Source organism: Barbatula barbatula, assembly GCF_947034865.1.
Source record: "Barbatula barbatula genome assembly, chromosome: 3".
Taxonomy (NCBI): Eukaryota; Metazoa; Chordata; class Actinopteri; order Cypriniformes; family Nemacheilidae; genus Barbatula; species Barbatula barbatula.
The window spans coordinates 28,647,904-28,719,992 of NC_136764.1; positions in this window are offsets into that span (position 1 = coordinate 28,647,904).

A 72,089-nucleotide genomic window follows, 5' to 3' on the forward strand; every position below is an offset into this window, starting at 1 on the left:
TCTCAGCTCAGAAAGCTTGTTTCTGACATTGTAACAGCTCAATTGGAGCATTTTAGTAATGAACAGTGTTCTTAGTCAAAACTGACATTCTCATCATCCACTGATGAACTTTGTCACAAAATGCAGTTCTCAGCTCAGAAAGCTTGTTTCTGACATTCTAACAGCTCAATTGGAGCATTTTAGTAATGAACAGTGTTCTTAGTCAAAACTGACATTCTCATCATCCACTGATGAACTTTGTCACAAAATGCAGTTCTCAGCTCAGAAAGCTTGTTTCTGACATTCTAACAGCTCAATTAGAGCATTTTAGTAATGAACAGTGTTCTTTGTCAAAACTGACATTCTCATCATCCACTGATGAACTTTGTCACAAAATGCACTTCTCAGCTCAGAAAGCTTGTTTCTGACATTCTAACAGCTCAATTGGAGCATTTAAGTAATGAACAGTGTTCTTAGTCAAAACTGACATTCTCATCATCCACTGATTCACTTTGTCACAAAATGCAGTTCTCAGCTCAGAAAGCTTGTTTCTGACATTCTAACAGCTCAATTAGAGCATTTTAGTAATGAACAGTGTTCTTTGTCAAAACTGACATTCTCATCATCCACTGATGAACTTTGTCACAAAATGCAGTTCTCAGCTCAGAAAGCTTGTTTCTGACATTCTAACAGGTCAATTAGAGCATTTTAGTAATGAACAGTGTTCTTTGTCAAAACTGACATTCTCATCATCCACTGATGAACTTTGTCACAAAATGCAGTTCTCAGCTCAGAAAGCTTGTTTCTGACATTCTAACAGCTCAATTGGAGCATTTTAGTAATGAACAGTGTTCTTTGTCAAAACTGACATTCTCATCATCCACTGATGAACTTTGTCACAAAATGCAGTTCTCAGCTCAGAAAGCTTGTTTCTGACATTCTAACAGCTCAATTAGGGCATTTTAGTAATGAACAGTGTTCTTTGTCAAAACTGACATTCTCATCATCCACTGATTCAATTTGTCACAAAATGCAGGTTTCAGCTCAGAAAGCTTATTTCTGACATTCTAACAGCTCAATTAGAGCATTTTAGTAATGAACAGTGTTCTTAGTCAAAACTGACATTCTCATCATCCACTGATTCACTTTGTCACAAAATGCAGTTCTCAGCTCAGAAAGCTTGTTTCTGACATTCTAACAGCTCAATTGGAGCATTTTAGTAATGAACAGTGTTCTTAGTCAAAACTGACATTCTCATCATCCACTGATGAACTTTGTCACAAAATGCAGTTCTCAGCTCAGAAAGCTTGTTTCTGACATTCTAACAGCTCAATTGGAGCATTTTAGTAATGAACAGGGTTCTTTGTCAAAACTGACATTCTCATCATCCACTGATGAACTTTGTCACAAAATGCAGTTCTCATCTCAGAAAGCTTGTTTCTGACATTCTAACAGCTCAATTGGAGCATTTTAGTAATGAACAGTGTTCTTAGTCAAAACTGACATTCTCATCATCCACTGATGAACTTTGTCACAAAATGCAGTTCTCAGCTCAGAAAGCTTGTTTCTGACATTCTAACAGCTCAATTGGAGCAATTTAGTAATGAACAGGGTTCTTTGTCAAAACTGACATTCTCATCATCCACTGATGAACTTTGTCACAAAATGCAGTTCTCAGCTCAGAAAGCTTGTTTCTGACATTCTAACAGCTCAATTGGAGCATTTTAGTAATGAACAGTGTTCTTAGTCAAAACTGACATTCTCATCATCCACTGATGAACTTTGTCACAAAATGCAGTTCTCAGCTCAGAAAGCTTGTTTCTGACATTCTAACAGCTCAATTAGAGCATTTTAGTAATGAACAGTGTTCTTTGTCAAAACTGACATTCTCATCATCCACTGATTCAATTTGTCACAAAATGCAGGTTTCAGCTCAGAAAGCTTATTTCTGACATTCTAACAGCTCAATTAGAGCATTTTAGTAATGAACAGTGTACTTAGTCAAAACTGACATTCTCATCATCCACTGATGAACTTTATCACAAAATGCAGTTCTCAGCTCAGAAAGCTTGTTTCTGACATTCTAACAGCTCAATTGGAGCATTTTAGTAATGAACAGTGTTCTTAGTCAAAACTGACATTCTCATCATCCACTGATGAACTTTGTCACAAAATGCAGTTCTCAGCCCAGAAAGCTTGTTTCTGACATTCTAACAGCTCAATTAGAGCATTTTAGTAATGAACAGTGTTCTTTGTCAAAACTGACATTGTCATCATCCACTGATGAACTTTGTCACAAAATGCACTTCTCAGCTCAGAAAGCTTGTTTCTGACATTCTAACAGCTCAATTGGAGCATTTTAGTAATGAACAGTGTTCTTAGTCAAAACTGACATTCTCATCATCCACTGATTCACTTTGTCACAAAATGCAGTTCTCAGCTCAGAAAGCTTGTTTCTGACATTCTAACAGCTCAATTAGAGCATTTTAGTAATGAACAGTGTTCTTTGTCAAAACTGACATTCTCATCATCCACTGATTCAATTTGTCACAAAATGCAGGTTTCAGCTCAGAAAGCTTATTTCTGACATTCTAACAGCTCAATTAGAGCATTTTAGTAATAAACAGTGTACTTAGTCAAAACTGACATTCTCATCATCCACTGATGAACTTTGTCACAAAATGCAGTTCTCAGCTCAGAAAGCTTGTTTCTGACATTCTAACAGCTCAATTGGAGCATTTTAGTAATGAACAGTGTTCTTAGTCAAAACTGACATTCTCATCATCCACTGATGAACTTTGTCACAAAATGCAGTTCTCAGCTCAGAAAGCTTTTTTCTGACATTCTAACAGCTCAATTGGAGCATTTTAGTAATGAACAGTGTTCTTAGTCAAAACTGACATTCTCATCATCCACTGATGAACTTTGTCACAAAATGCAGTTCTCAGCTCAGAAAGCTTGTTTCTGACATTCTAACAGCTCAATTAGAGCATTTTAGTAATGAACAGTGTTCTTTGTCAAAACTGACATTCTCATCATCCACTGATGAACTTTGTCACAAAATGCACTTCTCAGCTCAGAAAGCTTGTTTCTGACATTCTAACAGCTCAATTGGAGCATTTTAGTAATGAACAGTGTTCTTAGTCAAAACTGACATTCTCATCATCCACTGATTCACTTTGTCACAAAATGCAGTTCTCAGCTCAGAAAGCTTGTTTCTGACATTCTAACAGCTCAATTAGAGCATTTTAGTAATGAACAGTGTTCTTTGTCAAAACTGACATTCTCATCATCCACTGATGAACTTTGTCACAAAATGCAGTTCTCAGCTCAGAAAGCTTGTTTCTGACATTCTAACAGCTCAATTGGAGCATTTTAGTAATGAACAGGGTTCTTTGTCAAAACTGACATTCTCATCATCCACTGATGAACTTTGTCACAAAATGCAGTTCTCAGCTCAGAAAGCTTGTTTCTGACATTCTAACAGCTCAATTGGAGCATTTTAGTAATGAACAGTGTTCTTAGTCAAAACTGACATTCTCATCATCCACTGATGAACTTTGTCACAAAATGCAGTTCTCAGCTCAGAAAGCTTGTTTCTGACATTCTAACAGCTCAATTAGAGCATTTTAGTAATGAACAGTGTTCTTTGTCAAAACTGACATTCTCATCATCCACTGATGAACTTTGTCACAAAATGCATTTGTCAGCTCAGAAAGCTTGTTTCTGACATTCAAACAGCTCAATTAGAGCATTTTAGTAATGAACAGTGTTCTTTGTCAAAACTGACATTCTCATCATCCACTGATTCAATTTGTCACAAAATGCAGGTTTCAGCTCAGAGAGCTTATTTCTGACATTCTAACAGCTCAATTAGAGCATTTTAGTAATGAACAGTGTACTTAGTCAAAACTGACATTCTCATCATCCACTGATGAACTTTATCACAAAATGCAGTTCTCAGCTCAGAAAGCTTGTTTCTGACATTCTAACAGCTCAATTGGGGCATTTTAGTAATGAACAGTGTTCTTAGTCAAAACTGACATTCTCATCATCCACTGATGAACTTTGTCACAAAATGCAGTTCTCAGCCCAGAAAGCTTGTTTCTGACATTCTAACAGCTCAATTAGAGCATTTTAGTAATGAACAGTGTTCTTTGTCAAAACTGACATTCTCATCATCCACTGATGAACTTTGTCACAAAATGCACTTCTCAGCTCAGAAAGCTTGTTTCTGACATTCTAACAGCTCAATTGGAGCATTTTAGTAATGAACAGTGTTCTTAGTCAAAACTGACATTCTCATCATCCACTGATTCACTTTGTCACAAAATGCAGTTCTCAGCTCAGAAAGCTTGTTTCTGACATTCTAACAGCTCAATTAGAGCATTTTAGTAATGAACAGTGTTCTTTGTCAAAACTGACATTCTCATCATCCACTGATTCAATTTGTCACAAAATGCAGGTTTCAGCTCAGAAAGCTTATTTCTGACATTCTAACAGCTCAATTAGAGCATTTTAGTAATAAACAGTGTACTTAGTTAAAACTGACATTCTCATCATCCACTGATGAACTTTGTCACAAAATGCAGTTCTCAGCTCAGAAAGCTTGTTTCTGACATTGTAACAGCTCAATTGGAGCATTTTAGTAATGAACAGTGTTCTTAGTCAAAACTGACATTCTCATCATCCACTGATGAACTTTGTCACAAAATGCAGTTCTCAGCTCAGAAAGCTTGTTTCTGACATTCTAACAGCTCAATTGGAGCATTTTAGTAATGAACAGTGTTCTTAGTCAAAACTGACATTCTCATCATCCACTGATGAACTTTGTCACAAAATGCAGTTCTCAGCTCAGAAAGCTTGTTTCTGACATTCTAACAGCTCAATTAGAGCATTTTAGTAATGAACAGTGTTCTTTGTCAAAACTGACATTCTCATCATCCACTGATGAACTTTGTCACAAAATGCACTTCTCAGCTCAGAAAGCTTGTTTCTGACATTCTAACAGCTCAATTGGAGCATTTAAGTAATGAACAGTGTTCTTAGTCAAAACTGACATTCTCATCATCCACTGATTCACTTTGTCACAAAATGCAGTTCTCAGCTCAGAAAGCTTGTTTCTGACATTCTAACAGCTCAATTAGAGCATTTTAGTAATGAACAGTGTTCTTTGTCAAAACTGACATTCTCATCATCCACTGATGAACTTTGTCACAAAATGCAGTTCTCAGCTCAGAAAGCTTGTTTCTGACATTCTAACAGGTCAATTAGAGCATTTTAGTAATGAACAGTGTTCTTTGTCAAAACTGACATTCTCATCATCCACTGATGAACTTTGTCACAAAATGCAGTTCTCAGCTCAGAAAGCTTGTTTCTGACATTCTAACAGCTCAATTGGAGCATTTTAGTAATGAACAGTGTTCTTTGTCAAAACTGACATTCTCATCATCCACTGATGAACTTTGTCACAAAATGCAGTTCTCAGCTCAGAAAGCTTGTTTCTGACATTCTAACAGCTCAATTAGGGCATTTTAGTAATGAACAGTGTTCTTTGTCAAAACTGACATTCTCATCATCCACTGATTCAATTTGTCACAAAATGCAGGTTTCAGCTCAGAAAGCTTATTTCTGACATTCTAACAGCTCAATTAGAGCATTTTAGTAATGAACAGTGTTCTTAGTCAAAACTGACATTCTCATCATCCACTGATTCACTTTGTCACAAAATGCAGTTCTCAGCTCAGAAAGCTTGTTTCTGACATTCTAACAGCTCAATTGGAGCATTTTAGTAATGAACAGTGTTCTTAGTCAAAACTGACATTCTCATCATCCACTGATGAACTTTGTCACAAAATGCAGTTCTCAGCTCAGAAAGCTTGTTTCTGACATTCTAACAGCTCAATTAGAGCATTTTAGTAATGAACAGTGTTCTTTGTCAAAACTGACATTCTCATCATCCACTGATGAACTTTGTCACAAAATGCACTTCTCAGCTCAGAAAGCTTGTTTCTGACATTCTAACAGCTCAATTGGAGCATTTTAGTAATGAACAGTGTTCTTAGTCAAAACTGACATTCTCATCATCCACTGATTCATTTTGTCACAAAATGCAGTTCTCAGCTCAGAAAGCTTGTTTCTGACATTCTAACAGCTCAATTAGAGCATTTTAGTAATGAACAGTGTTCTTAGTCAAAACTGACATTCTCATCATCCACTGATTCACTTTGTCACAAAATGCAGTTCTCAGCTCAGAAAGCTTGTTTTTGACATTCTAACAGCTCAATTAGAGCATTTTAGTAATGAACAGTGTTCTTTGTCAAAACTGGCATTCTCATCATCCACTGATTCAATTTGTCACAAAATGCAGTTTTCAGCTCAGAAAGCTTGTTTCTGACATTCTAACAGCTCAATAAGAGCATTTTAGTAATGAACAGTTTTCTTTGTCAAAACTGACATTCTCATCATCCACTGATGAACTTTGTCACAAAATGCAGTTTTCAGTTCAGAAAGCTTGTTTCTGACATTCTAGCAGCTCAATTAGAGCATTTTAGTAATGAACAGTGTTCTTAGTCAAAACTGACATTCTCATCATCCACTGATGAACTTTGTCACAAAATGCAGTTCTCAGCTCAGAAAGCTTGTTTCTGACATTCTAACAGCTCAATTAGAGCATTTTAGTAATGAACAGTGTTCTTTGTCAAAACTGACATTCTCATCATCCACTGATGAACTTTGTCACAAAATGCAGTTCTCAGTTCAGAAAGCTTGTTTCTGACATTCTAGCAGCTCAATTAGAGCATTTTAGTAATGAACAGTGTTCTTTGTCAAAACTGATATTCTCATCATCCACTGATGAACTTTGTCACAAAATGCACTTCTCAGCTCAGAAAGCTTGTTTCTGACATTCTAACAGCTCAATTGGAGCATTTTAGTAATGAACAGTGTTCTTAGTCAAAACTGACATTCTCATCATCCACTGATTCACTTTGTCACAAAATGCAGTTCTCAGCTCAGAAAGCTTGTTTCTGACATTCTAACAGCTCAATTAGAGCATTTTAGTAATGAACAGTGTTCTTTGTCAAAAATGACATTCTCATCATCCACTGATGAACTTTGTCACAAAATGCAGTTCTCAGCTCAGAAAGCTTGTTTCTGACATTCTAACAGCTCAATTAGAGCATTTTAGTAATGAACAGTGTTCTTTGTCAAAACTGACATTCTCATCATCCACTGATTCAATTTGTCACAAAATGCAGGTTTCAGCTCAGAAAGCTTATTTCTGACATTCTAACAGCTCAATTAGAGTATTTTAGTAATGAACAGTGTTCTTAGTCAAAACTGACATTCTCATCATCCACTGATTCACTTTGTCACAAAATGCAGTTCTCAGCTCAGAAAGCTTGTTTCTGACATTCTAACAGCTCAATTGGAGCATTTCAGTAATGAACAGTGTTCTTTGTCAAAACTGACATTCTCATCATCCACTGATGCTTTTTGTCACAAAATGCAGTTTTCAGCTCAGAAAGCTTGTTTCTGACATTCTAACAGCTCAATTGGAGCATTTCATTAATGTACAGTGTTCTTTGTCAAAAGTGACATTCTCATCCATCCACTGATTCACTTTGTCACAAAATGCAGTTCTCAGCTCAGAAAGCTTGTTTCTGACATTCTAACAGCTCAATTGGAGCATTTTAGTAATGAACAGTGTTCTTTGTCAAAAGTGACATTCTCATCATCCACTGATGAACTATGTCACAAAATGCAGTTCTCAGCTCAGAAAGCTTGTTTCTAACATTCTAACAGCTCAATTAGAGCATTTTAGTAATGAACAGTTTTCTTTGTCAAAACTGACATTCTCATCATCCACTGATGATTTATGTCACAAAATGCAGTTCTCAGCTCAGAAAGCTTGTTTCTGACATTCTAACAGCTCAATTAGAGCATTTTAGTAATGAACAGTGTTCTTTGTCAAAACTGACATTCTCATCATCCACTGAAGCACTTTGTCACAAAATGCATTTCTCAGCTCAGAAAGCTTGTTTCTGACATTCTAACAGCTCAATTGGAGCATTTTAGTAATGATCAGTGTTCTTTGTCAAAACTGACTTTCTCATCATCCACTGATGCTTTTTGTCACAAAATGCAGTTCTCAGCTCAGAAAGCTTGTTTCTGACATTCTAACAGCTCAATTAGAGCATTTTAGTAATGAACAGTGTTCTTTGTCAAAAGTGACATTCTCATCATCCACTGATGCACTTTGTCACAAAATGCATTTCTCAGCTCAGAAAGCTTGTTTCTGACATTCTAACAGCTCAATTGGAGAATTTCAGTAATGAACAGTGTTCTTTGTCAAAACTGACATTCTCATCATCCACTGATTCACTTTGTCACAAAATGCAGTTTTCAGCTCAGAAAGCTTGTTTCTGACATTCTAACAGCTCAATTAGAGCATTTTAGTAATGAACAGTGTTCTTTGTCAAAACTGACATTCTCATCATCCAATGAATCACTTTGTCACACAATGCAGTTCTCAGCTCAGAAAGCTTGTTTCTGACATTCTAACAGCTCAATTGGAGCATTTTAGTAATGAACAGTGTTCTTAGTCAAAACTGACATTCTCATCATCCACTGATCAACTTTGTCACAAAATGCAGTTCTCAGCTCAAAAAGCTTGTTTCTGACATTCTAACAGCTCAATTGGAGCATTTTAGTAATGAACAGTGTTCTTAGTCAAAACTGACATTCTCATCATCCACTGATGAACTTTGTCACAAAATGCAGTTCTCAGCTCAGAAAGCTTGTTTCTGACATTCTAACAGCTCAATTAGAGCATTTTAGTAATGAACAGTGTTCTTTGTCAAAACTGACATTCTCATCATCCACTGATGAACTTTGTCACAAAATGCACTTCTCAGCTCAGAAAGCTTGTTTCTTACATTCTAACAGCTCAATTTGAGCATTTTAGTAATGAACAGTGTTCTTAGTCAAAACTGACATTCTCATCATCCACTGATGAACTTTGTCACAAAATGCAGTTCTCAGCTCAGAACGCTTGTTTCTGACATTCTAACAGCTCAATTGGAGCATTTTAGTAATGAACAGGGTTCTTTGTCAAAACTGACATTCTCATCATCCACTGATGAACTTTGTCACAAAATGCAGTTCTCATCTCAGAAAGCTTGTTTCTGACATTCTAACAGCTCAATTGGAGCATTTTAGTAATGAACAGTGTTCTTAGTCAAAACTGACATTCTCATCATCCACTGATGAACTTTGTCACAAAATGCAGTTCTCAGCTCAGAAAGCTTGTTTCTGACATTCTAACAGCTCAATTAGAGCATTTTAGTAATGAACAGTGTTCTTTGTCAAAACTGACATTCTCATCATCCACTGATTCAATTTGTCACAAAATGCAGGTTTCAGCTCAGAAAGCTTATTTCTGACATTCTAACAGCTCAATTAGAGCATTTTAGTAATGAACAGTGTACTTAGTCAAAACTGACATTCTCATCATCCACTGATGAACTTTATCACAAAATGCAGTTCTCAGCTCAGAAAGCTTGTTTCTGACATTCTAACAGCTCAATTGGAGCATTTTAGTAATGAACAGTGTTCTTAGTCAAAACTGACATTCTCATCATCCACTGATGAACTTTGTCACAAAATGCAGTTCTCAGCCCAGAAAGCTTGTTTCTGACATTCTAACAGCTCAATTAGAGCATTTTAGTAATGAACAGTGTTCTTTGTCAAAACTGACATTCTCATCATCCACTGATGAACTTTGTCACAAAATGCACTTCTCAGCTCAGAAAGCTTGTTTCTGACATTCTAACAGCTCAATTGGAGCATTTTAGTAATGAACAGTGTTCTTAGTCAAAACTGACATTCTCATCATCCACTGATTCACTTTGTCACAAAATGCAGTTCTCAGCTCAGAAAGCTTGTTTCTGACATTCTAACAGCTCAATTAGAGCATTTTAGTAATGAACAGTGTTCTTTGTCAAAACTGACATTCTCATCATCCACTGATTCAATTTGTCACAAAATGCAGGTTTCAGCTCAGAAAGCTTATTTCTGACATTCTAACAGCTCAATTAGAGCATTTTAGTAATAAACAGTGTACTTAGTCAAAACTGACATTCTCATCATCCACTGATGAACTTTGTCACAAAATGCAGTTCTCAGCTCAGAAAGCTTGTTTCTGACATTCTAACAGCTCAATTGGAGCATTTTAGTAATGAACAGTGTTCTTAGTCAAAACTGACATTCTCATCATCCACTGATGAACTTTGTCACAAAATGCAGTTCTCAGCTCAGAAAGCTTGTTTCTGACATTCTAACAGCTCAATTAGAGCATTTTAGTAATGAACAGTGTTCTTTGTCAAAACTGACATTCTCATCATCCACTGATGAACTTTGTCACAAAATGCACTTCTCAGCTCAGAAAGCTTGTTTCTGACATTCTAACAGCTCAAATTGGAGCATTTTAGTAATGAACAGTGTTCTTAGTCAAAACTGACATTCTCATCATCCACTGATTCACTTTGTCACAAAATGCAGTTCTCAGCTCAGAAAGCTTGTTTCTGACATTCTAACAGCTCAATTAGAGCATTTTAGTAATGAACAGTGTTCTTTGTCAAAACTGACATTCTCATCATCCACTGATGAACTTTGTCACAAAATGCAGTTCTCAGCTCAGAAAGCTTGTTTCTGACATTCTAACAGCTCAATTGGAGCATTTTAGTAATGAACAGGGTTCTTTGTCAAAACTGACATTCTCATCATCCACTGATGAACTTTGTCACAAAATGCAGTTCTCAGCTCAGAAAGCTTGTTTCTGACATTCTAACAGCTCAATTGGAGCATTTTAGTAATGAACAGTGTTCTTAGTCAAAACTGACATTCTCATCATCCACTGATGAACTTTGTCACAAAATGCAGTTCTCAGCTCAGAAAGCTTGTTTCTGACATTCTAACAGCTCAATTAGAGCATTTTAGTAATGAACAGTGTTCTTTGTCAAAACTGACATTCTCATCATCCACTGATGAACTTTGTCACAAAATGCATTTGTCAGCTCAGAAAGCTTGTTTCTGACATTCAAACAGCTCAATTAGAGCATTTTAGTAATGAACAGTGTTCTTTGTCAAAACTGACATTCTCATCATCCACTGATTCAATTTGTCACAAAATGCAGGTTTCAGCTCAGAAAGCTTATTTCTGACATTCTAACAGCTCAATTAGAGCATTTTAGTAATGAACAGTGTACTTAGTCAAAACTGACATTCTCATCATCCACTGATGAACTTTATCACAAAATGCAGTTCTCAGCTCAGAAAGCTTGTTTCTGACATTCTAACAGCTCAATTGGAGCATTTTAGTAATGAACAGTGTTCTTAGTCAAAACTGACATTCTCATCATCCACTGATGAACTTTGTCACAAAATGCAGTTCTCAGCCCAGAAAGCTTGTTTCTGACATTCTAACAGCTCAATTAGAGCATTTTAGTAATGAACAGTGTTCTTTGTCAAAACTGACATTCTCATCATCCACTGATGAACTTTGTCACAAAATGCACTTCTCAGCTCAGAAAGCTTGTTTCTGACATTCTAACAGCTCAATTGGAGCATTTTAGTAATGAACAGTGTTCTTAGTCAAAACTGACATTCTCATCATCCACTGATTCACTTTGTCACAAAATGCAGTTCTCAGCTCAGAAAGCTTGTTTCTGACATTCTAACAGCTCAATTAGAGCATTTTAGTAATGAACAGTGTTCTTTGTCAAAACTGACATTCTCATCATCCACTGATTCAATTTGTCACAAAATGCAGGTTTCAGCTCAGAAAGCTTATTTCTGACATTCTAACAGCTCAATTAGAGCATTTTAGTAATAAACAGTGTACTTAGTCAAAACTGACATTCTCATCATCCACTGATGAACTTTGTCACAAAATGCAGTTCTCAGCTCAGAAAGCTTGTTTCTGACATTGTAACAGCTCAATTGGAGCATTTTAGTAATGAACAGTGTTCTTAGTCAAAACTGACATTCTCATCATCCACTGATGAACTTTGTCACAAAATGCAGTTCTCAGCTCAGAAAGCTTGTTTCTGACATTCTAACAGCTCAATTGGAGCATTTTAGTAATGAACAGTGTTCTTAGTCAAAACTGACATTCTCATCATCCACTGATTCACTTTGTCACAAAATGCAGTTCTCAGCTCAGAAAGCTTGTTTCTGACATTCTAACAGCTCAATTAGAGCATTTTAGTAATGAACAGTGTTCTTTGTCAAAAGTGACATTCTCATCATCCACTGATGAACTTTGTCACAAAATGCAGTTCTCAGCTCAGAAAGCTTGTTTCTGACATTCTAACAGGTCAATTAGAGCATTTTAGTAATGAACAGTGTTCTTTGTCAAAACTGACATTCTCATCATCCACTGATGAACTTTGTCACAAAATGCAGTTCTCAGCTCAGAAAGCTTGTTTCTGACATTCTAACAGCTCAATTGGAGCATTTTAGTAATGAACAGTGTTCTTAGTCAAAACTGACATTCTCATCATCCACTGATTCACTTTGTCACAAAATGCAGTTCTCAGCTCAGAAAGCTTGTTTCTGACATTCTAACAGCTCAATTAGAGCATTTTAGTAATGAACAGTGTTCTTTGTCAAAACTGACATTCTCATCATCCACTGATTCAATTTGTCACAAAATGCAGGTTTCAGCTCAGAAAGCTTATTTCTGACATTCTAACAGCTCAATTAGAGCATTTTAGTAATGAACAGTGTTCTTAGTCAAAACTGACATTCTCATCATCCACTGATTCACTTTGTCACAAAATGCAGTTCTCAGCTCAGAAAGCTTGTTTCTGACATTCTAACAGCTCAATAAGAGCATTTTAGTAATGAACAGTTTTCTTTGTCAAAACTGACATTCTCATCATCCACTGATGAACTTTGTCACAAAATGCAGTTTTCAGTTCAGAAAGCTTGTTTCTGACATTCTAACAGCTCAATTAGAGCATTTTAGTAATGAACAGTGTTCTTTGTCAAAACTGACATTCTCATCATCCACTGATGAACTTTGTCACAAAATGCACTTCTCAGCTCAGAAAGCTTGTTTCTGACATTCTAACAGCTCAATTGGAGCATTTTAGTAATGAACAGTGTTCTTAGTCAAAACTGACATTCTCATCATCCACTGATTCATTTTGTCACAAAATGCAGTTCTCAGCTCAGAAAGCTTGTTTCTGACATTCTAACAGCTCAATTAGAGCATTTTAGTAATGAACAGTGTTCTTTGTCAAAACTGACATTCTCATCATCCACTGATTCAATTTGTCACAAAATGCAGGTTTCAGCTCAGAAAGCTTATTTCTGACATTCTAACAGCTCAATTAGAGCATTTTAGTAATGAACAGTGTTCTTAGTCAAAACTGACATTCTCATCATCCACTGATTCACTTTGTCACAAAATGCAGTTCTCAGCTCAGAAAGCTTGTTTCTGACATTCTAACAGCTCAATTGGAGCATTTTAGTAATGAACAGTGTTCTTAGTCAAAACTGACATTCTCATCATCCACTGATGAACTTTGTCACAAAATGCAGTTCTCAGCTCAGAAAGCTTGTTTCTGACATTCTAACAGCTCAATTAGAGCATTTTAGTAATGAACAGTGTTCTTTGTCAAAACTGACATTCTCATCATCCACTGATGAACTTTGTCACAAAATGCACTTCTCAGCTCAGAAAGCTTGTTTCTGACATTCTAACAGCTCAATTGGAGCATTTTAGTAATGAACAGTGTTCTTTGTCAAAACTGACATTCTCATCATCCACTGATGAACTTTGTCACAAAATGCAGTTCTCAGCTCAGAAAGCTTGTTTCTGACATTCTAACAGCTCAATTGGAGCATTTTAGTAATGAACAGTGTTCTTTGTCAAAACTGACATTCTCATCATCCACTGATGAACTTTGTCACAAAATGCACTTCTCAGCTCAGAAAGCTTGTTTCTGACATTCTAACAGCTCAATTGGAGCATTTTAGTAATGAACAGTGTTCTTAGTCAAAACTGACATTCTCATCATCCACTGATTCACTTTGTCACAAAATGCAGTTCTCAGCTCAGAAAGCTTGTTTCTGACATTCTAACAGCTCAATTAGAGCATTTTAGTAATGAACAGTGTTCTTTGTCAAAACTGACATTCTCATCATCCACTGATGAACTTTGTCACAAAATGCAGTTCTCAGCTCAGAAAGCTTGTTTCTGACATTCTAACAGGTCAATTAGAGCATTTTAGTAATGAACAGTGTTCTTTGTCAAAACTGACATTCTCATCATCCACTGATGAACTTTGTCACAAAATGCAGTTCTCAGCTCAGAAAGCTTGTTTCTGACATTCTAACAGCTCAATTGGAGCATTTTAGTAATGAACAGTGTTCTTAGTCAAAACTGACATTCTCATCATCCACTGATTCACTTTGTCACAAAATGCAGTTCTCAGCTCAGAAAGCTTGTTTCTGACATTCTAACAGCTCAATTAGAGCATTTTAGTAATGAACAGTGTTCTTTGTCAAAACTGACATTCTCATCATCCACTGATTCAATTTGTCACAAAATGCAGGTTTCAGCTCAGAAAGCTTATTTCTGACATTCTAACAGCTCAATTAGAGCATTTTAGTAATGAACAGTGTACTTAGTCAAAACTGACATTCTCATCATCCACTGATTCACTTTGTCACAAAATGCAGTTCTCAGCTCAGAAAGCTTGTTTCTGACATTCTAACAGCTCAATAAGAGCATTTTAGTAATGAACAGTTTTCTTTGTCAAAACTGACATTCTCATCATCCACTGATGAACTTTGTCACAAAATGCAGTTTTCAGTTCAGAAAGCTTGTTTCTGACATTCTAGCAGCTCAATTAGAGCATTTTAGTAATGAACAGTGTTCTTAGTCAAAACTGACATTCTCATCATCCACTGATGAACTTTGTCACAAAATGCAGTTCTCAGCTCAGAAAGCTTGTTTCTGACATTCTAACAGCTCAATTAGAGCATTTTAGTAATGAACAGTGTTCTTTGTCAAAACTGACATTCTCATCATCCACTGATGAACTTTGTCACAAAATGCAGTTCTCAGTTCAGAAAGCTTGTTTCTGACATTCTAGCAGCTCAATTAGAGCATTTTAGTAATGAACAGTGTTCTTTGTCAAAACTGATATTCTCATCATCCACTGATGAACTTTGTCACAAAATGCACTTCTCAGCTCAGAAAGCTTGTTTCTGACATTCTAACAGCTCAATTGGAGCATTTTAGTAATGAACAGTGTTCTTAGTCAAAACTGACATTCTCATCATCCACTGATTCACTTTGTCACAAAATGCAGTTCTCAGCTCAGAAAGCTTGTTTCTGACATTCTAACAGCTCAATTAGAGCATTTTAGTAATGAACAGTGTTCTTTGTCAAAAATGACATTCTCATCATCCACTGATGAACTTTGTCACAAAATGCAGTTCTCAGCTCAGAAAGCTTGTTTCTGACATTCTAACAGCTCAATTAGAGCATTTTAGTAATGAACAGTGTTCTTTGTCAAAACTGACATTCTCATCATCCACTGATTCAATTTGTCACAAAATGCAGGTTTCAGCTCAGAAAGCTTATTTCTGACATTCTAACAGCTCAATTAGAGCATTTTAGTAATGAACAGTGTTCTTAGTCAAAACTGACATTCTCATCATCCACTGATTCACTTTGTCACAAAATGCAGTTCTCAGCTCAGAAAGCTTGTTTCTGACATTCTAACAGCTCAATTGGAGCATTTTAGTAATGAACAGTGTTCTTAGTCAAAACTGACATTCTCATCATCCACTGATGAACTTTGTCACAAAATGCAGTTCTCAGCTCAGAAAGCTTGTTTCTGACATTCTAACAGCTCAATTAGAGCATTTTAGTAATGAACAGTGTTCTTTGTCAAAACTGACATTCTCATCATCCACTGATGAACTTTGTCACAAAATGCACTTCTCAGCTCAGAAAGCTTGTTTCTGACATTCTAACAGCTCAATTGGAGCATTTTAGTAATGAACAGTGTTCTTTGTCAAAACTGACATTCTCATCATCCACTGATGAACTTTGTCACAAAATGCAGTTCTCAGCTCAGAAAGCTTGTTTCTGACATTCTAACAGCTCAATTGGAGCATTTTAGTAATGAACAGTGTTCTTTGTCAAAACTGACATTCTCATCATCCACTGATGAACTTTGTCACAAAATGCACTTCTCAGCTCAGAAAGCTTGTTTCTGACATTCTAACAGCTCAATTGGAGCATTTTAGTAATGAACAGTGTTCTTAGTCAAAACTGACATTCTCATCATCCACTGATTCACTTTGTCACAAAATGCAGTTCTCAGCTCAGAAAGCTTGTTTCTGACATTCTAACAGCTCAATTAGAGCATTTTAGTAATGAACAGTGTTCTTTGTCAAAACTGACATTCTCATCATCCACTGATGAACTTTGTCACAAAATGCAGTTCTCAGCTCAGAAAGCTTGTTTCTGACATTCTAACAGGTCAATTAGAGCATTTTAGTAATGAACAGTGTTCTTTGTCAAAACTGACATTCTCATCATCCACTGATGAACTTTGTCACAAAATGCAGTTCTCAGCTCAGAAAGCTTGTTTCTGACATTCTAACAGCTCAATTGGAGCATTTTAGTAATGAACAGTGTTCTTAGTCAAAACTGACATTCTCATCATCCACTGATTCACTTTGTCACAAAATGCAGTTCTCAGCTCAGAAAGCTTGTTTCTGACATTCTAACAGCTCAATTAGAGCATTTTAGTAATGAACAGTGTTCTTTGTCAAAACTGACATTCTCATCATCCACTGATTCAATTTGTCACAAAATGCAGGTTTCAGCTCAGAAAGCTTATTTCTGACATTCTAACAGCTCAATTAGAGCATTTTAGTAATGAACAGTGTACTTAGTCAAAACTGACATTCTCATCATCCACTGATGAACTTTGTCACAAAATGCAGTTCTCAGCTCAGAAAGCTTGTTTCTGACATCCTAACAGCTCAATTGGAGCATTTTAGTAATGAACAGTGTTCTTAGTCAAAACTGACATTCTCATCATCCACTGATGAACTTTGTCACAAAATGCAGTTCTCAGCTCAGAAAGCTTGTTTCTGACATTCTTAACAGCTCAATTGGAGCATTTTAGTAATGAACAGTGTTCTTAGTCAAAACTGACATTCTCATCATCCACTGATGAACTTTGTCACAAAATGCAGTTCTCAGCTCAGAAAGCTTGTTTCTGACATTCTAACAGCTCAATTGGAGCATTTTAGTAATGAACAGTGTTCTTAGTCAAAACTGACATTCTCATCATCCACTGATTCACTTTGTCACAAAATGCAGTTCTCAGCTCAGAAAGCTTGTTTCTGACATTCTAACAGCTCAATTAGAGCATTTTAGTAATGAACAGTGTTCTTTGTCAAAACTGACATTCTCATCATCCACTGATGAACTTTGTCACAAAATGCAGTTCTCAGCTCAGAAAGCTTGTTTCTGACATTCTAACAGCTCAATTGGAGCATTTTAGTAATGAACAGTGTTCTTTGTCAAAACTGACATTCTCATCATCCACTGAAGCACTTTGTCACAAAATGCATTTCTCAGCTCAGAAAGCTTGTTTCTGACATTCTAACAGCTCAATTGGAGCATTTTAGTAATGATCAGTGTTCTTTGTCAAAACTGACATTCTAATCATCCACTGATGAACTATGTCACAAAATGCAGTTCTCAGCTCAGAAAGCTTGTTTCTGACATTCTAACAGCTCAATTAGAGCATTTTAGTAATGAACAGTGTTCTTTGTCAAAAGTGACATTCTCATCATCCACTCATGAACTATGTCACAAAATGCAGTTCTCAGCTCAGAAAGCTTGTTCCTGACATTCTAACAGCTCAATTAGAGCATTTTAGTAATGAACAGTGTTCTTTGTCAAAACTGACATTCTCATCATCCACTGATGCTTTTTGTCACAAAATGCAGTTCTCAGCTCAGAAAGCTTGTTTCTGACATTCTAACAGCTCAATTAGAGCATTTTAGTAATGAACAGTGTTCTTTGTCAAAAGTGACATTCTCATCATCCACTGATGCACTTTGTCACAAAATGCATTTCTCAGCTCAGAAAGCTTGTTTCTGACATTCTAACAGCTCAATTGGAGCATTTCAGTAATGAACAGTGTTCTTTGTCAAAACTGACATTCTCATCATCCACTGATGAACTATGTCACAAAATGCAGTTCTCAGCTCAGAAAGCTTGTTTCTGACATTCTAACAGCTCAATTAGAGCATTTCAGTAATGAACAGTGTTCTTTGTCAAAATCGACATTCTCATCATCCACTGATGAACTATGTCACAAAATGCAGTTCTCAGCTCAGAAAGCTTGTTTCTGACATTCTAACAGCTCAATTAGAGCATTTTAGTAATGAACAGTGTTCTTTGTCAAAACTGACATTCTCATCATCCACTGATTCACTTTGTCACAAAATGCAGTTTTCAGCTCAGAAAGCTTGTTTCTGACATTCTAACAGCTCAATTAGAGCATTTTAGTAATGAACAGTGTTCTTTGTCAAAACTGACATTCTCATCACCCACTGATGCACTTTGTCACAAAATGCAGTTCTCAGCTCAGAAAGCTGGTTTCTGACATTCTAACAGCTCAATTAGAGGATTTTAGTAATGATCAGTGTTCTTTGTCAAAACTGACATTCTCATCATCCACTGAAGCACTTTGTCACAAAATGCATTTCTCAGCTCAGAAAGCTTGTTTCTGACATTCTAACAGCTCAATTGGAGCATTTTAGTAATGAACAGTGTTCTTTTTCAAAACTGACATTCTCATCATCCACTGATGAACTATGTCACAAAATGCAGTTCTCAGCTCAGAAAGCTTGTTTCTAACATTCTAACAGCTCAATTAGAGCATTTTAGTAATGAACAGTTTTCTTTGTCAAAAGTGACATTCTCATCATCCACTGATGCACTTTGTCACAAAATGCATTTCTCAGCTCAGAAAGCTTGTTTCTGACATTCTAACAGCTCAATTGGAGCATTTCAGTAATGAACAGTGTTCTTTGTCAAAACTGACATTCTCATCATCCACTGAAGCACTTTGTCACAAAATGCATTTCTCAGCTCAGAAAGCTTGTTTCTGACATTCTAACAGCTCAATTGGAGCATTTTAGTAATGATCAGTGTTCTTTGTCAAAACTGACATTCTAATCATCCACTGATGAACTATGTCACAAAATGCAGTTCTCAGCTCAGAAAGCTTGTTTCTGACATTCTAACAGCTCAATTAGAGCATTTTAGTAATGAACAGTGTTCTTTGTCAAAAGTGACATTCTCATCATCCACTGATGAACTATGTCACAAAATGCAGTTCTCAGCTCAGAAAGCTTGTTCCTGACATTCTAACAGCTCAATTAGAGCATTTTAGTAATGAACAGTGTTCTTTGTCAACACTGACATTCTCATCATCCACTGAAGCACTTTGTCACAAAATGCATTTCTCAGCTCAGAAAGCTTGTTTCTGACATTCTAACAGCTCAATTGGAGCATTTTAGTAATGATCAGTGTTCTTTGTCAAAACTGACATTCTCATCATCCACTGATGAACTATGTCACAAAATGCAGTTCTCAGCTCAGAAAGCTTGTTTCTAACATTCTAACAGCTCAATTAGAGCATTTTAGTAATGAACAGTTTTCTTTGTCAAAACTGACATTCTCATCATCCACTGATGAACTATGTCACAAAATGCAGTTCTCAGCTCAGAAAGCTTGTTTCTGACATTCTAACAGCTCAATTAGAGCATTTTAGTAATGAACAGTGTTCTTTGTCAAAACTGACATTCTCATCATCCACTGAAGCACTTTGTCACAAAATGCATTTCTCAGCTCAGAAAGCTTGTTTCTGACATTCTAACAGCTCAATTGGAGCATTTTAGTAATGATCAGTGTTCTTTGTCAAAACTGACATTCTCATCATCCACTGATGCTTTTTGTCACAAAATGCAGTTCTCAGCTCAGAAAGCTTGTTTCTGACATTCTAACAGCTCAATTAGAGCATTTTAGTAATGAACAGTGTTCTTTGTCAAAAGTGACATTCTCATCATCCACTGATGCACTTTGTCACAAAATGCATTTCTCAGCTCAGAAAGCTTGTTTCTGACATTCTAACAGCTCAATTGGAGCATTTCAGTAATGAACAGTGTTCTTTGTCAAAACTGACATTCTCATCATCCACTGATGAACTATGTCACAAAATACAGTTCTCAGCTCAGAAAGCTTGTTTCTGACATTCTAACAGCTCAATTAGAGCATTTCAGTAATGAACAGTGTTCTTTGTCAAAACCGACATTCTCATCATCCACTGATGAACCTTGTCACAAAATGCAGTTCTCAGCTCAGAAAGCTTGTTTCTGACATTCTAACAGCTCAATTAGAGCATTTTAGTAATGAACAGTGTTCTTTGTCAAAACTGACATTCTCATCATCCACTGATTCACTTTGTCACAAAATGCAGTTTTCAGCTCAGAAAGCTTGTTTCTGACATTCTAACAGCTCAATTAGAGCATTTTAGTAATGAACAGTGTTCTTTGTCAAAACTGACATTATCATCACCCACTGATGCACTTTGTCACAAAATGCAGTTTTATGCTCACAAAGCTTGTTTCTGACATTCTAACAGCTCAATTGGAGCATTTTAGTAATGAACAGTGTTCTTTGTCAAAACTGACATTCTCATCATCCACTGATTCACTTTGTCACAAAATGCAGTTTTCAGCTCAGAAAGCTTGTTTCTGACATTCTAACAGCTCAATTAGAGCATTTTAGTAATGAACAGTGTTCTTTGTCAAAACTGACATTCTCATCATCCACTGATGAACTATGTCACAAAATGCAGTTCTCAGCTCAGAAAGCTTGTTTCTGACATTCTAACAGCTCAATTAGAGGATTTTAGTAATGATCAGTGTTCTTTGTCAAAACTGACATTCTCATCATCCACTGAAGCACTTTGTCACAAAATGCATTTCTCAGCTCAGAAAGCTTGTTTCTGACATTCTAACAGCTCAATTGGAGCATTTTAGTATTGATCAGTGTTCTTTGTCAAAACTGACATTCTCATCATCCACTGATGAACTATGTCACAAAATGCAGTTCTCAGCTCAGAAAGCTTGTTTCTAACATTCTAACAGCTCAATTAGAGCATTTTAGTAATGAACAGTTTTCTTTGTCAAAAGTGACATTCTCATCATCCACTGATGCACTTTGTCACAAAATGCATTTCTCAGCTCAGAAAGCTTGTTTCTGACATTCTAACAGCTCAATTGGAGCATTTCAGTAATGAACAGTGTTCTTTGTCAAAACTGACATTCTCATCATCCACTGAAGCACTTTGTCACAAAATGCATTTCTCAGCTCAGAAAGCTTGTTTCTGACATTCTAACAGCTCAATTAGAGCATTTTAGTAATGAACAGTGTTCTTTGTCAAAACTGACATTCTCATCATCCACTGAAGCACTTTGTCACAAAATGCATTTCTCAGCTCAGAAAGCTTGTTTCTGACATTCTAACAGCTCAATTGCAGCATTTTAGTAATGATCAGTGTTCTTTGTCAAAACTGACATTCTCATCATCCACTGATGAACTATGTCACAAAATGCAGTTCTCAGCTCAGAAAGCTTGTTTCTAACATTCTAACAGCTCAATTAGAGTATTTTAGTAATGAACAGTTTTCTTTGTCAAAACTGACATTCTCATCATCCACTGATGAACTATGTCACAAAATGCAGTTCTCAGCTCAGAAAGCTTGTTTCTGACATTCTAACAGCTCAATTAGAGCATTTTAGTAATGAACAGTGTTCTTTGTCAAAACTGACATTCTCATCATCCACTGATTCAATTTGTCACAAAATGCAGGTTTCAGCTCAGAAAGCTTATTTCTGACATTCTAACAGCTCAATTAGAGCATTTTAGTAATAAACAGTGTACTTAGTCAAAACTGACATTCTCATCATCCACTGATGAACTTTGTCACAAAATGCAGTTCTCAGCTCAGAAAGCTTGTTTCTGACATTCTAACAGCTCAATTAGAGCATTTTAGTAATGAACAGTGTTCTTTGTCAAAAGTGACATTCTCATCATCCACTGATGAACTTTGTCACAAAATGCATTTCTCAGCTCAGAAAGCTTGTTTCTGACATTCTAACAGCTCAATTGGAGCATTTCAGTAATGAACAGTGTTCTTTGTCAAAACTGACATTCTCATCATCCACTGATGAACTATGTCACAAAATACAGTTCTCAGCTCAGAAAGCTTGTTTCTGACATTCTAACAGCTCAATTAGAGCATTTCAGTAATGAACAGTGTTCTTTGTCAAAACCGACATTCTCATCATCCACTGATGAACTATGTCACAAAATGCAGTTCTCAGCTCAGAAAGCTTGTTTCTGACATTCTAACAGCTCAATTAGAGCATTTTAGTAATGAACAGTGTTCTTTGTCAAAACTGACATTCTCATCATCCACTGATTCACTTTGTCACAAAATGCAGTTTTCAGCTCAGAAAGCTTGTTTCTGACATTCTAACAGCTCAATTAGAGCATTTTAGTAATGAACAGTGTTCTTTGTCAAAACTGACATTCTCATCACCCACTGATGCACTTTGTCACAAAATGCAGTTTTATGCTCACAAAGCTTGTTTCTGACATTCTAACAGCTCAATTGGAGCATTTTAGTAATGAACAGTGTTCTTTGTCAAAACTGACATTCTCATCATCCACTGATTCACTTTGTCACAAAATGCAGTTTTCAGCTCAGAAAGCTTGTTTCTGACATTCTAACAGCTCAATTAGAGCATTTTAGTAATGAACAGTGTTCTTTGTCAAAACTGACATTCTCATCATCCACTGATGAACTATGTCACAAAATGCAGTTCTCAGCTCAGAAAGCTTGTTTCTGACATTCTAACAGCTCAATTAGAGGATTTTAGTAATGATCAGTGTTCTTTGTCAAAACTGACATTCTCATCATCCACTGATGAACTATGTCACAAAATGCAGTTCTCAGCTCAGAAAGCTTGTTTCTAACATTCTAACAGCTCAATTAGAGCATTTTAGTAATGAACAGTTTTCTTTGTCAAAAGTGACATTCTCATCATCCACTGATGCACTTTGTCACAAAATGCATTTCTCAGCTCAGAAAGCTTGTTTCTGACATTCTAACAGCTCAATTGGAGCATTTCAGTAATGAACAGTGTTCTTTGTCAAAACTGACATTCTCATCATCCACTGAAGCACTTTGTCACAAAATGCATTTCTCAGCTCAGAAAGCTTGTTTCTGACATTCTAACAGCTCAATTAGAGCATTTTAGTAATGAACAGTGTTCTTTGTCAAAACTGACATTCTCATCATCCACTGAAGCACTTTGTCACAAAATGCATTTCTCAGCTCAGAAAGCTTGTTTCTGACATTCTAACAGCTCAATTGGAGCATTTTAGTAATGATCAGTGTTCTTTGTCAAAACTGACATTCTCATCATCCACTGATGCTTTTTGTCACAAAATGCAGTTCTCAGCTCAGAAAGCTTGTTTCTAACATTCTAACAGCTCAATTAGAGTATTTTAGTAATGAACAGTTTTCTTTGTCAAAACTGACATTCTCATCATCCACTGATGAAGTATGTCACAAAATGCAGTTCTCAGCTCAGAAAGCTTGTTTCTGACATTCTAACAGCTCAATTAGAGCATTTTAGTAATGAACAGTGTTCTTTGTCAAAAGTGACATTCTCATCATCCACTGATGCACTTTGTCACAAAATGCATTTCTCAGCTCAGAAAGCTTGTTTCTGACATTCTAACAGCTCAATTGGAGCATTTCAGTAATGAACAGTGTTCTTTGTCAAAACTGACATTCTCATCATCCACTGAAGCACTTTGTCACAAAATGCATTTCTCAGCTCAGAAAGCTTGTTTCTGACATTCTAACAGCTCAATTGGAGCATTTTAGTAATGATCAGTGTTCTTTGTCAAAAGTGACATTCTCATCCATCCACTAATTCACTTTGTCACAAAATGCATTTCTCAGCTCAGAAAGCTTGTTTCTGACATTCTAACAGCTCAATTGGAGCATTTTAGTAATGATCAGTGTTCTTTGTCAAAACTGACATTCTCATCATCCACTGATGCTTTTTGTCACAAAATGCAGTTCTCAGCTCAGAAAGCTTGTTTCTGACATTCTAACAGCTCAATTAGAGCATTTTAGTAATGAACAGTGTTCTTTGTCAAAAGTGACATTCTCATCATCCACTGATGCACTTTGTCACAAAAAGCAGTTCTCAGCTCAGAAAGCTTGTTTCTGACATTCTAACAGCTCAATTAGAGCATTTTAGTAATGAACAGTGTTCTTTGTCAAAACTGACATTCTCATCATCCACTGAAGCACTTTGTCACAAAATGCATTTCTCAGCTCAGAAAGCTTGTTTCTGACATTCTAACAGCTCAATTGGAGCATTTTAGTAATGATCAGTGTTCTTTGTCAAAACTGACATTCTCATCATCCACTGATGCTTTTTGTCACAAAATGCAGTTTTCAGCTCAGAAAGCTTGTTTCTGACATTCTAACAGCTCAATTAGAGCATTTTAGTAATGAACAGTGTTCTTTGTCAAAAGTGACATTCTCATCATCCACTGATGCACTTTGTCACAAAATGCATTTCTCTGCTCAGAAAGCTTGTTTCTGACATTCTAACAGCTCAATTAGAGCATTTTAGTAATGAACAGTGTTCTTTGTCAAAACTGACATTCTCATCATCCACTGATGAACTATGTCACAAAATGCAGTTCTCAGCTCAGAAAGCTTGTTTCTGACATTCTAACAGCTCAATTAGAGCATTTCAGTAATGAACAGTGTTCTTTGTCAAAACCGACATTCTCATCATCCACTGATGAACTTTGTCACAAAATGCATTTCTCAGCTCAGAAAGCTTGTTTCTGACATTCTAACAGCTCAATTGGAGCATTTTAGTATTGATCAGTGTTCTTTGTCAAAACTGACATTCTCATCATCCACTGATGAACTATGTCACAAAATGCAGTTCTCAGCTCAGAAAGCTTGTTTCTAACATTCTAACAGCTCAATTAGAGCATTTTAGTAATGAACAGTTTTCTTTGTCAAAACTGACATTCTCATCATCCACTGATGAACTATGTCACAAAATGCAGTTCTCAGCTCAGAAAGCTTGTTTCTGACATTCTAACAGCTCAATTAGAGCATTTTAGTAATGAACAGTGTTCTTTGTCAAAACTGACATTCTCATCATCCACTGAAGCACTTTGTCACAAAATGCATTTCTCAGCTTAGAAAGCTTGTTTCTGAAATTCTAACAGCTCAATTGGAGCATTTTAGTAATGATCAGTGTTCTTTGTCAAAACTGACATTCTCATCATCCACTGATGCTTTTTGTCACAAAATGCAGTTCTCAGCTCAGAAAGCTTGTTTCTGACATTCTAACAGCTCAATTAGAGCATTTTAGTAATGAACAGTGTTCTTTGTCAAAAGTGACATTCTCATCATCCACTGATGCACTTTGTCACAAAATGCATTTCTCAGCTCAGAAAGCTTGTTTCTGACATTCTAACAGCTCAATTGGAGCATTTCAGTAATGAACAGTGTTCTTTGTCAAAACTGACATTCTCATCATCCACTGAAGCACTTTGTCACAAAATGCATTTCTCAGCTCAGAAAGCTTGTTTCTGACATTCTAACAGCTCAATTGGAGCATTTTAGTAATGATCAGTGTTCTTTGTCAAAACTGACATTCTCATCATCCACTGATGAACTATGTCACAAAATGCAGTTCTCAGCTCAGAAAGCTTGTTTCTGACATTCTAACAGCTCAATTAGAGCATTTTAGTAATGAACAGTGTTCTTTGTCAAAAGTGACATTCTCATCATCCACTGATGAACTATGTCACAAAATGCAGTTCTCAGCTCAGAAAGCTTGTTTCTGACATTCTAACAGCTCAATTAGAGCATTTTAGTAATGAACAGTGTTCTTTGTCAAAACTGACATTCTCATCATCCACTGAAGCACTTTGTCACAAAATGCATTTCTCAGCTCAGAAAGCTTGTTTCTGACATTCTAACAGCTCAATTGGAGCATTTTAGTAATGATCAGTGTTCTTTGTCAAAACTGACATTCTCATCATCCACTGATGAACTATGTCACAAAATGCAGTTCTCAGCTCAGAAAGCTTGTTTCTAACATTCTAACAGCTCAATTAGAGCATTTTAGTAATGAACAGTTTTCTTTGTCAAAACTGACATTCTCATCATCCACTGATGAACTATGTCACAAAATGCAGTTCTCAGCTCAGAAAGCTTGTTTCTGACATTCTAACAGCTCAATTAGAGCATTTTAGTAATGAACAGTGTTCTTTGTCAAAACTGACATTCTCATCATCCACTGAAGCACTTTGTCACAAAATGCATTTCTCAGCTCAGAAAGCTTGTTTCTGACATTCTAACAGCTCAATTGGAGCATTTTAGTAATGATCAGTGTTCTTTGTCAAAACTGACATTCTAATCATCCACTGATGAACTATGTCACAAAATGCAGTTCTCAGCTCAGAAAGCTTGTTTCTGACATTCTAACAGCTCAATTAGAGCATTTTAGTAATGAACAGTGTTCTTTGTCAAAAGTGACATTCTCATCATCCACTGATGAACTATGTCACAAAATGCAGTTCTCAGCTCAGAAAGCTTGTTCCTGACATTCTAACAGCTCAATTAGAGCATTTTAGTAATGAACAGTGTTCTTTGTCAACACTGACATTCTCATCATCCACTGAAGCACTTTGTCACAAAATGCATTTCTCAGCTCAGAAAGCTTGTTTCTGACATTCTAACAGCTCAATTGGAGCATTTTAGTAATGATCAGTGTTCTTTGTCAAAACTGACATTCTCATCATCCACTGATGAACTATGTCACAAAATGCAGTTCTCAGCTCAGAAAGCTTGTTTCTAACATTCTAACAGCTCAATTAGAGCATTTTAGTAATGAACAGTTTTCTTTGTCAAAACTGACATTCTCATCATCCACTGATGAACTATGTCACAAAATGCAGTTCTCAGCTCAGAAAGCTTGTTTCTGACATTCTAACAGCTCAATTAGAGCATTTTAGTAATGAACAGTGTTCTTTGTCAAAACTGACATTCTCATCATCCACTGAAGCACTTTGTCACAAAATGCATTTCTCAGCTCAGAAAGCTTGTTTCTGACATTCTAACAGCTCAATTGGAGCATTTTAGTAATGATCAGTGTTCTTTGCCAAAACTGACATTCTCATCATCCACTGATGCTTTTTGTCACAAAATGCAGTTCTCAGCTCAGAAAGCTTGTTTCTGACATTCTAACAGCTCAATTAGAGCATTTTAGTAATGAACAGTGTTCTTTGTCAAAAGTGACATTCTCATCATCCACTGATGCACTTTGTCACAAAATGCATTTCTCAGCTCAGAAAGCTTGTTTCTGACATTCTAACAGCTCAATTGGAGCATTTCAGTAATGAACAGTGTTCTTTGTCAAAACTGACATTCTCATCATCCACTGATGAACTATGTCACAAAATACAGTTCTCAGCTCAGAAAGCTTGTTTCTGACATTCTAACAGCTCAATTAGAGCATTTCAGTAATGAACAGTGTTCTTTGTCAAAACCGACATTCTCATCATCCACTGATGAACCTTGTCACAAAATGCAGTTCTCAGCTCAGAAAGCTTGTTTCTGACATTCTAACAGCTCAATTAGAGCATTTTAGTAATGAACAGTGTTCTTTGTCAAAACTGACATTCTCATCATCCACTGATTCACTTTGTCACAAAATGCAGTTTTCAGCTCAGAAAGCTTGTTTCTGACATTCTAACAGCTCAATTAGAGCATTTTAGTAATGAACAGTGTTCTTTGTCAAAACTGACATTATCATCACCCACTGATGCACTTTGTCACAAAATGCAGTTTTATGCTCACAAAGCTTGTTTCTGACATTCTAACAGCTCAATTGGAGCATTTTAGTAATGAACAGTGTTCTTTGTCAAAACTGACATTCTCATCATCCACTGATTCACTTTGTCACAAAATGCAGTTTTCAGCTCAGAAAGCTTGTTTCTGACATTCTAACAGCTCAATTAGAGCATTTTAGTAATGAACAGTGTTCTTTGTCAAAACTGACATTCTCATCATCCACTGATGAACTATGTCACAAAATGCAGTTCTCAGCTCAGAAAGCTTGTTTCTGACATTCTAACAGCTCAATTAGAGGATTTTAGTAATGATCAGTGTTCTTTGTCAAAACTGACATTCTCATCATCCACTGAAGCACTTTGTCACAAAATGCATTTCTCAGCTCAGAAAGCTTGTTTCTGACATTCTAACAGCTCAATTGGAGCATTTTAGTATTGATCAGTGTTCTTTGTCAAAACTGACATTCTCATCATCCACTGATGAACTATGTCACAAAATGCAGTTCTAAGCTCAGAAAGCTTGTTTCTGACATTCTAACAGCTCAATTAGAGCATTTTAGTAATGAACAGTTTTCTTTGTCAAAAGTGACATTCTCATCATCCACTGATGCACTTTGTCACAAAATGCATTTCTCAGCTCAGAAAGCTTGTTTCTGACATTCTAACAGCTCAATTGGAGCATTTCAGTAATGAACAGTGTTCTTTGTCAAAACTGACATTCTCATCATCCACTGAAGCACTTTGTCACAAAATGCATTTCTCAGCTCAGAAAGCTTGTTTCTGACATTCTAACAGCTCAATTAGAGCATTTTAGTAATGAACAGTGTTCTTTGTCAAAACTGACATTCTCATCATCCACTGAAGCACTTTGTCACAAAATGCATTTCTCAGCTCAGAAAGCTTGTTTCTGACATTCTAACAGCTCAATTGCAGCATTTTAGTAATGATCAGTGTTCTTTGTCAAAACTGACATTCTCATCATCCACTGATGAACTATGTCACAAAATGCAGTTCTCAGCTCAGAAAGCTTGTTTCTAACATTCTAACAGCTCAATTAGAGTATTTTAGTAATGAACAGTTTTCTTTGTCAAAACTGACATTCTCATCATCCACTGATGAACTATGTCACAAAATGCAGTTCTCAGCTCAGAAAGCTTGTTTCTGACATTCTAACAGCTCAATTAGAGCATTTTAGTAATGAACAGTGTTCTTTGTCAAAACTGACATTCTCATCATCCACTGATTCAATTTGTCACAAAATGCAGGTTTCAGCTCAGAAAGCTTATTTCTGACATTCTAACAGCTCAATTAGAGCATTTTAGTAATAAACAGTGTACTTAGTCAAAACTGACATTCTCATCATCCACTGATGAACTTTGTCACAAAATGCAGTTCTCAGCTCAGAAAGCTTGTTTCTGACATTCTAACAGCTCAATTAGAGCATTTTAGTAATGAACAGTGTTCTTTGTCAAAAGTGACATTCTCATCATCCACTGATGAACTTTGTCACAAAATGCATTTCTCAGCTCAGAAAGCTTGTTTCTGACATTCTAACAGCTCAATTGGAGCATTTCAGTAATGAACAGTGTTCTTTGTCAAAACTGACATTCTCATCATCCACTGATGAACTATGTCACAAAATACAGTTCTCAGCTCAGAAAGCTTGTTTCTGACATTCTAACAGCTCAATTAGAGCATTTCAGTAATGAACAGTGTTCTTTGTCAAAACCGACATTCTCATCATCCACTGATGAACTATGTCACAAAATGCAGTTCTCAGCTCAGAAAGCTTGTTTCTGACATTCTAACAGCTCAATTAGAGCATTTTAGTAATGAACAGTGTTCTTTGTCAAAACTGACATTCTCATCATCCACTGATTCACTTTGTCACAAAATGCAGTTTTCAGCTCAGAAAGCTTGTTTCTGACATTCTAACAGCTCAATTAGAGCATTTTAGTAATGAACAGTGTTCTTTGTCAAAACTGACATTCTCATCACCCACTGATGCACTTTGTCACAAAATGCAGTTTTATGCTCACAAAGCTTGTTTCTGACATTCTAACAGCTCAATTGGAGCATTTTAGTAATGAACAGTGTTCTTTGTCAAAACTGACATTCTCATCATCCACTGATTCACTTTGTCACAAAATGCAGTTTTCAGCTCAGAAAGCTTGTTTCTGACATTCTAACAGCTCAATTAGAGCATTTTAGTAATGAACAGTGTTCTTTGTCAAAACTGACATTCTCATCATCCACTGATGAACTATGTCACAAAATGCAGTTCTCAGCTCAGAAAGCTTGTTTCTGACATTCTAACAGCTCAATTAGAGGATTTTAGTAATGATCAGTGTTCTTTGTCAAAACTGACATTCTCATCATCCACTGATGAACTATGTCACAAAATGCAGTTCTCAGCTCAGAAAGCTTGTTTCTAACATTCTAACAGCTCAATTAGAGCATTTTAGTAATGAACAGTTTTCTTTGTCAAAAGTGACATTCTCATCATCCACTGATGCACTTTGTCACAAAATGCATTTCTCAGCTCAGAAAGCTTGTTTCTGACATTCTAACAGCTCAATTGGAGCATTTCAGTAATGAACAGTGTTCTTTGTCAAAACTGACATTCTCATCATCCACTGAAGCACTTTGTCACAAAATGCATTTCTCAGCTCAGAAAGCTTGTTTCTGACATTCTAACAGCTCAATTAGAGCATTTTAGTAATGAACAGTGTTCTTTGTCAAAACTGACATTCTCATCATCCACTGAAGCACTTTGTCACAAAATGCATTTCTCAGCTCAGAAAGCTTGTTTCTGACATTCTAACAGCTCAATTGGAGCATTTTAGTAATGATCAGTGTTCTTTGTCAAAACTGACATTCTCATCATCCACTGATGCTTTTTGTCACAAAATGCAGTTCTCAGCTCAGAAAGCTTGTTTCTAACATTCTAACAGCTCAATTAGAGTATTTTAGTAATGAACAGTTTTCTTTGTCAAAACTGACATTCTCATCATCCACTGATGAAGTATGTCACAAAATGCAGTTCTCAGCTCAGAAAGCTTGTTTCTGACATTCTAACAGCTCAATTAGAGCATTTTAGTAATGAACAGTGTTCTTTGTCAAAAGTGACATTCTCATCATCCACTGATGCACTTTGTCACAAAATGCATTTCTCAGCTCAGAAAGCTTGTTTCTGACATTCTAACAGCTCAATTGGAGCATTTCAGTAATGAACAGTGTTCTTTGTCAAAACTGACATTCTCATCATCCACTGAAGCACTTTGTCACAAAATGCATTTCTCAGCTCAGAAAGCTTGTTTCTGACATTCTAACAGCTCAATTGGAGCATTTTAGTAATGATCAGTGTTCTTTGTCAAAAGTGACATTCTCATCCATCCACTAATTCACTTTGTCACAAAATGCATTTCTCAGCTCAGAAAGCTTGTTTCTGACATTCTAACAGCTCAATTGGAGCATTTTAGTAATGATCAGTGTTCTTTGTCAAAACTGACATTCTCATCATCCACTGATGCTTTTTGTCACAAAATGCAGTTCTCAGCTCAGAAAGCTTGTTTCTGACATTCTAACAGCTCAATTAGAGCATTTTAGTAATGAACAGTGTTCTTTGTCAAAAGTGACATTCTCATCATCCACTGATGCACTTTGTCACAAAAAGCAGTTCTCAGCTCAGAAAGCTTGTTTCTGACATTCTAACAGCTCAATTAGAGCATTTTAGTAATGAACAGTGTTCTTTGTCAAAACTGACATTCTCATCATCCACTGAAGCACTTTGTCACAAAATGCATTTCTCAGCTCAGAAAGCTTGTTTCTGACATTCTAACAGCTCAATTGGAGCATTTTAGTAATGATCAGTGTTCTTTGTCAAAACTGACATTCTCATCATCCACTGATGCTTTTTGTCACAAAATGCAGTTTTCAGCTCAGAAAGCTTGTTTCTGACATTCTAACAGCTCAATTAGAGCATTTTAGTAATGAACAGTGTTCTTTGTCAAAAGTGACATTCTCATCATCCACTGATGCACTTTGTCACAAAATGCATTTCTCTGCTCAGAAAGCTTGTTTCTGACATTCTAACAGCTCAATTAGAGCATTTTAGTAATGAACAGTGTTCTTTGTCAAAACTGACATTCTCATCATCCACTGATGAACTATGTCACAAAATGCAGTTCTCAGCTCAGAAAGCTTGTTTCTGACATTCTAACAGCTCAATTAGAGCATTTCAGTAATGAACAGTGTTCTTTGTCAAAACCGACATTCTCATCATCCACTGATGAACTTTGTCACAAAATGCATTTCTCAGCTCAGAAAGCTTGTTTCTGACATTCTAACAGCTCAATTGGAGCATTTTAGTATTGATCAGTGTTCTTTGTCAAAACTGACATTCTCATCATCCACTGATGAACTATGTCACAAAATGCAGTTCTCAGCTCAGAAAGCTTGTTTCTAACATTCTAACAGCTCAATTAGAGCATTTTAGTAATGAACAGTTTTCTTTGTCAAAACTGACATTCTCATCATCCACTGATGAACTATGTCACAAAATGCAGTTCTCAGCTCAGAAAGCTTGTTTCTGACATTCTAACAGCTCAATTAGAGCATTTTAGTAATGAACAGTGTTCTTTGTCAAAACTGACATTCTCATCATCCACTGAAGCACTTTGTCACAAAATGCATTTCTCAGCTTAGAAAGCTTGTTTCTGAAATTCTAACAGCTCAATTGGAGCATTTTAGTAATGATCAGTGTTCTTTGTCAAAACTGACATTCTCATCATCCACTGATGCTTTTTGTCACAAAATGCAGTTCTCAGCTCAGAAAGCTTGTTTCTGACATTCTAACAGCTCAATTAGAGCATTTTAGTAATGAACAGTGTTCTTTGTCAAAAGTGACATTCTCATCATCCACTGATGCACTTTGTCACAAAATGCATTTCTCAGCTCAGAAAGCTTGTTTCTGACATTCTAACAGCTCAATTGGAGCATTTCAGTAATGAACAGTGTTCTTTGTCAAAACTGACATTCTCATCATCCACTGAAGCACTTTGTCACAAAATGCATTTCTCAGCTCAGAAAGCTTGTTTCTGACATTCTAACAGCTCAATTGGAGCATTTTAGTAATGATCAGTGTTCTTTGTCAAAACTGACATTCTCATCATCCACTGATGAACTATGTCACAAAATGCAGTTCTCAGCTCAGAAAGCTTGTTTCTGACATTCTAACAGCTCAATTAGAGCATTTTAGTAATGAACAGTGTTCTTTGTCAAAAGTGACATTCTCATCATCCACTGATGAACTATGTCACAAAATGCAGTTCTCAGCTCAGAAAGCTTGTTTCTGACATTCTAACAGCTCAATTAGAGCATTTTAGTAATGAACAGTGTTCTTTGTCAAAACTGACATTCTCATCATCCACTGAAGCACTTTGTCACAAAATGCATTTCTCAGCTCAGAAAGCTTGTTTCTGACATTCTAACAGCTCAATTGGAGCATTTTAGTAATGATCAGTGTTCTTTGTCAAAACTGACATTCTCATCATCCACTGATGAACTATGTCACAAAATGCAGTTCTCAGCTCAGAAAGCTTGTTTCTAACATTCTAACAGCTCAATTAGAGCATTTTAGTAATGAACAGTTTTCTTTGTCAAAACTGACATTCTCATCATCCACTGATGAACTATGTCACAAAATGCAGTTCTCAGCTCAGAAAGCTTGTTTCTGACATTCTAACAGCTCAATTAGAGCATTTTAGTAATGAACAGTGTTCTTTGTCAAAACTGACATTCTCATCATCCACTGAAGCACTTTGTCACAAAATGCATTTCTCAGCTCAGAAAGCTTGTTTCTGACATTCTAACAGCTCAATTGGAGCATTTTAGTAATGATCAGTGTTCTTTGTCAAAACTGACATTTTCATCATCCACTGATGCTTTTTGTCACAAAATGCAGTTCTCAGCTCAGAAAGCTTGTTTCTGACATTCTAACAGCTCAATTAGAGCATTTTAGTAATGAACAGTGTTCTTTGTCAAAAGTGACATTCTCATCATCCACTGATGCACTTTGTCACAAAATGCATTTCTCAGCTCAGAAAGCTTGTTTCTGACATTCTAACAGCTCAATTAGAGCATTTTAGTAATGAACAGTGTTCTTTGTCAAAACTGACATTCTCATCATCCACTGATGAACTATGTCACAAAATGCAGTTCTCAGCTCAGAAAGCTTGTTTCTGACATTCTAACAGCTCAATTAGAGCATTTCAGTAATGAACAGTGTTCTTTGTCAAAACCGACATTCTCATCATCCACTGATGAACTTTGTCACAAAATGCATTTCTCAGCTCAGAAAGCTTGTTTCTGACATTCTAACAGCTCAATTGGAGCATTTTAGTATTGATCAGTGTTCTTTGTCAAAACTGACATTCTCATCATCCACTGATGAACTATGTCACAAAATGCAGTTCTCAGCTCAGAAAGCTTGTTTCTAACATTCTAACAGCTCAATTAGAGCATTTTAGTAATGAACAGTTTTCTTTGTCAAAACTGACATTCTCATCATCCACTGATGAACTATGTCACAAAATGCAGTTCTCAGCTCAGAAAGCTTGTTTCTGACATTCTAACAGCTCAATTAGAGCATTTTAGTAATGAACAGTGTTCTTTGTCAAAACTGACATTCTCATCATCCACTGAAGCACTTTGTCACAAAATGCATTTCTCAGCTTAGAAAGCTTGTTTCTGAAATTCTAACAGCTCAATTGGAGCATTTTAGTAATGATCAGTGTTCTTTGTCAAAACTGACATTCTCATCATCCACTGATGCTTTTTGTCACAAAATGCAGTTCTCAGCTCAGAAAGCTTGTTTCTGACATTCTAACAGCTCAATTAGAGCATTTTAGTAATGAACAGTGTTCTTTGTCAAAAGTGACATTCTCATCATCCACTGATGCACTTTGTCACAAAATGCATTTCTCAGCTCAGAAAGCTTGTTTCTGACATTCTAACAGCTCAATTGGAGCATTTCAGTAATGAACAGTGTTCTTTGTCAAAACTGACATTCTCATCATCCACTGAAGCACTTTGTCACAAAATGCATTTCTCAGCTCAGAAAGCTTGTTTCTGACATTCTAACAGCTCAATTGGAGCATTTTAGTAATGATCAGTGTTCTTTGTCAAAACTGACATTCTCATCATCCACTGATGAACTATGTCACAAAATGCAGTTCTCAGCTCAGAAAGCTTGTTTCTGACATTCTAACAGCTCAATTAGAGCATTTTAGTAATGAACAGTGTTCTTTGTCAAAAGTGACATTCTCATCATCCACTGATGAACTATGTCACAAAATGCAGTTCTCAGCTCAGAAAGCTTGTTTCTGACATTCTAACAGCTCAATTAGAGCATTTTAGTAATGAACAGTGTTCTTTGTCAAAACTGACATTCTCATCATCCACTGAAGCACTTTGTCACAAAATGCATTTCTCAGCTCAGAAAGCTTGTTTCTGACATTCTAACAGCTCAATTGGAGCATTTTAGTAATGATCAGTGTTCTTTGTCAAAACTGACATTCTCATCATCCACTGATGAACTATGTCACAAAATGCAGTTCTCAGCTCAGAAAGCTTGTTTCTAACATTCTAACAGCTCAATTAGAGCATTTTAGTAATGAACAGTTTTCTTTGTCAAAACTGACATTCTCATCATCCACTGATGAACTATGTCACAAAATGCAGTTCTCAGCTCAGAAAGCTTGTTTCTGACATTCTAACAGCTCAATTAGAGCATTTTAGTAATGAACAGTGTTCTTTGTCAAAACTGACATTTTCATCATCCACTGATGCTTTTTGTCACAAAATGCAGTTCTCAGCTCAGAAAGCTTGTTTCTGACATTCTAACAGCTCAATTAGAGCATTTTAGTAATGAACAGTGTTCTTTGTCAAAAGTGACATTCTCATCATCCACTGATGCACTTTGTCACAAAATGCATTTCTCAGCTCAGAAAGCTTGTTTCTGACATTCTAACAGCTCAATTGGAGCATTTCAGTAATGAACAGTGTTCTTTGTCAAAACTGACATTCTCATCATCCACTGATGAACTATGTCACAAAATGCAGTTCTCAGCTCAGAAAGCTTGTTTCTGACATTCTAACAGCTCAATTAGAGCATTTCAGTAATGAACAGTGTTCTTTGTCAAAACCGACATTCTCATCATCCACTGATGAACTATGTCACAAAATGCAGTTCTCAGCTCAGAAAGCTTGTTTCTGACATTCTAACAGCTCAATTGGAGCATTTTAGTAATGATCAGTGTTCTTTGTCAAAACTGACATTCTCATCATCCACTGATGCTTTTTGTCACAAAATGCAGATCTCAGCTCAGAAAGCTTGTTTCTGACATTCTAACAGCTCAATTAGAGCATTTTAGTAATGAACAGTGTTCTTTGTCAAAACTGACATTCTCATCATCCACTGATGCACTTTGTCAAAAAAATGCAGTTTTCAGCTCAGAAAGCTTGTTTCTGACATTCTAACAGCTCAATTAGAGGATTTTAGTAATGATCAGTGTTCTTTGTCAAAACTGACATTCTCATCATCCACTGATTCACTTTGTCACAAAATGCAGTTTTCAGCTCAGAAAGCTTGTTTCTGACATTCTAACAGCTCAATTAGAGCATTTTAGTAATGAACAGTGTTCTTTGTCAAAACTGACATTCTCATCACCCACTGATGCACTTTGTCACAAAATGCAGTTTTATGCTCAGAAAGCTTGTTTCTGACATTCTAACAGCTCAATTGGAGCATTTTAGTAATGAACAGTGTTCTTTGTCAACACTGACATTCTCATCATCCACTGAAGCACTTTGTCACAAAATGCATTTCTCAGCTCAGAAAGCTTGTTTCTGACATTCTAACAGCTCAATAGGAGCATTTTAGTAATGATCAGTGTTCTTTGTCAAAACTGACATTCTCATCATCCACTGATGAACTATGTCACAAAATGCAGTTCTCAGCTCAGAAAGCTTGTTTCTGACATTATAACAGCTCAATTAGAGGATTTTAGTAATGATCAGTGTTCTTTGTCAAAACTGACATTCTCATCATCCACTGATTCACTTTGTCACAAAATGCAGTTTTCAGCTCAGAAAGCTTGTTTCTGACATTCTAACAGCTCAATTAGAGCATTTTAGTAATGAACAGTGTTCTTTGTCAAAACTGACATTCTCATCACCCACTGATGCACTTTGTCACAAAATGCAGTTTTATGCTCAGAAAGCTTGTTTCTGACATTCTAACAGCTCAATTGGAGCATTTTAGTAATGAACAGTGTTCTTTGTCAAAACTGACATTCTCATCATCCACTGATTCACTTTGTCACAAAATGCAGTTCTCAGCTCAGAAAGCTTGTTTCTGACATTCTAACAGCTTAATTGGAGCATTTTAGTGATGATCAGTGTTCTTTGTCAAAACTGACATTCTCATCATCCACTGATGAACTATGTCACAAAATGCAGTTCTCAGCTCAGAAAGCTTGTTTCTGACATTCTAACAGCTCAATTAGAGCATTTTAGTAATGAACAGTGTTCTTTGTCAAAACTGACATTCTCATCATCCACTGATGAACTATGTCACAAAATGCAGTTCTCAGCTCAGAAAGCTTGTTTCTGACATTCTAACAGCTCAATTAGAGCATTTTAGTGATGATCAGTGTTCTTTGTCAAAACTGACATTCTCATCATCCACTGATGAACTATGTCACAAAATTCAGTTTTCAGCTCAGAAAGCTTGTTTCTGACATTCTAACAGCTCAATTGGAGCATTTCAGTAATGAACAGTGTTCTTTGTCAAAACTGACATTCTCATCATCCACTGATGCTTTTTGTCACAAAATGCAGTTTTCAGCTCAGAAAGCTTGTTTCTGACATTCTAACAGCTCAATTGGAGCATTTCATTAATGAACAGTGTTCTTTGTCAAAAGTGACATTCTCATCCATCCACTAATTCACTTTGTCACAAAATGCAGTTTTCAGCTCAGAAAGCTTGTTTCTGACATTCTAACAGCTCAATTGGAGCATTTCATTAATGTACAGTGTTCTTTGTCAAAAGTGACATTCTCATCCATCCACTGATTCACTTTGTCACAAAATGCAGTTCTCAGCTCAGAAAGCTTGTTTCTGACATTCTAACAGCTCAATTGGAGCATTTTAGTAATGAACAGTGTTCTTTGTCAAAAGTGACATTCTCATCATCCACTGATGAACTATGTCACAAAATGCAGTTCTCAGCTCAGAAAGCTTGTTTCTAACATTCTAACAGCTCAATTAGAGCATTTTAGTAATGAACAGTTTTCTTTGTCAAAACTGACATTCTCATCATCCACTGATGATTTATGTCACAAAATGCAGTTCTCAGCTCATAAAGCTTGTTTCTGACATTCTAACAGCTCAATTAGAGCATTTTAGTAATGAACAGTGTTCTTTGTCAAAACTGACATTCTCATCATCCACTGAAGCACTTTGTCACAAAATGCATTTCTCAGCTCAGAAAGCTTGTTTCTGACATTCTAACAGCTCAATTGGAGCATTTTAGTAATGATCAGTGTTCTTTGTCAAAACTGACATTCTCATCATCCACTGATGCTTTTTGTCACAAAATGCAGTTCTCAGCTCAGAAAGCTTGTTTCTGACATTCTAACAGCTCAATTAGAGCATTTTAGTAATGAACAGTGTTCTTTGTCAAAACTGACATTCTCATCATCCACTGATGAACTATGTCACAAAATGCAGTTCTCAGCTCAGAAAGCTTGTTTCTGACATTCTAACAGCTCAATTAGAGCATTTTAGTGATGATCAGTGTTCTTTGTCAAAACTGACATTCTCATCATCCACTGATGAACTATGTCACAAAATTCAGTTTTCAGCTCAGAAAGCTTGTTTCTGACATTCTAACAGCTCAATTGGAGCATTTCAGTAATGAACAGTGTTCTTTGTCAAAACTGACATTCTCATCCATCCACTAATTCACTTTGTCACAAAATGCAGTTTTCAGCTCAGAAAGCTTGTTTCTGACATTCTAACAGCTCAATTGGAGCATTTCATTAATGTACAGTGTTCTTTGTCAAAAGTGACATTCTCATCCATCCACTGATTCACTTTGTCACAAAATGCAGTTCTCAGCTCAGAAAGCTTGTTTCTGACATTCTAACAGCTCAATTGGAGCATTTTAGTAATGAACAGTGTTCTTTGTCAAAAGTGACATTCTCATCATCCACTGATGCACTTTGTCACAAAATGCATTTCTCAGCTCAGAAAGCTTGTTTCTGACATTCTAACAGCTCAATTGGAGCATTTCAGTAATGAACAGTGTTCTTTGTCAAAACTGACATTCTCATCATCCACTGATTCACTTTGTCACAAAATGCAGTTTTCAGCTCAGAAAGCTTGTTTCTGACATTCTAACAGCTCAATTGGAGCATTTTAGTAATGAACAGTGTTCTTTGTCAAAACTGACATTCTCATCATCCACTGATGAACTATGTCACAAAATGCAGTTCTCAGCTCAGAAAGCTTGTTTCTAACATTCTAACAGCTTAATTGGAGCATTTTAGTGATGATCAGTGTTCTTTGTCAAAACTTACATTCTCATCATGCACTGATGCACTTTGTCACAAAATGCATTTCTCAGCTCAGAAAGCTTGTTTCTGACATTCTAACAGCTCAATTAGAGCATTTTAGTAATGATCAGTGTTCTTTGTCAAAACTGACATTCTCATCATCCACTGATGAACTATGTCACAAAATATAGTTCTCAGCTCAGAAAGCTTGTTTCTAACATTCTAACAGCTCAATTAGAGCATTTTAGTAATGAACAGTTTTCTTTGTCAAAACTGACATTCTCATCATCCACTGATGAACTATGTCACAAAATGCAGTTCTCAGCTCAGAAAGCTTGTTTCTGACATTCTAACAGCTCAATTAGAGCATTTTAGTAATGAACAGTGTTCTTTGTCAAAACTGACATTCTCATCATCCACTGATGAACTATGTCACAAAATGCAGTTCTCAGCTCAGAAAGCTTGTTTCTGACATTCTAACAGCTCAATTAGAGAATTTTAGTGATGATCAGTGTTCTTTGTCAAAACTGACATTCTCATCATCCACTGATGAACTATGTCACAAAATTCAGTTTTCAGCTCAGAAAGCTTGTTTCTGACATTCTAACAGCTCAATTGGAGCATTTCAGTAATGAACAGTGTTCTTTGTCAAAACTGACATTCTCATCATCCACTGATGCTTTTTGTCACAAAATGCAGTTTTCAGCTCAGAAAGCTTGTTTCTGACATTCTAACAGCTCAATTGGAGCATTTCATTAATGTACAGTGTTCTTTGTCAAAAGTGACATTCTCATCCATCCACTGATTCACTTTGTCACAAAATGCAGTTCTCAGCTCAGAAAGCTTGTTTCTGACATTCTAACAGCTCAATTGGAGCATTTTAGTAATGAACAGTGTTCTTTGTCAAAAGTGACATTCTCATCATCCACTGATGAACTATGTCACAAAATGCAGTTCTCAGCTCAGAAAGCTTGTTTCTAACATTCTAACAGCTCAATTAGAGCATTTTAGTAATGAACAGTTTTCTTTGTCAAAACTGACATTCTCATCATCCACTGATGATTTATGTCACAAAATGCAGTTCTCAGCTCAGAAAGCTTGTTTCTGACATTCTAACAGCTCAATAGAGCATTTTAGTAATGAACAGTGTTCTTTGTCAAAACTGACATTCTCATCATCCACTGAAGCACTTTGTCACAAAATGCATTTCTCAGCTCAGAAAGCTTGTTTCTGACATTCTAACAGCTCAATTGGAGCATTTTAGTAATGATCAGTGTTCTTTGTCAAAACTGACATTCTCATCATCCACTGATGCTTTTTGTCACAAAATGCAGTTCTCAGCTCAGAAAGCTTGTTTCTGACATTCTAACAGCTCAATTAGAGCATTTTAGTAATGAACAGTGTTCTTTGTCAAAAGTGACATTCTCATCATCCACTGATGCACTTTGTCACAAAATGCATTTCTCAGCTCAGAAAGCTTGTTTCTGACATTCTAACAGCTCAATTGGAGCATTTCAGTAATGAACAGTGTTCTTTGTCAAAACTGACATTCTCATCATCCACTGATTCACTTTGTCACAAAATGCAGTTTTCAGCTCAGAAAGCTTGTTTCTGACATTCTAACAGCTCAATTGGAGCATTTTAGTAATGAACAGTGTTCTTTGTCAAAACTGACATTCTCATCATCCACTGATGAACTATGTCACAAAATGCAGTTCTCAGCTCAGAAAGCTTGTTTCTGACATTCTAACAGCTCAATTGGAGCATTTTAGTAATGATCAGTGTTCTTTGTCAAAACTGACATTCTCATCATCCACTGATGCTTTTTGTCACAAAATGCAGATCTCAGCTCAGAAAGCTTGTTTCTGACATTCTAACAGCTCAATTAGAGCATTTTAGTAATGAACAGTGTTCTTTGTCAAAACTGACATTCTCATCATCCACTGATGCACTTTGTCAAAAAAATGCAGTTTTCAGCTCAGAAAGCTTGTTTCTGACATTCTAACAGCTCAATTGGAGCATTTTAGTAATGAACAGTGTTCTTTGTCAAAACTGACATTCTCATCATCCACTGATGAACTATGTCACAAAATGCAGTTCTCAGCTCAGAAAGCTTGTTTCTGACATTCTAACAGCTCAATTGGAGCATTTTAGTAATGATCAGTGTTCTTTGTCAAAACTGACATTCTCATCATCCACTGATGCTTTTTGTCACAAAATGCAGATCTCAGCTCAGAAAGCTTGTTTCTGACATTCTAACAGCTCAATTAGAGCATTTTAGTAATGAACAGTGTTCTTTGTCAAAACTGACATTCTCATCATCCACTGATGCACTTTGTCAAAAAAATGCAGTTTTCAGCTCAGAAAGCTTGTTTCTGACATTCTAACAGCTCAATTAGAGGATTTTAGTAATGATCAGTGTTCTTTGTCAAAACTGACATTCTCATCATCCACTGATTCACTTTGTCACAAAATGCAGTTTTCAGCTCAGAAAGCTTGTTTCTGACATTCTAACAGCTCAATTAGAGCATTTTAGTAATGAACAGTGTTCTTTGTCAAAACTGACATTCTCATCACCCACTGATGCACTTTGTCACAAAATGCAGTTTTATGCTCAGAAAGCTTGTTTCTGACATTCTAACAGCTCAATTGGAGCATTTTAGTAATGAACAGTGTTCTTTGTCAACACTGACATTCTCATCATCCACTGAAGCACTTTGTCACAAAATGCATTTCTCAGCTCAGAAAGCTTGTTTCTGACATTCTAACAGCTCAATTAGAGGATTTTAGTAATGATCAGTGTTCTTTGTCAAAACTGACATTCTCATCATCCACTGATTCACTTTGTCACAAAATGCAGTTCTCAGCTCAGAAAGCTTGTTTCTGACATTATAACAGCTCAATTAGAGCATTTTAGTAATGAACAGTGTTCTTTGTCAAAACTGACATTCTCATCATCCACTGATGAACTATGTCACAAAATGCAGTTCTCAGCTCAGAAAGCTTGTTTCTGACATTATAACAGCTCAATTAGAGGATTTTAGTAATGATCAGTGTTCTTTGTCAAAACTGACATTCTCATCATCCACTGATTCACTTTGTCACAAAATGCAGTTTTCAGCTCAGAAAGCTTGTTTCTGACATTCTAACAGCTCAATTAGAGCATTTTAGTAATGAACAGTGTTCTTTGTCAAAACTGACATTCTCATCACCCACTGATGCACTTTGTCACAAAATGCAGTTTTATGCTCAGAAAGCTTGTTTCTGACATTCTAACAGCTCAATTGGAGCATTTTAGTAATGAACAGTGTTCTTTGTCAAAACTGACATTCTCATCATCCACTGATTCACTTTGTCACAAAATGCAGTTCTCAGCTCAGAAAGCTTGTTTCTGACATTCTAACAGCTTAATTGGAGCATTTTAGTGATGATCAGTGTTCTTTGTCAAAACTGACATTCTCATCATCCACTGATGAACTATGTCACAAAATGCAGTTCTCAGCTCAGAAAGCTTGTTTCTAACATTCTAACAGCTCAATTAGAGTATTTTAGTAATGAACAGTTTTCTTTGTCAAAACTGACATTCTCATCATCCACTGATGAAGTATGTCACAAAATGCAGTTCTCAGCTCAGAAAGCTTGTTTCTGACATTCTAACAGCTCAATTAGAGCATTTTAGTAATGAACAGTGTTCTTTGTCAAAAGTGACATTCTCATCATCCACTGATGCACTTTGTCACAAAATGCATTTCTCAGCTCAGAAAGCTTGTTTCTGACATTCTAACAGCTCAATTGGAGCATTTCAGTAATGAACAGTGTTCTTTGTCAAAACTGACATTCTCATCATCCACTGAAGCACTTTGTCACAAAATGCATTTCTCAGCTCAGAAAGCTTGTTTCTGACATTCTAACAGCTCAATTGGAGCATTTTAGTAATGATCAGTGTTCTTTGTCAAAACTGACATTCTCATCATCCACTGATGCTTTTTGTCACAAAATGCAGTTCTCAGCTCAGAAAGCTTGTTTCTGACATTCTAACAGCTCAATTAGAGCATTTTAGTAATGAACAGTGTTCTTTGTCAAAAGTGACATTCTCATCATCCACTGATGCACTTTGTCACAAAAAGCAGTTCTCAGCTCAGAAAGCTTGTTTCTGACATTCTAACAGCTCAATTAGAGCATTTTAGTAATGAACAGTGTTCTTTGTCAAAACTGACATTCTCATCATCCACTGAAGCACTTTGTCACAAAATGCATTTCTCAGCTCAGAAAGCTTGTTTCTGACATTCTAACAGCTCAATTGGAGCATTTTAGTAATGATCAGTGTTCTTTGTCAAAACTGACATTCTCATCATCCACTGATGCTTTTTGTCACAAAATGCAGTTTTCAGCTCAGAAAGCTTGTTTCTGACATTCTAACAGCTCAATTAGAGCATTTTAGTAATGAACAGTGTTCTTTGTCAAAACTGACATTCTCATCATCCACTGATGAACTATGTCACAAAATGCATTTCTCTGCTCAGAAAGCTTGTTTCTAACATTCTAACAGCTCAATTAGAGTATTTTAGTAATGAACAGTTTTCTTTGTCAAAACTGACATTCTCATCATCCACTGATGAAGTATGTCACAAAATGCAGTTCTCAGCTCAGAAAGCTTGTTTCTGACATTCTAACAGCTCAATTGGAGCATTTCAGTAATGAACAGTGTTCTTTGTCAAAACTGACATTCTCATCATCCACTGATTCACTTTGTCACAAAATGCAGTTTTCAGCTCAGAAAGCTTGTTTCTGACATTCTAACAGCTCAATTGGAGCATTTTAGTAATGAACAGTGTTCTTTGTCAAAACTGACATTCTCATCATCCACTGATGAACTATGTCACAAAATGCAGTTCTCAGCTCAGAAAGCTTGTTTCTAACATTCTAACAGCTTAATTGGAGCATTTTAGTGATGATCAGTGTTCTTTGTCAAAACTTACATTCTCATCATGCACTGATGCACTTTGTCACAAAATGCATTTCTCAGCTCAGAAAGCTTGTTTCTGACATTCTAACAGCTCAATTAGAGCATTTTAGTAATGATCAGTGTTCTTTGTCAAAACTGACATTCTCATCATCCACTGATGAACTATGTCACAAAATATAGTTCTCAGCTCAGAAAGCTTGTTTCTAACATTCTAACAGCTCAATTAGAGCATTTTAGTAATGAACAGTTTTCTTTGTCAAAACTGACATTCTCATCATCCACTGATGAACTATGTCACAAAATGCAGTTCTCAGCTCAGAAAGCTTGTTTCTGACATTCTAACAGCTCAATTAGAGCATTTTAGTAATGAACAGTGTTCTTTGTCAAAACTGACATTCTCATCATCCACTGATGAACTATGTCACAAAATGCAGTTCTCAGCTCAGAAAGCTTGTTTCTGACATTCTAACAGCTCAATTAGAGAATTTTAGTGATGATCAGTGTTCTTTGTCAAAACTGACATTCTCATCATCCACTGATGAACTATGTCACAAAATTCAGTTTTCAGCTCAGAAAGCTTGTTTCTGACATTCTAACAGCTCAATTGGAGCATTTCAGTAATGAACAGTGTTCTTTGTCAAAACTGACATTCTCATCATCCACTGATGCTTTTTGTCACAAAATGCAGTTTTCAGCTCAGAAAGCTTGTTTCTGACATTCTAACAGCTCAATTGGAGCATTTCATTAATGTACAGTGTTCTTTGTCAAAAGTGACATTCTCATCCATCCACTGATTCACTTTGTCACAAAATGCAGTTCTCAGCTCAGAAAGCTTGTTTCTGACATTCTAACAGCTCAATTGGAGCATTTTAGTAATGAACAGTGTTCTTTGTCAAAAGTGACATTCTCATCATCCACTGATGAACTATGTCACAAAATGCAGTTCTCAGCTCAGAAAGCTTGTTTCTGACATTCTAACAGCTCAATTAGAGGATTTTAGTAATGATCAGTGTTCTTTGTCAAAACTGACATTCTCATCATCCACTGATTCACTTTGTCACAAAATGCAGTTCTCAGCTCAGAAAGCTTGTTTCTGACATTATAACAGCTCAATTAGAGCATTTTAGTAATGAACAGTGTTCTTTGTCAAAACTGACATTCTCATCATCCACTGATGAACTATGTCACAAAATGCAGTTCTCAGCTCAGAAAGCTTGTTTCTGACATTATAACAGCTCAATTAGAGGATTTTAGTAATGATCAGTGTTCTTTGTCAAAACTGACATTCTCATCATCCACTGATTCACTTTGTCACAAAATGCAGTTTTCAGCTCAGAAAGCTTGTTTCTGACATTCTAACAGCTCAATTAGAGCATTTTAGTAATGAACAGTGTTCTTTGTCAAAACTGACATTCTCATCACCCACTGATGCACTTTGTCACAAAATGCAGTTTTATGCTCAGAAAGCTTGTTTCTGACATTCTAACAGCTCAATTGGAGCATTTTAGTAATGAACAGTGTTCTTTGTCAAAACTGACATTCTCATCATCCACTGATTCACTTTGTCACAAAATGCAGTTCTCAGCTCAGAAAGCTTGTTTCTGACATTCTAACAGCTTAATTGGAGCATTTTAGTGATGATCAGTGTTCTTTGTCAAAACTGACATTCTCATCATCCACTGATGAACTATGTCACAAAATGCAGTTCTCAGCTCAGAAAGCTTGTTTCTAACATTCTAACAGCTCAATTAGAGTATTTTAGTAATGAACAGTTTTCTTTGTCAAAACTGACATTCTCATCATCCACTGATGAAGTATGTCACAAAATGCAGTTCTCAGCTCAGAAAGCTTGTTTCTGACATTCTAACAGCTCAATTAGAGCATTTTAGTAATGAACAGTGTTCTTTGTCAAAAGTGACATTCTCATCATCCACTGATGCACTTTGTCACAAAATGCATTTCTCAGCTCAGAAAGCTTGTTTCTGACATTCTAACAGCTCAATTGGAGCATTTCAGTAATGAACAGTGTTCTTTGTCAAAACTGACATTCTCATCATCCACTGAAGCACTTTGTCACAAAATGCATTTCTCAGCTCAGAAAGCTTGTTTCTGACATTCTAACAGCTCAATTGGAGCATTTTAGTAATGATCCACGTTCTTTGTCAAAAGTGACATTCTCATCCATCCACTAATTCACTTTGTCACAAAATGCATTTCTCAGCTCAGAAAGCTTGTTTCTGACATTCTAACAGCTCAATTGGAGCATTTTAGTAATGATCAGTGTTCTTTGTCAAAACTGACATTCTCATCATCCACTGATGCTTTTTGTCACAAAATGCAGTTCTCAGCTCAGAAAGCTTGTTTCTGACATTCTAACAGCTCAATTAGAGCATTTTAGTAATGAACAGTGTTCTTTGTCAAAAGTGACATTCTCATCATCCACTGATGCACTTTGTCACAAAAAGCAGTTCTCAGCTCAGAAAGCTTGTTTCTGACATTCTAACAGCTCAATTAGAGCATTTTAGTAATGAACAGTGTTCTTTGTCAAAACTGACATTCTCATCATCCACTGAAGCACTTTGTCACAAAATGCATTTCTCAGCTCAGAAAGCTTGTTTCTGACATTCTAACAGCTCAATTGGAGCATTTTAGTAATGATCAGTGTTCTTTGTCAAAACTGACATTCTCATCATCCACTGATGCTTTTTGTCACAAAATGCAGTTTTCAGCTCAGAAAGCTTGTTTCTGACATTCTAACAGCTCAATTAGAGCATTTTAGTAATGAACAGTGTTCTTTGTCAAAACTGACATTCTCATCATCCACTGATGAACTATGTCACAAAATGCATTTCTCTGCTCAGAAAGCTTGTTTCTAACATTCTAACAGCTCAATTAGAGTATTTTAGTAATGAACAGTTTTCTTTGTCAAAACTGACATTCTCATCATCCACTGATGAAGTATGTCACAAAATGCAGTTCTCAGCTCAGAAAGCTTGTTTCTGACATTCTAACAGCTCAATTAGAGCATTTTAGTAATGAACAGTGTTCTTTGTCAAAACTGACATTCTCATCATCCACTGATGCTTTTTGTCACAAAATGCAGTTTTCAGCTCAGAAAGCTTGTTTCTGACATTCTAACAGCTCAATTAGAGCATTTTAGTAATGAACAGTGTTCTTTGTCAAAAGTGACATTCTCATCATCCACTGATGCACTTTGTCACAAAATGCATTTCTCTGCTCAGAAAGCTTGTTTCTGACATTCTAACAGCTCAATTAGAGCATTTTAGTAATGAACAGTGTTCTTTGTCAAAACTGACATTCTCATCATCCACTGATGAACTATGTCACAAAATGCAGTTCTCAGCTCAGAAAGCTTGTTTCTGACATTCTAACAGCTCAATTAGAGCATTTCAGTAATGAACAGTGTTCTTTGTCAAAACTGACATTCTCATCATCCACTGATGAAGTATGTCACAAAATGCAGTTCTCAGCTCAGAAAGCTTGTTTCTGACATTCTAACAGCTCAATTAGAGCATTTTAGTAATGAACAGTGTTCTTTGTCAAAAGTGACATTCTCATCATCCACTGATGCACTTTGTCACAAAATGCATTTCTCAGCTCAGAAAGCTTGTTTCTGACATTCTAACAGCTCAATTGGAGCATTTCAGTAATGAACAGTGTTCTTTGTCAAAACTGACATTCTCATCATCCACTGAAGCACTTTGTCACAAAATGCATTTCTCAGCTCAGAAAGCTTGTTTCTGACATTCTAACAGCTCAATTGGAGCATTTTAGTAATGATCAGTGTTCTTTGTCAAAAGTGACATTCTCATCCATCCACTAATTCACTTTGTCACAAAATGCATTTCTCAGCTCAGAAAGCTTGTTTCTGACATTCTAACAGCTCAATTGGAGCATTTTAGTAATGATCAGTGTTCTTTGTCAAAACTGACATTCTCATCATCCACTGATGCTTTTTGTCACAAAATGCAGTTCTCAGCTCAGAAAGCTTGTTTCTGACATTCTAACAGCTCAATTAGAGCATTTTAGTAATGAACAGTGTTCTTTGTCAAAAGTGACATTCTCATCATCCACTGATGCACTTTGTCACAAAAAGCAGTTCTCAGCTCAGAAAGCTTGTTTCTGACATTCTAACAGCTCAATTAGAGCATTTTAGTAATGAACAGTGTTCTTTGTCAAAACTGACATTCTCATCATCCACTGAAGCACTTTGTCACAAAATGCATTTCTCAGCTCAGAAAGCTTGTTTCTGACATTCTAACAGCTCAATTGGAGCATTTTAGTAATGATCAGTGTTCTTTGTCAAAACTGACATTCTCATCATCCACTGATGCTTTTTGTCACAAAATGCAGTTTTCAGCTCAGAAAGCTTGTTTCTGACATTCTAACAGCTCAATTAGAGCATTTTAGTAATGAACAGTGTTCTTTGTCAAAACTGACATTCTCATCATCCACTGATGAACTATGTCACAAAATGCATTTCTCTGCTCAGAAAGCTTGTTTCTAACATTCTAACAGCTCAATTAGAGTATTTTAGTAATGAACAGTTTTCTTTGTCAAAACTGACATTCTCATCATCCACTGATGAAGTATGTCACAAAATGCAGTTCTCAGCTCAGAAAGCTTGTTTCTGACATTCTAACAGCTCAATTAGAGCATTTTAGTAATGAACAGTGTTCTTTGTCAAAAGTGACATTCTCATCATCCACTGATGCACTTTGTCACAAAATGCATTTCTCAGCTCAGAAAGCTTGTTTCTGACATTCTAACAGCTCAATTGGAGCATTTCAGTAATGAACAGTGTTCTTTGTCAAAACTGACATTCTCATCATCCACTGAAGCACTTTGTCACAAAATGCATTTCTCAGCTCAGAAAGCTTGTTTCTGACATTCTAACAGCTCAATTGGAGCATTTTAGTAATGATCAGTGTTCTTTGTCAAAAGTGACATTCTCATCCATCCACTAATTCACTTTGTCACAAAATGCATTTCTCAGCTCAGAAAGCTTGTTTCTGACATTCTAACAGCTCAATTGGAGCATTTTAGTAATGATCAGTGTTCTTTGTCAAAACTGACATTCTCATCATCCACTGATGCTTTTTGTCACAAAATGCAGTTCTCAGCTCAGAAAGCTTGTTTCTGACATTCTAACAGCTCAATTAGAGCATTTTAGTAATGAACAGTGTTCTTTGTCAAAAGTGACATTCTCATCATCCACTGATGCACTTTGTCACAAAAAGCAGTTCTCAGCTCAGAAAGCTTGTTTCTGACATTCTAACAGCTCAATTAGAGCATTTTAGTAATGAACAGTGTTCTTTGTCAAAACTGACATTCTCATCATCCACTGAAGCACTTTGTCACAAAATGCATTTCTCAGCTCAGAAAGCTTGTTTCTGACATTCTAACAGCTCAATTGGAGCATTTTAGTAATGATCAGTGTTCTTTGTCAAAACTGACATTCTCATCATCCACTGATGCTTTTTTGTCACAAAATGCAGTTTTCAGCTCAGAAAGCTTGTTTCTGACATTCTAACAGCTCAATTAGAGCATTTTAGTAATGAACAGTGTTCTTTGTCAAAAGTGACATTCTCATCATCCACTGATGCACTTTGTCACAAAATGCATTTCTCTGCTCAGAAAGCTTGTTTCTGACATTCTAACAGCTCAATTAGAGCATTTTAGTAATGAACAGTGTTCTTTGTCAAAACTGACATTCTCATCATCCACTGATGAACTATGTCACAAAATGCAGTTCTCAGCTCAGAAAGCTTGTTTCTGACATTCTAACAGCTCAATTAGAGCATTTCAGTAATGAACAGTGTTCTTTGTCAAAACCGACATTCTCATCATCCACTGATGAACTTTGTCACAAAATGCATTTCTCAGCTCAGAAAGCTTGTTTCTGACATTCTAACAGCTCAATTGGAGCATTTTAGTATTGATCAGTGTTCTTTGTCAAAACTGACATTCTCATCATCCACTGATGAACTATGTCACAAAATGCAGTTCTCAGCTCAGAAAGCTTGTTTCTAACATTCTAACAGCTCAATTAGAGCATTTTAGTAATGAACAGTTTTCTTTGTCAAAACTGACATTCTCATCATCCACTGATGAACTATGTCACAAAATGCAGTTCTCAGCTCAGAAAGCTTGTTTCTGACATTCTAACAGCTCAATTAGAGCATTTTAGTAATGAACAGTGTTCTTTGTCAAAACTGACATTCTCATCATCCACTGAAGCACTTTGTCACAAAATGCATTTCTCAGCTTAGAAAGCTTGTTTCTGAAATTCTAACAGCTCAATTGGAGCATTTTAGTAATGATCAGTGTTCTTTGTCAAAACTGACATTCTCATCATCCACTGATGCTTTTTGTCACAAAATGCAGTTCTCAGCTCAGAAAGCTTGTTTCTGACATTCTAACAGCTCAATTAGAGCATTTTAGTAATGAACAGTGTTCTTTGTCAAAAGTGACATTCTCATCATCCACTGATGCACTTTGTCACAAAATGCATTTCTCAGCTCAGAAAGCTTGTTTCTGACATTCTAACAGCTCAATTGGAGCATTTCAGTAATGAACAGTGTTCTTTGTCAAAACTGACATTCTCATCATCCACTGAAGCACTTTGTCACAAAATGCATTTCTCAGCTCAGAAAGCTTGTTTCTGACATTCTAACAGCTCAATTGGAGCATTTTAGTAATGATCAGTGTTCTTTGTCAAAACTGACAATGTCATCATCCACTGATGAACTATGTCACAAAATGCAGTTCTCAGCTCAGAAAGCTTGTTTCTGACATTCTAACAGCTCAATTAGAGCATTTTAGTAATGAACAGTGTTCTTTGTCAAAAGTGACATTCTCATCATCCACTGATGAACTATGTCACAAAATGCAGTTCTCAGCTCAGAAAGCTTGTTTCTGACATTCTAACAGCTCAATTAGAGCATTTTAGTAATGAACAGTGTTCTTTGTCAAAACTGACATTCTCATCATCCACTGAAGCACTTTGTCACAAAATGCATTTCTCAGCTCAGAAAGCTTGTTTCTGACATTCTAACAGCTCAATTGGAGCATTTTAGTAATGATCAGTGTTCTTTGTCAAAACTGACATTCTCATCATCCACTGATGAACTATGTCACAAAATGCAGTTCTCAGCTCAGAAAGCTTGTTTCTAACATTCTAACAGCTCAATTAGAGCATTTTAGTAATGAACAGTTTTCTTTGTCAAAACTGACATTCTCATCATCCACTGATGAACTATGTCACAAAATGCAGTTCTCAGCTCAGAAAGCTTGTTTCTGACATTCTAACAGCTCAATTAGAGCATTTTAGTAATGAACAGTGTTCTTTGTCAAAACTGACATTCTCATCATCCACTGAAGCACTTTGTCACAAAATGCATTTCTCAGCTCAGAAAGCTTGTTTCTGACATTCTAACAGCTCAATTGGAGCATTTTAGTAATGATCAGTGTTCTTTGTCAAAACTGACATTTTCATCATCCACTGATGCTTTTTGTCACAAAATGCAGTTCTCAGCTCAGAAAGCTTGTTTCTGACATTCTAACAGCTCAATTAGAGCATTTTAGTAATGAACAGTGTTCTTTGTCAAAAGTGACATTCTCATCATCCACTGATGCACTTTGTCACAAAATGCATTTCTCAGCTCAGAAAGCTTGTTTCTGACATTCTAACAGCTCAATTGGAGCATTTCAGTAATGAACAGTGTTCTTTGTCAAAACTGACATTCTCATCATCCACTGATTCACTTTGTCACAAAATGCAGTTTTCAGCTCAGAAAGCTTGTTTCTGACATTCTAACAGCTCAATTAGAGCATTTCAGTAATGAACAGTGTTCTTTGTCAAAACCGACATTCTCATCATCCACTGATGAACTATGTCACAAAATGCAGTTCTCAGCTCAGAAAGCTTGTTTCTGACATTCTAACAGCTCAATTGGAGCATTTTAGTAATGATCAGTGTTCTTTGTCAAAACTGACATTCTCATCATCCACTGATGCTTTTTGTCACAAAATGCAGATCTCAGCTCAGAAAGCTTGTTTCTGACATTCTAACAGCTCAATTAGAGCATTTTAGTAATGAACAGTGTTCTTTGTCAAAACTGACATTCTCATCATCCACTGATGCACTTTGTCAAAAAAATGCAGTTTTCAGCTCAGAAAGCTTGTTTCTGACATTCTAACAGCTCAATTAGAGGATTTTAGTAATGATCAGTGTTCTTTGTCAAAACTGACATTCTCATCATCCACTGATTCACTTTGTCACAAAATGCAGTTTTCAGCTCAGAAAGCTTGTTTCTGACATTCTAACAGCTCAATTAGAGCATTTTAGTAATGAACAGTGTTCTTTGTTAAAACTGACATTCTCATCACCCACTGATGCACTTTGTCACAAAATGCAGTTCTCAGCTCAGAAAGCTTGTTTCTGACATTATAACAGCTCAATTAGAGGATTTTAGTAATGATCAGTGTTCTTTGTCAAAACTGACATTCTCATCATCCACTGATTCACTTTGTCACAAAATGCAGTTTTCAGCTCAGAAAGCTTGTTTCTGACATTCTAACAGCTCAATTAGAGCATTTTAGTAATGAACAGTGTTCTTTGTCAAAACTGACATTCTCATCACCCACTGATGCACTTTGTCACAAAATGCAGTTTTATGCTCAGAAAGCTTGTTTCTGACATTCTAACAGCTCAATTGGAGCATTTTAGTAATGAACAGTGTTCTTTGTCAAAACTGACATTCTCATCATCCACTGATTCACTTTGTCACAAAATGCAGTTCTCAGCTCAGAAAGCTTGTTTCTGACATTCTAACAGCTCAATTAGAGCATTTTAGTAATGAACAGTGTTCTTTGTCAAAACTGACATTCTCACCATCCACTGATGAACTATGTCACAAAATGCAGTTCTCAGCTCAGAAAGCTTGTTTCTGACATTCTAACAGCTCAATTAGAGCATTTTAGTAATGAACAGTGTTCTTTGTCAAAACTGACATTCTCATCATCCACTGATGAACTATGTCACAAAATGCAGTTCTCAGCTCAGAAAGCTTGTTTCTAACATTCTAACAGCTCAATTAGAGCATTTTAGTAATGAACAGTTTTCTTTGTCAAAACTGACATTCTCATCATCCACTGATGATTTATGTCACAAAATGCAGTTCTCAGCTCATAAAGCTTGTTTCTGACATTCTAACAGCTCAATTAGAGCATTTTAGTAATGAACAGTGTTCTTTGTCAAAAGTGACATTCTCATCATCCACTGATGCACTTTGTCACAAAATGCATTTCTCAGCTCAGAAAGCTTGTTTCTGACATTCTAACAGCTCAATTGGAGCATTTCAGTAATGAACAGTGTTCTTTGTCAAAACTGACATTCTCATCATCCACTGATGAACTATGTCACAAAATGCAGTTCTCAGCTCAGAAAGCTTGTTTCTGACATTCTAACAGCTCAATTAGAGCATTTCAGTAATGAACAGTGTTCTTTGTCAAAACCGACATTCTCATCATCCACTGATGAACTTTGTCACAAAATGCATTTCTCAGCTCAGAAAGCTTGTTTCTGACATTCTAACAGCTCAATTGGAGCATTTTAGTATTGATCAGTGTTCTTTGTCAAAACTGACATTCTCATCATCCACTGATGAACTATGTCACAAAATGCAGTTCTCAGCTCAGAAAGCTTGTTTCTAACATTCTAACAGCTCAATTAGAGCATTTTAGTAATGAACAGTTTTCTTTGTCAAAACTGACATTCTCATCATCCACTGATGAACTATGTCACAAAATGCAGTTCTCAGCTCAGAAAGCTTGTTTCTGACATTCTAACAGCTCAATTAGAGCATTTTAGTAATGAACAGTGTTCTTTGTCAAAACTGACATTCTCATCATCCACTGAAGCACTTTGTCACAAAATGCATTTCTCAGCTTAGAAAGCTTGTTTCTGAAATTCTAACAGCTCAATTGGAGCATTTTAGTAATGATCAGTGTTCTTTGTCAAAACTGACATTCTCATCATCCACTGATGAACTATTTCACAAAATGCAGTTCTCAGCTCAGAAAGCTTGTTTCTGACATTCTAACAGCTCAATTAGAGCATTTTAGTAATGAACAGTGTTCTTTGTCAAAAGTGACATTCTCATCATCCACTGATGCACTTTGTCACAAAATGCATTTCTCAGCTCAGAAAGCTTGTTTCTGACATTCTAACAGCTCAATTGGAGCATTTCAGTAATGAACAGTGTTCTTTGTCAAAACTGACATTCTCATCATCCACTGAAGCACTTTGTCACAAAATGCATTTCTCAGCTCAGAAAGCTTGTTTCTGACATTCTAACAGCTCAATTGGAGCATTTTAGTAATGATCAGTGTTCTTTGTCAAAACTGACATTCTCATCATCCACTGATGAACTATGTCACAAAATGCAGTTCTCAGCTCAGAAAGCTTGTTTCTGACATTCTAACAGCTCAATTAGAGCATTTTAGTAATGAACAGTGTTCTTTGTCAAAAGTGACATTCTCATCATCCACTGATTAACTATGTCACAAAATGCAGTTCTCAGCTCAGAAAGCTTGTTTCTGACATTCTAACAGCTCAATTAGAGCATTTTAGTAATGAACAGTGTTCTTTGTCAAAACTGACATTCTCATCATCCACTGAAGCACTTTGTCACAAAATGCATTTCTCAACTCAGAAAGCTTGTTTCTGACATTCTAACAGCTCAATTGGAGCATTTTAGTAATGATCAGTGTTCTTTGTCAAAACTGACATTCTCATCATCCACTGATGAACTATGTCACAAAATGCAGTTCTCAGCTCAGAAAGCTTGTTTCTAACATTCTAACAGCTCAATTAGAGCATTTTAGTAATGAACAGTTTTCTTTGTCAAAACTGACATTCTCATCATCCACTGATGAACTATGTCACAAAATGCAGTTCTCAGCTCAGAAAGCTTGTTTCTGACATTCTAACAGCTCAATTAGAGCATTTTAGTAATGATCAGTGTTCTTTGTCAAAACTGACATTCTCATCATCCACTGATGAACTTTGTCACAAAATGCATTTCTCAGCTCAGAAAGCTTGTTTCTGACATTCTAACAGCTCAATTGGAGCATTTTAGTATTGATCAGTGTTCTTTGTCAAAACTGACATTCTCATCATCCACTGATGAACTATGTCACAAAATGCAGTTCTCAGCTCAGAAAGCTTGTTTCTAACATTCTAACAGCTCAATTAGAGCATTTTAGTAATGAACAGTTTTCTTTGTCAAAACTGACATTCTCATCATCCACTGATGAACTATGTCACAAAATGCAGTTCTCAGCTCAGAAAGCTTGTTTCTGACATTCTAACAGCTCAATTAGAGCATTTTAGTAATGAACAGTGTTCTTTGTCAAAACTGACATTCTCATCATCCACTGAAGCACTTTGTCACAAAATGCATTTCTCAGCTTAGAAAGCTTGTTTCTGAAATTCTAACAGCTCAATTGGAGCATTTTAGTAATGATCAGTGTTCTTTGTCAAAACTGACATTCTCATCATCCACTGATGAACTATGTCACAAAATGCAGTTCTCAGCTCAGAAAGCTTGTTTCTGACATTCTAACAGCTCAATTAGAGCATTTTAGTAATGAACAGTGTTCTTTGTCAAAAGTGACATTCTCATCATCCACTGATGCACTTTGTCACAAAATGCATTTCTCAGCTCAGAAAGCTTGTTTCTGACATTCTAACAGCTCAATTGGAGCATTTCAGTAATGAACAGTGTTCTTTGTCAAAACTGACATTCTCATCATCCACTGAAGCACTTTGTCACAAAATGCATTTCTCAGCTCAGAAAGCTTGTTTCTGACATTCTAACAGCTCAATTGGAGCATTTTAGTAATGATCAGTGTTCTTTGTCAAAACTGACATTCTCATCATCCACTGATGAACTATGTCACAAAATGCAGTTCTCAGCTCAGAAAGCTTGTTTCTGACATTCTATCAGCTCAATTAGAGCATTTTAGTAATGAACAGTGTTCTTTGTCAAAAGTGACATTCTCATCATCCACTGATGAACTATGTCACAAAATGCAGTTCTCAGCTCAGAAAGCTTGTTTCTGACATTCTAACAGCTCAATTAGAGCATTTTAGTAATGAACAGTGTTCTTTGTCAAAACTGACATTCTCATCATCCACTGAAGCACTTTGTCACAAAATGCATTTCTCAACTCAGAAAGCTTGTTTCTGACATTCTAACAGCTCAATTGGAGCATTTTAGTAATGATCAGTGTTCTTTGTCAAAACTGACATTCTCATCATCCACTGATGAACTATGTCACAAAATGCAGTTCTCAGCTCAGAAAGCTTGTTTCTAACATTCTAACAGCTCAATTAGAGCATTTTAGTAATGAACAGTTTTCTTTGTCAAAACTGACATTCTCATCATCCACTGATGAACTATGTCACAAAATGCAGTTCTCAGCTCAGAAAGCTTGTTTCTGACATTCTAACAGCTCAATTAGAGCATTTTAGTAATGAACAGTGTTCTTTGTCAAAACTGACATTCTCATCATCCACTGAAGCACTTTGTCACAAAATGCATTTCTCAGCTCAGAAAGCTTGTTTCTGACATTCTAACAGCTCAATTGGAGCATTTTAGTAATGATCAGTGTTCTTTGTCAAAACTGACATTTTCATCATCCACTGATGCTTTTTGTCACAAAATGCAGTTCTCAGCTCAGAAAGCTTGTTTCTGACATTCTAACAGCTCAATTAGAGCATTTTAGTAATGAACAGTGTTCTTTGTCAAAAGTGACATTCTCATCATCCACTGATGCACTTTGTCACAAAATGCATTTCTCAGCTCAGAAAGCTTGTTTCTGACATTCTAACAGCTCAATTGGAGCATTTCAGTAATGAACAGTGTTCTTTGTCAAAACTGACATTCTCATCATCCACTGATGAACTATGTCACAAAATGCAGTTCTCAGCTCAGAAAGCTTGTTTCTGACATTCTAACAGCTCAATTAGAGCATTTCAGTAATGAACAGTGTTCTTTGTCAAAACCGACATTCTCATCATCCACTGATGAACTATGTCACAAAATGCAGTTCTCAGCTCAGAAAGCTTGTTTCTGACATTCTAACAGCTCAATCGGAGCATTTTAGTAATGATCAGTGTTCTTTGTCAAAACTGACATTCTCATCATCCACTGATGCTTTTTGTCACAAAATGCAGATCTCAGCTCAGAAAGCTTGTTTCTGACATTCTAACAGCTCAATTAGAGCATTTTAGTAATGAACAGTGTTCTTTGTCAAAACTGACATTCTCATCATCCACTGATGCACTTTGTCAAAAAAATGCAGTTTTCAGCTCAGAAAGCTTGTTTCTGACATTCTAACAGCTCAATTAGAGGATTTTAGTAATGATCAGTGTTCTTTGTCAAAACTGACATTCTCATCATCCACTGATTCACTTTGTCACAAAATGCAGTTTTCAGCTCAGAAAGCTTATTTCTGACATTCTAACAGCTCAATTAGAGCATTTTAGTAATGAACAGTGTTCTTTGTCAAAACTGACATTCTCATCACCCACTGATGCACTTTGTCACAAAATGCAGTTTTATGCTCAGAAAGCTTGTTTCTGACATTCTAACAGCTCAATTGGAGCATTTTAGTAATGAACAGTGTTCTTTGTCAACACTGACATTCTCATCATCCACTGAAGCACTTTGTCACAAAATGCATTTCTCAGCTCAGAAAGCTTGTTTCTGACATTCTAACAGCTCAATAGGAGCATTTTAGTAATGATCAGTGTTCTTTGTCAAAACTGACATTCTCATCATCCACTGATGAACTATGTCACAAAATGCAGTTCTCAGCTCAGAAAGCTTGTTTCTGACATTATAACAGCTCAATTAGAGGATTTTAGTAATGATCAGTGTTCTTTGTCAAAACTGACATTCTCATCATCCACTGATTCACTTTGTCACAAAATGCAGTTTTCAGCTCAGAAAGCTTGTTTCTGACATTCTAACAGCTCAATTAGAGCATTTTAGTAATGAACAGTGTTCTTTGTCAAAACTGACATTCTCATCACCCACTGATGCACTTTGTCACAAAATGCAGTTTTATGCTCAGAAAGCTTGTTTCTGACATTCTAACAGCTCAATTGGAGCATTTTAGTAATGAACAGTGTTCTTTGTCAAAACTGACATTCTCATCATCCACTGATTCACTTTGTCACAAAATGCAGTTCTCAGCTCAGAAAGCTTGTTTCTGACATTCTAACAGCTTAATTGGAGCATTTTAGTGATGATCAGTGTTCTTTGTCAAAACTGACATTCTCATCATCCACTGATGAACTATGTCACAAAATGCAGTTCTCAGCTCAGAAAGCTTGTTTCTGACATTCTAACAGCTCAATTAGAGCATTTTAGTAATGAACAGTGTTCTTTGTCAAAACTGACATTCTCATCATCCACTGATGAACTATGTCACAAAATGCAGTTCTCAGCTCAGAAAGCTTGTTTCTGACATTCTAACAGCTCAATTAGAGCATTTTAGTGATGATCAGTGTTCTTTGTCAAAACTGACATTCTCATCATCCACTGATGAACTATGTCACAAAATTCAGTTTTCAGCTCAGAAAGCTTGTTTCTGACATTCTAACAGCTCAATTGGAGCATTTCAGTAATGAACAGTGTTCTTTGTCAAAACTGACATTCTCATCATCCACTGATGCTTTTTGTCACAAAATGCAGTTTTCAGCTCAGAAAGCTTGTTTCTGACATTCTAACAGCTCAATTGGAGCATTTCATTAATGAACAGTGTTCTTTGTCAAAAGTGACATTCTCATCCATCCACTAATTCACTTTGTCACAAAATGCAGTTTTCAGCTCAGAAAGCTTGTTTCTGACATTCTAACAGCTCAATTGGAGCATTTCATTAATGTACAGTGTTCTTTGTCAAAAGTGACATTCTCATCCATCCACTGATTCACTTTGTCACAAAATGCAGTTCTCAGCTCAGAAAGCTTGTTTCTGACATTCTAACAGCTCAATTGGAGCATTTTAGTAATGAACAGTGTTCTTTGTCAAAAGTGACATTCTCATCATCCACTGATGAACTATGTCACAAAATGCAGTTCTCAGCTCAGAAAGCTTGTTTCTAACATTCTAACAGCTCAATTAGAGCATTTTAGTAATGAACAGTTTTCTTTGTCAAAACTGACATTCTCATCATCCACTGATGATTTATGTCAAAAAATGCAGTTCTCAGCTCATAAAGCTTGTTTCTGACATTCTAACAGCTCAATTAGAGCATTTTAGTAATGAACAGTGTTCTTTGTCAAAACTGACATTCTCATCATCCACTGAAGCACTTTGTCACAAAATGCATTTCTCAGCTCAGAAAGCTTGTTTCTGACATTCTAACAGCTCAATTGGAGCATTTTAGTAATGATCAGTGTTCTTTGTCAAAACTGACATTCTCATCATCCACTGATGCTTTTTGTCACAAAATGCAGTTCTCAGCTCAGAAAGCTTGTTTCTGACATTCTAACAGCTCAATTAGAGCATTTTAGTAATGAACAGTGTTCTTTGTCAAAACTGACATTCTCATCATCCACTGATGAACTATGTCACAAAATGCAGTTCTCAGCTCAGAAAGCTTGTTTCTGACATTCTAACAGCTCAATTAGAGCATTTTAGTGATGATCAGTGTTCTTTGTCAAAACTGACATTCTCATCATCCACTGATGAACTATGTCACAAAATTCAGTTTTCAGCTCAGAAAGCTTGTTTCTGACATTCTAACAGCTCAATTGGAGCATTTCAGTAATGAACAGTGTTCTTTGTCAAAACTGACATTCTCATCCATCCACTAATTCACTTTGTCACAAAATGCAGTTTTCAGCTCAGAAAGCTTGTTTCTGACATTCTAACAGCTCAATTGGAGCATTTCATTAATGTACAGTGTTCTTTGTCAAAAGTGACATTCTCATCCATCCACTGATTCACTTTGTCACAAAATGCAGTTCTCAGCTCAGAAAGCTTGTTTCTGACATTCTAACAGCTCAATTGGAGCATTTTAGTAATGAACAGTGTTCTTTGTCAAAAGTGACATTCTCATCATCCACTGATGCACTTTGTCACAAAATGCATTTCTCAGCTCAGAAAGCTTGTTTCTGACATTCTAACAGCTCAATTGGAGCATTTCAGTAATGAACAGTGTTCTTTGTCAAAACTGACATTCTCATCATCCACTGATTCACTTTGTCACAAAATGCAGTTTTCAGCTCAGAAAGCTTGTTTCTGACATTCTAACAGCTCAATTGGAGCATTTTAGTAATGAACAGTGTTCTTTGTCAAAACTGACATTCTCATCATCCACTGATGAACTATGTCACAAAATGCAGTTCTCAGCTCAGAAAGCTTGTTTCTAACATTCTAACAGCTTAATTGGAGCATTTTAGTGATGATCAGTGTTCTTTGTCAAAACTTACATTCTCATCATGCACTGATGCACTTTGTCACAAAATGCATTTCTCAGCTCAGAAAGCTTGTTTCTGACATTCTAACAGCTCAATTAGAGCATTTTAGTAATGATCAGTGTTCTTTGTCAAAACTGACATTCTCATCATCCACTGATGAACTATGTCACAAAATGCAGTTCTCAGCTCAGAAAGCTTGTTTCTAACATTCTAACAGCTCAATTAGAGCATTTTAGTAATGAACAGTTTTCTTTGTCAAAACTGACATTCTCATCATCCACTGATGAACTATGTCACAAAATGCAGTTCTCAGCTCAGAAAGCTTGTTTCTGACATTCTAACAGCTCAATTAGAGCATTTTAGTAATGAACAGTGTTCTTTGTCAAAACTGACATTCTCATCATCCACTGATGAACTATGTCACAAAATGCAGTTCTCAGCTCAGAAAGCTTGTTTCTGACATTCTAACAGCTCAATTAGAGAATTTTAGTGATGATCAGTGTTCTTTGTCAAAACTGACATTCTCATCATCCACTGATGAACTATGTCACAAAATTCAGTTTTCAGCTCAGAAAGCTTGTTTCTGACATTCTAACAGCTCAATTGGAGCATTTCAGTAATGAACAGTGTTCTTTGTCAAAACTGACATTCTCATCATCCACTGATGCTTTTTGTCACAAAATGCAGTTTTCAGCTCAGAAAGCTTGTTTCTGACATTCTAACAGCTCAATTGGAGCATTTCATTAATGTACAGTGTTCTTTGTCAAAAGTGACATTCTCATCCATCCACTGATTCACTTTGTCACAAAATGCAGTTCTCAGCTCAGAAAGCTTGTTTCTGACATTCTAACAGCTCAATTGGAGCATTTTAGTAATGAACAGTGTTCTTTGTCAAAAGTGACATTCTCATCATCCACTGATGAACTATGTCACAAAATGCAGTTCTCAGCTCAGAAAGCTTGTTTCTAACATTCTAACAGCTCAATTAGAGCATTTTAGTAATGAACAGTTTTCTTTGTCAAAACTGACATTCTCATCATCCACTGATGATTTATGTCACAAAATGCAGTTCTCAGCTCAGAAAGCTTGTTTCTGACATTCTAACAGCTCAATAGAGCATTTTAGTAATGAACAGTGTTCTTTGTCAAAACTGACATTCTCATCATCCACTGAAGCACTTTGTCACAAAATGCATTTCTCAGCTCAGAAAGCTTGTTTCTGACATTCTAACAGCTCAATTGGAGCATTTTAGTAATGATCAGTGTTCTTTGTCAAAACTGACATTCTCATCATCCACTGATGCTTTTTGTCAAAAAATGCAGTTCTCAGCTCAGAAAGCTTGTTTCTGACATTCTAACAGCTCAATTAGAGCATTTTAGTAATGAACAGTGTTCTTTGTCAAAAGTGACATTCTCATCATCCACTGATGCACTTTGTCACAAAATGCATTTCTCAGCTCAGAAAGCTTGTTTCTGACATTCTAACAGCTCAATTGGAGCATTTCAGTAATGAACAGTGTTCTTTGTCAAAACTGACATTCTCATCATCCACTGATTCACTTTGTCACAAAATGCAGTTTTCAGCTCAGAAAGCTTGTTTCTGACATTCTAACAGCTCAATTGGAGCATTTTAGTAATGAACAGTGTTCCTTGTCAAAACTGACATTCTCATCATCCACTGATGCACTTTGTCACAAAATGCATTTCTCAGCTCAGAAAGCTTGTTTCTGACATTCTAACAGCTCAATTAGAGCATTTTAGTAATGATCAGTGTTCTTTGTCAAAACTGACATTCTCATCATCCACTGATGAACTATGTCACAAAATGCAGTTCTCAGCTCAGAAAGCTTGTTTCTAACATTCTAACAGCTCAATTAGAGCATTTTAGTAATGAACAGTGTTCTTTGTCAAAACTGACATTCTCATCATCCACTGATGAACTATGTCACAAAATGCAGTTCTCAAATCAGAAAGCTTGTTTCTGACATTCTAACAGCTCAATTAGAGCATTTTAGTAATGAACAGTGTTCTTTGTCAAAACTGACATTCTCATCATCCACTGAAGCACTTTGTCACAAAATGCATTTCTCAGCTCAGAAAGCTTGTTTCTGACATTCTAACAGCTCAATTGGAGCATTTTAGTAATGATCAGTGTTCTTTGTCAAAACTGACATTCTCATCATCCACTGATGCTTTTTGTCACAAAATGCAGTTCTCAGCTCAGAAAGCTTGTTTCAGACATTCTAACAGCTCAATTAGAGCATTTTAGTAATGAACAGTGTTCTTTGTCAAAAGTGACATTCTCATCATCCACTGATGCACTTTGTCACAAAATGCATTTCTCAGCTCAGAAAGCTTGTTTCTGACATTCTAACAGCTCAATTGGAGCATTTCAGTAATGAACAGTGTTCTTTGTCAAAACTGACATTCTCATCATCCACTGATGAACTATGTCACAAAATGCAGTTCTCAGCTCAGAAAGCTTGTTTCTGACATTCTAACAGCTCAATTAGAGCATTTCAGTAATGAACAGTGTTCTTTGTCAAAACCGACATTCTCATCATCCACTGATGAACTATGTCACAAAATGCAGTTCTCAGCTCAGAAAGCTTGTTTCTGACATTCTAACAGCTCAATTAGAGCATTTTAGTAATGAACAGTGTTCTTTGTCAAAACTGACATTCTCATCATCCACTGATGAACTATGTCACAAAATGCAGTTCTCAGCTCAGAAAGCTTGTTTCTGACATTCTAACAGCTTAATTGGAGCATTTTAGTGATGATCAGTGTTCTTTGTCAAAACTGACATTCTCATCATCCACTGATGCTTTTTGTCACAAAATGCAGTTTTCAGCTCAGAAAGCTTGTTTCTGACATTCTAACAGCTCAATTGGAGCATTTCATTAATGAACAGTGTTCTTTGTCAAAAGTGACATTCTCATCATCCACTGATTCACTTTCTCACAAAATGCAGTTCTCAGCTCAGAAAGCTTGTTTCTGACATTCTAACAGCTCAATTAGAGAATTTTAGTAATGAACAGTGTTCTTTGTCAAAACTGACATTCTCATCATCCACTGATGAACTATGTCACAAAATGCAGTTCTCAGCTCAGAAAGCTTGTTTCTGACATTCTAACAGCTTAATTGGAGCATTTTAGTGATGATCAGTGTTCTTTGTCAAAACTGACATTCTCATCATCCACTGATGAACTATGTCACAAAATGCAGTTTTCAGCTCAGAAAGCTTGTTTCTGACATTCTAACAGCTCAATTGGAGCATTTCAGTAATGAACAGTGTTCTTTGTCAAAACTGACATTCTCATCATCCACTGATGCTTTTTGTCACAAAATGCAGTTTTCAGCTCAGAAAGCTTGTTTCTGACATTCTAACAGCTCAATTGGAGCATTTCATTAATGAACAGTGTTCTTTGTCAAAAGTGACATTCTCATCATCCACTGATTCACTTTGTCACAAAATGCAGTTCTCAGCTCAGAAAGCTTGTTTCTGACATTCTAACAGCTCAATTGGAGCATTTTAGTAATGAACAGTGTTCTTTGTCAAAACTGACATTCTCATCATCCACTGATGAACTATGTCACAAAATGCAGTTCTCAGCTCAGAAAGCTTGTTTCTGACATTCTAACAGCTCAATTGGAGCATTTTAGTAATGATCAGTGTTCTTTGTCAAAACTGACATTCTCATCATCCACTGATGAACTATGTCACAAAATGCAGTTCTCAGCTCAGAAAGCTTGTTTCTAACATTCTAACAGCTCAATTAGAGCATTTTAGTAATGAACAGTGTTCTTTGTCAAAACTGACATTCTCATCATCCACTGAAGCACTTTGTCACAAAATGCATTTCTCAGCTCAGAAAGCTTGTTTCTGACATTCTAACAGCTCAATTAGAGCATTTTAGTAATGAACAGTGTTCTTTGTCAAAACTGACATTCTCATCATCCACTGAAGCACTTTGTCACAAAATGCATTTCTCAGCTCAGAAAGCTTGTTTCTGACATTCTAACAGCTCAATTGGAGCATTTTAGTAATGATCAGTGTTCTTTGTCAAAACTGACATTCTCATCATCCACTGATGCTTTTTGTCACAAAATGCAGTTCTCAGCTCAGAAAGCTTGTTTCTAACATTCTAACAGCTCAATTAGAGTATTTTAGTAATGAACAGTTTTCTTTGTCAAAACTGACATTCTCATCATCCACTGATGAACTATGTCACAAAATGCAGTTCTCAGCTCAGAAAGCTTGTTTCTGACATTCTAACAGCTCAATTAGAGCATTTTAGTAACGAACAGTGTTCTTTGTCAAAAGTGACATTCTCATAATCCACTGATGCACTTTGTCACAAAATGCATTTCTCAGCTCAGAAAGCTTGTTTCTGACATTCTAACAGCTCAATTGGAGCATTTCAGTAATGAACAGTGTTCTTTGTCAAAACTGACATTCTCATCATCCACTGAAGCACTTTGTCACAAAATGCATTTCTCAGCTCAGAAAGCTTGTTTCTGACATTCTAACAGCTCAATTAGAGCATTTTAGTAATGAACAGTGTTCTTTGTCAAAACTGACATTCTCATCATCCACTGATGAACTATGTCACAAAATGCAGTTCTCAGCTCAGAAAGCTTGTTTCTGACATTCTAACAGCTTAATTGGAGCATTTTAGTGATGATCAGTGTTCTTTGTCAGAACTGACATTCTCATCATCCACTGATGCTTTTTGTCACAAAATGCAGTTTTCAGCTCAGAAAGCTTGTTTCTGACATTCTAACAGCTCAATTGGAGCATTTCATTAATGAACAGTGTTCTTTGTCAAAAGTGACATTCTCATCATCCACTGATTCACTTTCTCACAAAATGCAGTTCTCAGCTCAGAAAGCTTGTTTCTGACATTCTAACAGCTCAATTAGAGAATTTTAGTAATGAACAGTGTTCTTTGTCAAAACTGACATTCTCATCATCCACTGATGAACTATGTCACAAAATGCAGTTCTCAGCTCAGAAAGCTTGTTTCTGACATTCTAACAGCTTAATTGGAGCATTTTAGTGATGATCAGTGTTCTTTGTCAAAACTGACATTCTCATCATCCACTGATGAACTATGTCACAAAATGCAGTTTTCAGCTCAGAAAGCTTGTTTCTGACATTCTAACAGCTCAATTGGAGCATTTCAGTAATGAACAGTGTTCTTTGTCAAAACTGACATTCTCATCATCCACTGATGCTTTTTGTCACAAAATGCAGTTTTCAGCTCAGAAAGCTTGTTTCTGACATTCTAACAGCTCAATTGGAGCATTTCATTAATGAACAGTGTTCTTTGTCAAAAGTGACATTCTCATCATCCACTGATTCACTTTGTCACAAAATGCAGTTCTCAGCTCAGAAAGCTTGTTTCTGACATTCTAACAGCTCAATTGGAGCATTTTAGTAATGAACAGTGTTCTTTGTCAAAACTGACATTCTCATCATCCACTGATGAACTATGTCACAAAATGCAGTTCTCAGCTCAGAAAGCTTGTTTCTGACATTCTAACAGCTCAATTGGAGCATTTTAGTAATGATCAGTGTTCTTTGTCAAAACTGACATTCTCATCATCCACTGATGAACTATGTCACAAAATGCAGTTCTCAGCTCAGAAAGCTTGTTTCTAACATTCTAACAGCTCAATTAGAGCATTTTAGTAATGAACAGTGTTCTTTGTCAAAACTGACATTCTCATCATCCACTGAAGCACTTTGTCACAAAATGCATTTCTCAGCTCAGAAAGCTTGTTTCTGACATTCTAACAGCTCAATTAGAGCATTTTAGTAATGAACAGTGTTCTTTGTCAAAACTGACATTCTCATCATCCACTGAAGCACTTTGTCACAAAATGCATTTCTCAGCTCAGAAAGCTTGTTTCTGACATTCTAACAGCTCAATTGGAGCATTTTAGTAATGATCAGTGTTCTTTGTCAAAACTGACATTCTCATCATCCACTGATGAACTATGTCACAAAATGCAGTTCTCAGCTCAGAAAGCTTGTTTCTAACATTCTAACAGCTCAATTAGAGTATTTTAGTAATGAACAGTTTTCTTTGTCAAAACTGACATTCTCATCATCCACTGATGAACTATGTCACAAAATGCAGTTCTCAGCTCAGAAAGCTTGTTTCTGACATTCTAACAGCTCAATTGGAGCATTTTAGTAATGATCAGTGTTCTTTGTCAAAACTGACATTCTCATCATCCACTGATGCTTTTTGTCACAAAATGCAGTTCTCAGCTCAGAAAGCTTGTTTCTGACATTCTAACAGCTCAATTAGAGCATTTTAGTAATGAACAGTGTTCTTTGTCAAAAGTGACATTCTCATCATCCACTGATGCACTTTGTCACAAAATGCATTTCTCAGCTCAGAAAGCTTGTTTCTGACATTCTAACAGCTCAATTGGAGCATTTCAGTAATGAACAGTGTTCTTTGTCAAAACTGACATTCTCATCATCCACTGAAGCACTTTGTCACAAAATGCAGTTCTCAGCTCAGAAAGCTTGTTTCTGACATTCTAACAGCTCAATTAGAGCATTTTAGTAATGAACAGTGTTCTTTGTCAAAACTGACATTCTCATCATCCACTGAAGCACTTTGTCACAAAATGCATTACTCAGCTCAGAAAGCTTGTTTCTGACATTCTAACAGCTCAATTGGAGCATTTTAGTAATGATCAGTGTTCTTTGTCAAAACTGACATTCCCATCATCCACTGATGCTTTTTGTCACAAAATGCAGTTTTCAGCTCAGAAAGCTTGTTTCTGACATTCTAACAGCTCAATTAGAGCATTTTAGTAATGAACAGTGTTCTTTGTCAAAAGTGACATTCTCATCATCCACTGATGCACTTTGTCACAAAATGCATTTCTCAGCTCAGAAAGCTTGTTTCTGACATTCTAACAGCTCAATTGGAGCATTTCAGTAATGAACAGTGTTCTTTGTCAAAACTGACATTCTCATCATCCACTGATGAACTATGTCACAAAATGCAGTTCTCAGCTCAGAAAGCTTGTTTCTGACATTCTAACAGCTCAATTAGAGCATTTCAGTAATGAACAGTGTTCTTTGTCAAAACCGACATTCTCATCATCCACTGATGAACTTTGTCACAAAATGCATTTCTCAGCTCAGAAAGCTTGTTTCTGACATTCTAACAGCTCAATTGGAGCATTTCAGTAATGAACAGTGTTCTTTGTCAAAACTGACATTCTCATCATCCACTGATTCACTTTGTCACAAAATGCAGTTTTCAGCTCAGAAAGCTTGTTTCTGACATTCTAACAGCTCAATTAGAGCATTTTAGTAATGAACAGTGTTCTTAGTCAAAACTGACATTCTCATCATCCACTGATGAACTTTGTCACAAAATGCAGTTCTCAGCTCAGAAAGCTTGTTTCTGACATTCTAACAGCTCAATTGGAGCAATTTAGTAATGAACAGGGTTCTTTGTCAAAACTGACATTCTCATCATCCACTGATGAACTTTGTCACAAAATGCAGTTCTCAGCTCAGAAAGCTTGTTTCTGACATTCTAACAGCTCAATTGGAGCATTTTAGTAATGAACAGTGTTCTTAGTCAAAACTGACATTCTCATCATCCACTGATGAACTTTGTCACAAAATGCAGTTCTCAGCTCAGAAAGCTTGTTTCTGACATTCTAACAGCTCAATTAGAGCATTTTAGTAATGAACAGTGTTCTTTGTCAAAACTGACATTCTCATCATCCACTGATTCAATTTGTCACAAAATGCAGGTTTCAGCTCAGAAAGCTTATTTCTGACATTCTAACAGCTCAATTAGAGCATTTTAGTAATGAACAGTGTACTTAGTCAAAACTGACATTCTCATCATCCACTGATGAACTTTATCACAAAATGCAGTTCTCAGCTCAGAAAGCTTGTTTCTGACATTCTAACAGCTCAATTGGAGCATTTTAGTAATGAACAGTGTTCTTAGTCAAAACTGACATTCTCATCATCCACTGATGAACTTTGTCACAAAATGCAGTTCTCAGCCCAGAAAGCTTGTTTCTGACATTCTAACAGCTCAATTAGAGCATTTTAGTAATGAACAGTGTTCTTTGTCAAAACTGACATTCTCATCATCCACTGATGAACTTTGTCACAAAATGCACTTCTCAGCTCAGAAAGCTTGTTTCTGACATTCTAACAGCTCAATTGGAGCATTTTAGTAATGAACAGTGTTCTTAGTCAAAACTGACATTCTCATCATCCACTGATTCACTTTGTCAAAAAAATGCAGTTCTCAGCTCAGAAAGCTTGTTTCTGACATTCTAACAGCTCAATTAGAGCATTTTAGTAATGAACAGTGTTCTTTGTCAAAACTGACATTCTCATCATCCACTGATTCAATTTGTCACAAAATGCAGGTTTCAGCTCAGAAAGCTTATTTCTGACATTCTAACAGCTCAATTAGAGCATTTTAGTAATAAACAGTGTACTTAGTCAAAACTGACATTCTCATCATCCACTGATGAACTTTGTCACAAAATGCAGTTCTCAGCTCAGAAAGCTTGTTTCTGACATTCTAACAGCTCAATTGGAGCATTTTAGTAATGAACAGTGTTCTTAGTCAAAACTGACATTCTCATCATCCACTGATGAACTTTGTCACAAAATGCAGTTCTCAGCTCAGAAAGCTTGTTTCTGACATTCTAACAGCTCAATTGGAGCATTTTAGTAATGAACAGTGTTCTTAGTCAAAACTGACATTCTCATCATCCACTGATGAACTTTGTCACAAAATGCAGTTCTCAGCTCAGAAAGCTTGTTTCTGACATTCTAACAGCTCAATTAGAGCATTTCAGTAATGAACAGTGTTCTTTGTCAAAACTGACATTCTCATCATCCACTGATGAACTATGTCACAAAATGCAGTTCTCAGCTCAGAAAGCTTGTTTCTGACATTCTAACAGCTCAATTAGAGCATTTCAGTAATGAACAGTGTTCTTTGTCAAAACCGACATTCTCATCATCCACTGATGAACTTTGTCACAAAATGCATTTCTCAGCTCAGAAAGCTTGTTTCTGACATTCTAACAGCTCAATTGGAGCATTTCAGTAATGAACAGTGTTCTTTGTCAAAACTGACATTCTCATCATCCACTGATTCACTTTGTCACAAAATGCAGTTTTCAGCTCAGAAAGCTTGTTTCTGACATTCTAACAGCTCAATTAGAGCATTTTAGTAATGAACAGTGTTCTTTGTCAAAACTGACATTCTCATCATCCAATGAATCACTTTGTCACACAATGCAGTTCTCAGCTCAGAAAGCTTGTTTCTGACATTCTAACAGCTCAATTGGAGCATTTTAGTAATGAACAGTGTTCTTAGTCAAAACTGACATTCTCATCATCCACTGATCAACTTTGTCACAAAATGCAGTTCTCAGCTCAGAAAGCTTGTTTCTGACATTCTAACAGCTCAATTGGAGCATTTTAGTAATGAACAGTGTTCTTAGTCAAAACTGACATTCTCATCATCCACTGATGAACTTTGTCACAAAATGCAGTTCTCAGCTCAGAACGCTTGTTTCTGACATTCTAACAGCTCAATTGGAGCATTTTAGTAATGAACAGGGTTCTTTGTCAAAACTGACATTCTCATCATCCACTGATGAACTTTGTCACAAAATGCAGTTCTCATCTCAGAAAGCTTGTTTCTGACATTCTAACAGCTCAATTGGAGCATTTTAGTAATGAACAGTGTTCTTAGTCAAAACTGACATTCTCATCATCCACTGATGAACTTTGTCACAAAATGCAGTTCTCAGCTCAGAAAGCTTGTTTCTGACATTCTAACAGCTCAATTGGAGCAATTTAGTAATGAACAGGGTTCTTTGTCAAAACTGACATTCTCATCATCCACTGATGAACTTTGTCACAAAATGCAGTTCTCAGCTCAGAAAGCTTGTTTCTGACATTCTAACAGCTCAATTGGAGCATTTTAGTAATGAACAGTGTTCTTAGTCAAAACTGACATTCTCATCATCCACTGATGAACTTTGTCACAAAATGCAGTTCTCAGCTCAGAAAGCTTGTTTCTGACATTCTAACAGCTCAATTAGAGCATTTTAGTAATGAACAGTGTTCTTTGTCAAAACTGACATTCTCATCATCCACTGATTCAATTTGTCACAAAATGCAGGTTTCAGCTCAGAAAGCTTATTTCTGACATTCTAACAGCTCAATTAGAGCATTTTAGTAATGAACAGTGTACTTAGTCAAAACTGACATTCTCATCATCCACTGATGAACTTTATCACAAAATGCAGTTCTCAGCTCAGAAAGCTTGTTTCTGACATTCTAACAGCTCAATTGGAGCATTTTAGTAATGAACAGTGTTCTTAGTCAAAACTGACATTCTCATCATCCACTGATGAACTTTGTCACAAAATGCAGTTCTCAGCCCAGAAAGCTTGTTTCTGACATTCTAACAGCTCAATTAGAGCATTTTAGTAATGAACAGTGTTCTTTGTCAAAACTGACATTCTCATCATCCACTGATGAACTTTGTCACAAAATGCACTTCTCAGCTCAGAAAGCTTGTTTCTGACATTCTAACAGCTCAATTGGAGCATTTTAGTAATGAACAGTGTTCTTAGTCAAAACTGACATTCTCATCATCCACTGATTCACTTTGTCAAAAAAATGCAGTTCTCAGCTCAGAAAGCTTGTTTCTGACATTCTAACAGCTCAATTAGAGCATTTTAGTAATGAACAGTGTTCTTTGTCAAAACTGACATTCTCATCATCCACTGATTCAATTTGTCACAAAATGCAGGTTTCAGCTCAGAAAGCTTATTTCTGACATTCTAACAGCTCAATTAGAGCATTTTA